Below are 64,520 nucleotides of genomic sequence, written 5' to 3' on the forward strand. Positions count from 1 at the left end.
CTATTGTTGGGTAGGGTTGTCACTTTGTGAATAATTACACAAGTACAGAACACGGAGTTATAACTTAAAAGATTTCTTACAAAGAAAACTAAGAAAGCTGCAATGAATATCGTGATTTTTAATTAGTCATTAACTATGGACACAAATAAAAATGCTGAATTATCAAAATAGCAAGAAATGTCAGAACCATGCACCATAGAACTTAAAACTGATATTTTACGAATTTAAATTATTATGCGGAAAGACTATCACTTACATCTAGAATTTTAAAAGACGGTCAATTCTATTATTCCATACATTACGTCATAGGTATTACATACATTTCCATCATACCTTGCCATAGCTCTTTCCGCCTCAACCTTAGAGCATTTAAGTTGGTTTAATACTCTAAGGCCTCAACAGTAAAAACCTGCTAATAAAATAATAATATTTGAAGTGAAACTTCTTTATCGGGGTTGGAAAAAATTTAGTGTAACATTTTTAGCACGCGTGACATTTTTCCGTTAGGCGCCATCTTTTTCTTATCCCTACCACGCGTGATTCGACGTATTTCTGTAAAGTTGCATTTAGTTAATTATTTTTTGAAAAATAAGGTCATAAAGAAGTTTCACTTCTTACGTGTGTACACTAGTACACGCACACATTTTTTTTTCATTTGTGACAGCCCTAGCAACCTATCTAGGTTCGATCTGGATCGACCGCCATGTTGCTAAGATGCAAACGAAGCGACCAAGTCAACAGGGTTAAGAGCTTATGTTTGGATTTGTTTGTCAATTACACATCACTAGAGTGTTTGTATGATTCCACCAACAATCAGTATAGTCGTAGTATTTATGCAGAGCCCAACTTGCTAGTAGTATCACTACATAGTATAGAACAAAGTCGCTTTCTCTGTCCCTATGTCAAAGTTGCCATTAAATAAATGCTGTGAAGTTTTTGTTTATGTTTTATTTATGTTTGAATTTGCAAATATTTTGTTAACGTTCTGCATCGTAGCAATTATGTATACCTACGTAATACGTATATTTCGATGTAGCGAATATTATACTTAAAAAAAACGACGTGTGGCACTCGGGGACTGCCGCGGTAAAGCTATTGCATGCTATGCCTTCAAGCCACACCTCCGCCCGTCGGAGTGGGGAGCGTGAGGTTTTTTCGTTACGGAATTTCTCGATTCGGTCCCCGCGCTCAAGGCCTGCGATAGAAGCTATGCAATAGCTTAAAAAATCTATTTTATTCTTACATATGAATATCGAGAGGAGAAACACATACAGTATAAAATATTATACATCAATTTAATAATAGGCGTATTAAAAATAAATTTCATACGAATTATGAATATTATTATATTACAATCTCAGTCTGTAAATAATTTACAAAACTTAGCTGAAAATCCGAACAAGAGCTTCTAAATTCTTAACTAAATTATACAATACTTAATTAAGTACCTAATTTTGTTAAATTAAGATTTTATACAAAATACATTTCGCAATTCTTTTTAATACGAAACTCATAGGTAGCCGTGTGTTAATAATTAAAAGATAATTACTTACTGAATTCGTCATATCAATACGATGAATTCGTTATACACTGCTTGGTACGTAATTTAAATTTAAATTTGATCATGAAAGCACGTTTCTTATACACGAATGAACATTATATTCGAACGTACTCTTACATACCTATATTATTATTTTCTTGGCAATATATTTATTATAAACAGAATAATAAAGATGACTTGCTGTTGCCTGCAGCTTAGAAGCGAGATAGCGTATTATGACCCCTTATTTCCAGACACTTTACGCCGTGAATTGAACTGACTGGCAAATTAAAATTGTAATCGTAATAACCAGCAATAGTTAATTATGGTATAATATGAATTTGCCAGTCAGTCTGGAAATAAGAGGTCATAATACGGCCCCTCCCAATTTCATATTATTAAATCAATAACGTTATAAAATAGATTATCTGCATCAGACCTCAGAAATATACCACAAGAGACATTGAGATATCACTACAAAGTATAAAATAAAATTGCTTCCCGATGTCTGTCTGTTCATATCTATGTTTAAATCTTCAAAAATATACGGGTTGTTCCGGTTTTTTTTTTAATATAATGGTTCTGAAGGAAGGTTTTGTGTTGTGTTAGACAAAGCGGGTGAAGTCAAACCGGAAAGCTAGTCAATAATATATTAATGGGATCCAACTTAATAGCATTCACCTACAATCCCATTGTTCTCCCAGGTTTAATCTATCATCTAATGGAGAGCTTAATTTACGTAATTATTGTCACATCCATTTCGGATATTGAATAAATAACATTTATAAGTACATTTGGTTTATTATTCAATAGATAAACTATGCTGAGAGCTTTTTACAATACCTTTTATAATTAAAGAATGCATTGTAATAAATAATTAACTACATTTGTGTTTAGATTTTACCACCACTCCTGTTTTCCTGCTGTGTTGCAAAGTCCAAAAAAAATGTCTTGGCATGGAATTTTAACATGCTATGTAACGAATTACTTACCTATCATTCGTTAATGTTAAAATATTTTATGTACACAAAAAATGCTTTTGGAGTAAATTAATAACTCTTTTAAATAAGGCGTTTCTTAATATAACAATTTATCCTATATCTTTAAGCCAAAATACAGTCTCTTGAGTCCTAACTCAAAAAGCACATGAACGCAGTATAACCAGGCGACCCATATGCCCAGTGAAGCCTTCATCCCCTGTGGATATATTTAGCTACCCGTAAACGGCTATTTTAAACTGTTACGTCAATACAGATAAGTATTTTGTAATGTTATATTATGGTAAATTATGTAAGCACAGATAATATAAATATGTGTAACACTCAAAATCGGTCCAAGGTCACGGCATCACGCGTGAACGGGTTTCGTTTATATATATAGATTAGTAGAAAAATATAATATGTAGGTAAGCAATGTAATAGAGTATCAGTTTTAAAATATTATCTGTGGCAAAGCTATTTGTTGCTATAACGAGTAATAGAAGAAATAAACGTTTTAATCCTTTAAAAGGTCTTTTATTTGTACATAACAATTCATCTATTTAATTTTAACACAAAATATGTCTAGTAATTAGGTAAATTGTGATATTTTAAAATCGTATAGAGGTATTATCAAATTTTCCCAAGTAAGGGGATTTTTCGGGAATTTTCATTTATTTAAACACGATTATTTTCCTTATTTCACTTATTCATTTGGGGCTTAAGAAAAAGTGCAGCTGTTACAATAACATGACTTCACTTTAGTGTTGCCCAAATTCAGTCTTGGTCTTGCAGTCTTGCGTCTTGCGTTTTTGCAAGACCAAGACCAAGAACAAGACCGCGTATTTTTAGCAAGACCAAGACCAAGACTGACCGTGCAAGACTTGAGCAAGAACAAGACTTAGCCTGCAAGACTCTTGCGTCTTGCAGCTAGGACTTAGCGCTATTTCACTGAGTAGTTAGGTGTAACAGTTCGGTGTATAACTAGGTAGGTACGCTTAGGAATTCTATGAGACGCAAAAAACTGTATCAAAGAATATGAAAAACTGGACCTATGCGCATTACTACCATAAACATAGCGAATAAAAAAAATATCTATTAAAATCAAACTGAGTGCATGCATAGTTATGTTTTAACCATCGCATCGGCACTTTGATAATGCGACATCAAAGGTTTTGTACTTACTTCTCAAAGAAATTTGCCGCTTTTCGGAAGTACATGGTTATGATACATGTACTTCCGAAAAACTTGGCGGCTTCTTTTGAAATCTAAAACAATCGTGGCCGCCACGCCGAAATCATAACATTTGACACTATTTGATTGCCGCCATAGGGCGTATAGGTATACTCATGCAAAATAATTTCGAATTTTTTTAAAGTACCTACAGGTGTTCCATAGAATAAATAAGTTTCAGAGTGCTTAGAATGAAAATGAATACATTATACTGATCACGCAAGTAGTATTATGATTAGGATAAAAGGGTAAGGATAGGTAGTAGATGTCATATTAATTCATTATAGTAAGTATATATTATAATATTGATTATTACATGTTTTTTTTTATTCAAATAAATGATAAATCGTAAAACTCTTTTATTAAATTTCTTATAAGTTGAGGGTTCAATCTCTTTCTAAACAGATAAGTATTGTTCTTTAAAATACAGTCAAGTTATTGTAATTAATTTGTTTTTTACATGTTTTAGCAAATGTAAGCTTAAATGAAAAAAAATCAAATGTTTAAATCATAAATGTTTATTAAGAAACAGTTAATTCCATGGAAAACGACATAATATAGGTCAGTTAATTTTTCGAATTTCTTATCAAATCTTCAGTTATTTATTAATCTGCTTGATCTTTACTATGGCTATGTTAATTCAAGCTCACAATGTTCCAATTCTAATACGTTTTTCTAAGATTTAAAGTAAACTTTAATAAATAGTAATAGACTAATAGGTAATTGCAAGACTTGCAAGACTCTTGCTGCAAGATCAAGACCAAGACCAAGACTGGGAGCGCAAGACCAAGACCAAGACCAAGACCAGATGTATTGGCGCAAGACCAAGACCAAGACTGGCTAAGTCTCGTCTTGTTCTTGCATTTGGGCAACACTACTTCACTTCCTTAAATTCGGAATTTCCGACCGAATAAATGGGAGTCCTAATGGACTTCCTCGGACTTGGGACTTTCCATTCATACAGTTACAAACCGTTATATTTATCCCTTTTATTACGTATTCAAGTATCGTTTTACGTCAATACATCTTCAAACTTTTGGGTTGTTATTTGTTATTTTTATTGAGGACTTCGTACTTTTCAATAAGTATATAATATGTTGTTTAATCACGAAATTTATATATAATTTTAAGGTTGATAAAGGTGCTATAAGGGCCTCTTTATTACTGTTCTTCTCTTCTTACCTATATTGTTTAAAGATAAATGTTTTTTTAGACTTCCAACAATCCTTTTGTAAGTCGACTATACATATGTAGATTACTTCTGATACAAAGTATAATATCCTCTTTAACCGTAGGTGCTCCCGGTTATAAAATAATATGTGAGTATGTATTGAATGAATTTTTATTTTATCCCTGACTGAATAATATTTTTACTGTATACAGTAACAATCAGTGAAACAGTGAGGGTGTCCTGAAACGACTTAAAGCATTTACGGTTTAATAATAATAATTAATAATATAATATTATGTTCTGTTTATCGACGTATTAATGCAATTCTTACCTGTGTTCTACAGTAGATATGCTTAAAATTATCTCTCTAATACTGAAATATGATCGCAGTACTCAGAAAACTATGTAACTGTTACTAATATTATTACGCCTTTCCTTATTATATTGACTCTCATGTTTCTAATTGAACAAAACTGAGTTAAACTTTGAGAGTAGAGTTAGTATGAAATATTATCTTTTATTCAATAACTAACCCGTAACTTTGTCTGAGCTATTTTTGTACGCCAAGTAATATTAATCATAATAAATAAGCTAGTAAATATATAGATATTAACGTAGCTGCTTATTATTTGAGTATTAAATATATAATAAAATAAATGGAACTACAACGCCTATTAGTCGTAATTAATGAACAGCTAAAATATCTTCTAACATAAAAAATGGCTTTAAATTACTTTGTTAAACATCGCTTTAATAAAAGATACCTACACCGTTAAACTTATCACTATACTTTTGAAATGAAACAAAACTTTTATAATCAATCCTTAGTTTATACTCCAATCTTCGAAAAGACCCTTCTTAGACTCATCCATCGTTACTTTCCTATCCAAAAAACCCTTGTTTAACTTACTTATAGCACTATATACTCAACATCCATTGAAGAACTAAATAGATTGCGGCGTTCGATCACCAAGTCACATCATGTTTGCGATTCAATCTGGGAACAAAGGCCGTACTGCACCTGATTGACACATTGTCTTTGAACTAAGTTAGTTAGCGACGTGAAACTAGATACCGTTTTTATAGTTAACGTGTAAATAGTGCAAAATAGGACAGGTTTTGCAACATAGAACAGGTTTTGTGGAGTGATTTTTGAAAATTTATAAATAATTTGTTTTATGATTAAATTTTATTTTAATAAATGCAGTGAAATTTCTAGACGGCAAAGGAAAAGTAGACGATGAAATAAAAAGTCAAATAAATAAGTAACCAAAAAATACATAGGTATTTCATTCTTTAGATTTTAATAATACAATGAATTGTTTCGTCTTTTGATTGAAAATAGAGAGTAAACAAATAAAACAAAGTTTTGTAGGCCAACATTAGATATACCAGTCTGAAGGTTTTCATTATTTTTGCTCCACTAAGCATAAAACATATTAGTATGAGCATGATATATCGATAGCATGGCGTAGTACTCGAAAACCACTCATCAATTCATCAAATACCGACACCACAGCAATATCGTCTAATTTCTACAAACATTGTATATGGTCCATTGACAATGCTATTGTTGGGTAGGGTTGTCACTTTGTGAATAATTACACAAGTACAGAACACGGAGTTATAACTTAAAAGATTTCTTACAAAGAAAACTAAGAAAGCTGCAATGAATATCGTGATTTTTAATTAGTCATTAACTATGGACACAAATAAAAATGCTGAATTATCAAAATAGCAAGAAATGTCAGAACCATGCACCATAGAACTTAAAACTGATATTTTACGAATTTAAATTATTATGCGGAAAGACTATCACTTACATCTAGAATTTTAAAAGACGGTCAATTCTATTATTCCATACATTACGTCATAGGTATTACATACATTTCCATCATACCTTGCCATAGCTCTTTCCGCCTCAACCTTAGAGCATTTAAGTTGGTTTAATACTCTAAGGCCTCAACAGTAAAAACCTGCTAATAAAATAATAATATTTGAAGTGAAACTTCTTTATCGGGGTTGGAAAAAATTTAGTGTTACATTTTTAGCACGCGTGACATTTTTCCGTTAGGCGCCATCTTTTTCTTATCCCTACCACGCGTGATTCGACGTATTTCTGTAAAGTTGCATTTAGTTAATTATTTTTTTGAAAAATAAGGTCATAAAGAAGTTTCACTTCTTACGTGTGTACACTAGTACACGCACACATTTTTTTTTTCATTTGTGACAGCCCTAGCAACCTATCTAGGTTCGATCTGGATCGACCGCCATGTTGCTAAGATGCAAACGAAGCGACCAAGTCAACAGGGTTAAGAGCTTATGTTTGGATTTGTTTGTCAATTACACATCACTAGAGTGTTTGTATGATTCCACTAACAATCAGTATAGTCGTAGTATTTATGCAGAGCCCAACTTGCTAGTAGTATCACTACATAGTATAGAACAAAGTCGCTTTCTCTGTCCCTATGTCCGTTTGTATGCTTTAATCTTTAAAACTACGCAACGGATTTTGATGCAGTTTTTTTTAATAGATAGAGTAATTCAAGAGGAAGGTTTTAGTATATAATTTATTAGGTTTTAGACAAAGCGGGCGAAGCCGCGGGCGGTAAGCTAGTCTATGATATAATATTATGTTACATAGTGGTGTAAAAAATCGAGATAAATTAAGAATCCGTTTTCTAAGGTTTTACGCGTTGTTTCAAAGTAAAAGAATCGGTCTTATACACATTACGATATAGAAGCCTTAAATATTATAAATGTGAAATTCTACCTGTTTGTTACGCTTTCACAGATAAACCATAATACCGATTTGGAAGACATTTGGAATAAAAATAATTTTAGAATATAATAATTTTAAGTCAATAAAGTTTGGAAAGCGTGGTTTTGCCCTCAGGGGAAAATACAGGATAGTCGTTAAATAAACGATTGCAAAACAACGGAAATGGCCGTTTTAATTTACGCAAACCCTCTGTGAATATATTCCAACAATGGTTCAAAACATATCTCGGTTACCAACTATTCATATTTACTGATTGCAAATAGGACAAAGGTTGAAGGATCAAAACCCATACAGAAACACAGTAATTGAAACTGTTTTTAGCTGCAAATGGAAAACTCAAATATATGAAGGCCCAAGGGGTAAACCGCCGATCTTGCGAAGCCCTATTCGGGAGACCGTGGAAGATAAATTGTTAATTAAAATAAAATGAGTGAAGGATTTATTCCTTGAACGGGGTGTATTTTTCGTAATCTTATACATGTATTCTATGAAATTATACTGATATTTAAGTATTAGATACAATTTTAGCATAAATACTTTCATTTTGGCAACTCCAAGGTAATGCATAATCCAGTCGACTGTACATAACGATGACCAGTTACAAAAAAATTGTGTAATTACATAAGAGAAAATAATACTTAAATATTTTTTTCCATAATTATGTTACACTCAAAACTAAAATCGCATTTATAATCACAAGATAGAACACCTAATAGGAGTTGGTTATTGCAAAAGATTTTCATACATAAAAATCTTGCTTACTAATTTAACAGATCTTGATAAAATTTTGCATTCTGGGCTAAAATGTACTTCGATACGATGAAGAGAAATTATTACGAGAAAGTTTTCTCAAGCGATAAGAAATTTACCGGGTCAGGTGGCAAATAAATATTTTTATCAGGAGTACTAATATATTAGCTTTAGATTACGTATTCTAAACCTGTTTCTCTAATCTATTTCCTTTACTACCTAATAAGTTATTTGAACGCTACACGATAAAACTTTAACCATCTTTTTACAAAGCGAGGTAAAAACTGAGTTCTAATGTAATAAAACGTGATGTTTAAGCATTAAACCATGGATAATATACGAACTATAGTATAGACTAAAGTTAAATGATGATTACGACGTTTCCCGACGAGTGAGGTCTTCAAGCGTAGAACAGGTACCTTCTAGAGAAGCGCGTTCCATCTTAGACCACATCTCAGCATAACATCAGACGAGATTGTGGTCAAGCGCTTCCCTATTCGCAATAAAAATAAAGACTTTATAATCTGGGTATCTAGGCATAAAAGTATAAATATTACGGTATAACTCTAAGAAATATTTTTGTATATTCGTAAAAAACTAATTATATTAACCGACCCGCGAAGGCGCAAAAAAACTTAAACGAAATTTACTTAATAATAATTTATTGAAATAAAAAAAATTACATTTTAAATTATATCTAACTTAAACTAGGTACGTCCCTCCGGTTCAATGTTGGAACCAAGAGTGTCCATCGTCTTCGGCGGGCAGCGCAGCGTCGCGGTGGTGGTGATTGCGCAATCGTTACTGTGTACAAGTCCTTACTGGGTGGCCTTATGCATCTTCTTATAATTAATGCGTGTTATATGTACTTAACAAACTCCTGGCTTAAAATAAAATCCTGGCTTATAAATATAAGTATATTTAAATAACAGTTCCCATTTCTAGGTTTCCAAGTTAATATGCAACTTTTGCCATAACATTGTGCGATTACAAGCAAGCACTGAAGCTAAATGGTTAAACTCTTATCATTCCGATATGCTAATAACCTTCTATTCGTATGTTTAAGCAATTCTAATTATTCTAGTTCCTACTAAAATAAATGAATACTGAATGGAATATAAAACGTAAAGAGTAAGTATTATTACATCGCTAGTAGCAATTTAACTGACCGTACCCTAATAATACTTTTGTCTTCGCATTCTTTAAAAATAAATTGACAAAATTGTCATACAGATAACAAATATTAACGTAAAAATATTTTTATAATATAGTTAAAAAACCTATATTCAGCATTTTTGTTTGTTTTAACGTTATATATTTATTGCAAATGTTTCTTCATTTGCAGTAATAAGGCTTTAGTTACCAGATAAAAGCTTACGAGGCAAAATCCATAAACAAGATACAGAAAGTTCAAATAGAAAAAGTTGAAAAAGTCGAATGTCGAATGAAAGTTAGTTTGCGGTTCTCTCTGGAACTTTTATTGAATATTCCGATGAGAGTTTATAATTTTTGCCTCGTTCTGGTTTAATGCTTGGTATGAATTTAGTTCTTGTTTGTTTGTATTTTTTATGTAATTGAATATATATTATATTATACCTTTCAAATACTTGAAAGGTATAATAATTTACATAAAAATGTTGCATAAAAAACATGTCAATGTTGATACCAACATTGACATGTTTTTTGTTTTATTTTATACTATCTTACCGGCTGTGGCTTCCATTGCCGTCTTTACCATAGGGGCACAGGGGGCCAGTGCCCAAGGCCCCCCATCGTCTGGGGGCCCCCCTGGAGGAGATTTTTGGAGACAATTTTTCTCACATATATCTCAAAATATTTTATTAAAAGCAATACACTTTTCTCGTTGCCAGAACGTCAGATCATTTTCAGATTTATTCGAATCAAAACATCTATGTATAGGAATAATTCGAGTGATTCGAACACCATTATAATTAACTTATCAGACATTTACTTGAATTATTTTCGGAATTATGAAAATTAATAACAAGTCTAAGTTTACAGAATAGCTTTTAATATGGGCGTTGTGACAAAACTTTAATCTCTGGGCCTCTAGACAAGTGGCAGAAACGCTAGAGAATAGAATCCGCTATTACCAAAAACATAAATGTAAAAATTGGAGCCGAGTTCAGTTTTTACCCGACTACGGCAAAGCAAAAGGAGGGTTATGATTTTGACAGGCTATGTATGTATGTATGTATGTATGTATGTATGTTCATCTGTTCCCTCGTAACGTCTAAACTACTTATCAGAATTTGACAAATGACATATCATTAGAAGCGTCTTAATTGTCCGCTGGTTATAGGCTATATAGGGTTTCACAAAATCTAATGTGGCGTCCTCTATCGGACAAAACATACAAAGTAAAAAAATAAAGTTAAGATAAATATCCCGTGTTTGGTATCATTTGAAAGCGCTTTCCTTGTACATTTTGAATATATATATATATATATATATATATATATATATATATATATATATATATATATATATTACTAGCATTTGCTCGTGACTTTACCTGTATTCATGGGCTGATTGCATATAATTCACATCTTTTCGTCCATAGCTTCTTTATTAGTTCATCAGTTTAACTTTTGTTAATGTTATGCCCTCAAATACACTTTAACACCAAAATAGTATAAATAATATAAAGTGAAAAAACTAAAACCCAACTACGACAATAACCGGCGCTGAAAAAGTATAAAACAAGATTTCAGAATACTGAACTGAACAAAGTTGCTAATGTAGTTGCAAGTAAATGGACACAGTAGACTCTACCAAGATGCCTTCGTTGTAAATTGACAATAATGTCATACAATACTATTCTGAAGTATGCAATATTCCACTATGTAAAGATAAATTTTCATGTTTGGAAAGGCGTAGTCACACGTTACATAATATACCTATCTACCGTAGCACTTCAACAACGTGTGACTACGCCTTTAAACGGCTCCGAAAGAATAATGTGTGCGTGTACTTGTGTACACACGTAAGAAGTGAAACTTCTTTATAATCTTATTTTTCCAAAAATTATATACCTATATGCAACTTTACAGAAACGTCGTCGAAGACATCGAATCACGCGTGGTAGGGATAAGAAAAAAATGGCGCGTAACGAAAAAATGTTACACTAAATTTTTTTCCAACCCTGATAAAGAAGTTTCACTTCAAAAAATCCAGATGATAAATTTGAAAAAGAGAAAGGTAATTTGAAAAAGTAATTCTTAAAATATTTCTTAATTAAATTTAATTTAAGTCAACTTTGGAGCGCCATTACAGCAGCAGCAAAAAATAAGGAAAAAAGTTTCATCTTTTGACCATATACCTAATACAAAATTGGTCAGAAGTAACTTTTTTGTAAAATGTATAAAAAAATGGAGCAAAAATTTTACATAGAAATTTTCTCATTTCTTATTAGTTACTTCTATAAGTTTCAATTTAGGGCAAAAACACATATATTTATGGGAAAAAAGGAGAATGGCGAAACTGGGCCTAACTGTTACAGAAATCATAATATATTTAAAATTCACTATGTTATTTTTAGTAATTCTTGGTAAAATATTTACTTCTGATTCTATGGGAAAACAAATCTTTGAAAAAAAAGATAATGACGTGTTCACTACCGGCATTGTTATTTAGATTTCTATGACTACCGGTCTTATCGAGCAGAGATTGTCAGTGTTGTCAGGAGTAAAAAAGTCGAATATATCGATTAATACGAATGAATGTCTATATTTTATTTTTAATTTTATTGAATTCAAATGCTTTATAAATCAGAAGCAAAATTTAACTTATTTTTAACACATATCTTAATTTATTTAGATCATTCTATAAAATAAAAACATGTTTTACTTAATCAATAATAATTATAACATTTTTATTTAGGTAGCTGGCCATTAATAAAATGTCAAATTATTAATCATAATTGTGTCAGTGATGAGTGATTTGTTTATGTTTGTTGTTTGACATTTGAGTGAAGTTTTAGGCCCTTCTCCCATTACGATACGCATAGGCGTTCAAGTATCCTGCAAGTCTCGCAGACTAGTCGCCGCGGAGTATCTCACATACATTTTTATGTAGGCTCGCACACTACGCTACTGGTATCCTACACGTCCGCGACTAGTATAGCACTACTCACCGTGTCGGTCGCTTTTGCATCGCGTCTCGACTCTCGCGTGTATCTCTTCGTTAGAAAGATAAAAATATCTAATCATCATGTTGTAGGTAGTTCTCGTTCGGCTACAAAAACTCTACAATTTATGTTTCTTTCAATATATGGATGAATCCAGTACTTCTTACTCTTACGTTGGCGTCTTCTATTTCTATAAAAAATAAAAACTGCAAGAGCTTCTTCGTCACTGGAATTGCTGATTGCTCGACATAAAGCCGTAACTGTCGTTGCAATAAATAAATGAATTATTATTATTATAACGTCGGTCCACAAAAACGAGGCACAATAATGATGAATTTAGTCATTTTTCAGTCGCATAATATGCGAGCATCGGGTAGCCAGCAAATATCTAAGTAGTATTCTACGCGAGTATCGTATTCTAGAAGTATCGTACCTAATGGCAGATGGGCCTTAGTAACGTTATATTCAAAATTGATCTTAATCAATATCCCAATATCTCTGCTATCCCATAGAAAAGATCTATAATTATTATATTCATAGAGTCTGTATATTTTTATCTATTTAATCACCCATAAATCATCAGTGTAACGATCAGGCCCAGAGTCCTATGGGAGTTTGCCATTCTCCTTTGTATAACTAGTTTGGTTTCAAAGGGCCCCCAATTCTTGTGTGCCCAAAGGCCCCGGCATAGTCTAAGACGGCCCTGGTGGCTTCGCCTGCTTTGTCTAAAAGCTAATAAATTATATATGTACTAAAACCTTCACACATCCATCCTCACAAACTTTGGCATTTATAATATTAGTAGGAGGGATGTATATTATATTGTTGTAGTAGATACAGAAGAATGCGCAAAAACATAAATTCACTCACTATGATATTACAGTGGGACAGAAGACTAACAAAGCTAGAGAAATATTAATCCAAATTGATATAATAGAAGTTTCATGTCCTAAAATTATACCACATTTGTAAATTACTATTGCCTAATACCTTATCGTTAATATTTGTATGCAAGAAGAGATACAGAGTAATATTACCGTTTTAGGACTTCTATAGAGCTTGAACAAAGTTAAACCCTCATAATTGGCTCAGATTTGTATAGCTAGTTGTAAAGTTAGGTAACCAGGATCGCCTTAATTATGTTTAGTTGTTACAATGTGTTATGAAGTTGAAAGTCTATATAGGAACTGAGCTTTTTGTATGTGAATTCATTGCTACATTTTGGAAGATTGCAACTTTATTAATGTAATAAATAGTTCGTTGTATTCATCATAAACTAGCGGTCCGCCCGTGGTACATAATATTTCGCAAAAAAAGGTAGCCTATGTTCTTTCTCAGGGTCTAAAGATTGTCTGTGCTAAATTTCATCAAAATCAGTCCAGTAGTTTATGCGTGAAAACTATACGTAAATACAAACCTTCTTTATAATATTAGTATAGAAGCATAGAAAACTTATTTACAAAAATATACGTATATTATCGTTGACCGTTGGTGCGACCTTTAAATAAAAAAAGAATACATAACTTATGTTAGCGATAAGTCGAAGCTGCTCCTTGATATAAATGTTTTTTTTTTTTTTATAAAAAATCATACGAATCGAGAAACGACACAAATAACTACAATAACTATAGCAAAGCCATGAAAATATTTTGTTTCATAAACAGAAAATATAGCGCCTAACTATCTACTATAAGTATTATAAATTTGATTGATAAATTTAATCTCAAAAGCTACATTCACATCTAAACCTTACATAAACGTTCCAACCGTTTCTAAACAGTCGTAATACTTTCGTTAACTAAACATTCGACTTTATTAAACGACGTCAGATAAGGAGATGTTCGAACTTCTCCAACTTTACAAGAGGAAAAATACGGTTTAAAATCCCAAACCGAACAAATAAACGGATAGTCAAAGGGGAGTTTTTGAGCTGTATAAATGGCGTTGAATTTTATTGAAACCTACAGCGAGCGTGTAAACATAGCGGCGACTAAAATTGTTTGTTTTTGGTATATTCACAGCGGAATTCCGACTTATTAAAATAGCTTAGCGCATTCGAATAAATGTATTGTTCCGAACTTTGAATTTTCTCAGGCGCCAAACAATATACTAAAGACAAACAATAGCCTTATAATTATTAATCTTCAGTTAAACACAAGCAACCTGTAATAACATGTGTAGTAAATAATTATTGTTTAATCATAACATCGTATACATGAAAGCCACAAGCTGACAAATACCCATTTGGTCAAATTTTATGTATTCAAATAGTATAAAATAATATAACGTTTTACTGAAATAAATTAGTGAAGTATCCTGGTATTTTATTTTATTTATTACACTTTATTGTAATACAATCAATAAATAATAAGAAACAATAAAAAGAAAATATGGTAGTAGAAAGATGTAGTACAATTGGCGGCCTTATCACTAAGCACATAAGCAGCGTTTGCTATTTCTTTTTTTGTTAAACAAAAGTTGTCATCAATGAAGTTACAATGCTCTGTATACAATTTATATAACAACATTTCGGTCATTAACTTTCACATAACAGTCCAGAATTAAAGGTTGAAAGTTCACAAAAAATATTCGCGGAAAATCGGATTATTTTCAACCATGATTGCCGTCATAACTACGCCGAAACTTCCCAGTATTTTAATATATTTATAAAATAATTCCACAAAGCCTTTGTACATATACGTTTTGCCAGTAAATAAACATTACCCTCCAATTTTAGTCACTTGGTTAAATATGATACAAATTGGGTTTGGAAAATGGCTGTGAACACCTTTGATTCGTCTCGAATATGTTAATTGGGTAAAATTTAAAATTATTAGTAACATATTTTTGTATTTGATTAAAAACAGAATTAGATATAATTTAATATAACATTTGATTATCAAATTATGATTAATTTCATAGAATATTGTGTCCTAAGGAAGCAATTATAATAAAATAATCTATTTTTAATGTTACATGTGCAAAGAAATTTGCAATCATTAAGTTAAAAAAAAAACCTCTTTTACACAACACTTTTAAGTACTTATCAACAAGAAGACAACCTTTTATATTGCTAAAAAACAACATATAAAACCATAATAAAACTTTTAAAATTAACGTCTAACTTTAAAATGGACGTAATACGATCCTGAATAACCGATAGTTACAAAGAAAGCTAGGTGTCAAAGGAGTATTGTTCACTAATGGGCCCTGGCACAAAGCTTTTGATGGGCAAAGCTTATATTCTGATATTAGTATAAAGTAATGACGTATTTCCTTCCGTTCTAGACAGTTGTTAAAAAAAACGTCGCCGGTGTAAAGCCAATTTCGGACTTTGTATTTTTTATATAGCCATTCACATTAAAGGTAAGGAAGACTTTGAGGTTCCTTTTTTTTAAGTACATACATTCTTCCTAAGTAATAGAGCGTTATTTTTTTAAGTATTTTTTGTTTTTTTCACGTTGCAACGACAATTAATGAATGTTATATTCTCGGATATTTATACGGTCTACAGATCAAAGTCAAACTCTCTGGGTTGTCATTCCCTTATAATTTCAAAATATGCGGCACAATATACAGATACATACAGTAAGGAAACTTCATACAAAATTTTCGAAATGGCTCCCCCCCCCCCCATAAAGCGTGTTTACGAGGGTATTGAGGGGGATCGATAGTAGCGGGTGACACATCCACAGATTTTGAATATAGTATGGAAAAAAGTTTAAAGTGATGTCAATTCACATTAAATAAATATCGATTGTTTCAGTTTGTAGCCCTTTTAATAAATATATTTGTAAATACCGTATCTGACTACAAGTTAAAATGAGACTATTTTTTAATTTCTATAGATATGCATGAGTTTTAATTTTAGGTTTTTATTTTCTATTAAAATGATAGCTACAAATAGTCAATATTAGGAGTCCATTCTGTTTAAAGATCGCATCTATTTTTACGCAATCTAGAAGAGCACAAAAATCTAAAAAAATTGAAACCTTAAAAAATCTTGTTTAAATTTATGTGTATAATTACGTAAATATTAGGGAAGAAAAAGATAGATATTATAATTATTGTATTTTTATCGATACGTGGCGTCTCTCTTTGTCAAGCACTAAGCCTGTCAAACTATTTTCTTTTTCTTCCTAAAACAAGAAGGTAGAGGTTCTATGCTCGTATAAATATGTAATTTTAATTTATTTTTGCATATTTTGTGTTTTTTAGTTTAATTTAATTTATCGTTTTAAAAATAATTTCGTAGGTATACCTACATACAAGTATTGTAAATTCTGGTTTAAAATAATTATTGAATATATGTATAATACAAATATCAAGCATTATAAATAATTTAGGTACATTAAATAGCCTTCGGCGTCCATAACAAAACAAGATTTCGAAATATAGCACTGATAAAAACGTATTTATTTACTTTTACAAGCTGTATTAATTCGGATTGTTTCTTCTTGTAAATTCAGTATTTTGACGGGTTTTAATCTCAAAATTACCACAAAATCAACTGTGAAAAAAAGCAAACAGAAATATACAGGCCGAATTGATAACCTCCTCCATTTTTGAAGTCGGTTAAATATCAAAAAGGTAACAGCCCTATAGCTATACGTCATAATTTCATCGCAGGGGCTTAGTTTCCTAACTGTATGTACGTAGTAGGTAAGAGGTACAATGATTGGCACCTAGAGCAATTTACTGACTTTTAACGCTTGTGTAAAATCAACTGTTTATACTAGCGACCTACACTTTATGGCATTTGATTGTAAAATATATTAGGAACCATTTCGAATCAAAATTTAGCTGTATTAATAAGACTTTACATGATAAAATTAAACAAATATTGAAAAAGTCCCCAGGGCACTATTATTGGCACTCGGTGGTATAGTGATTAACATAGTGAAAGGTACAATGACTGGCACTGCCAATAATTATACACGTGGTATGCCAATCAATACGACGGAGAACAAATAGTGTTGGGAATAGGCTTGCAATAATAAAATGCTGCAACAAATAGTAGCTAGGTATCTATTAACTGTTATAAGCCATGCAGATTAAAGAATCGAATTGAAAATGGGCGTCCGCTCGCTTCGTGATTGGTCCGCCTCTCATACGTTCTCGCTCTTCCTAATAGAGATTGAAAAAAATGCAAGATGTAAAATGATTTATCTTGAATATCTTTGTTGAATTGAATAATAATAAAAAAAATCTGGCTTAATTCACACAGCACCATCCAACATTGTGTTTACTACCTAAATTAAATACCTTTTTTTAATTACATATTATTATACCTACATGTTATAGCACCTTAGACACAACATGATTTTGTTATGAAGAAATCAAATCCAGGACCTTCTGCGTAGGAGGCAATGTTACTTTCTATCAGGCCTGTTATTGTTATTATAATTATTTACGAACGTTAGCACATCACTACTACTCCTCATTAAAAGTAGGTATAATTATTGGCACCATACGAGTACAATGATTGGCCCTGCCAATCACCTTAAAAGTACAATAATTGACCCTGCCAAAATTTGGATGCAGACTCACTATCACCATAATATGGCTTTTTATGAATAGAACTTTTAATGCACGTCATAAAAAGTCCAAAATCTAACATGGATAATTGTTAAACCGTTATCTATTCATTGGCCCCCGTGCCAAAAAACTGTACTCTCTTACAAAACATGGCTCATAGTCATTGGCACCCCAAGAACTCAATAATCAACAGATTTTTATGACAAATTTTGCTTTAAAACTGTAATATAATAACTCATTAACAAGTACAAACAACACACCAATCATTTATTAATCTAGTAACAAAGAAAAACAACTTACAAACTTACCCAGTATTAGCAAAATTTGTTAAAAAATCACGATAAAGTTGTTGCGCTCAGAACCATGACAGAAAAGATTTTTTTTCTCCGTGTTACGAGTTATTAAAATTCATAACTACCATTTAGTGTTGCCCATAAATAATGGGGGCATTATTTGGTAAATTTTATTTTTGGTAATTAGTCAACGAACCATAATAATTGCATGTTAAACCTCAAAGTGCCAATCACTGGGGGGGTGCCAAGGTTAGTACCCGTTACCCTATATATCTGTCAACTGTGTATGCGGGAAGGACGATCGAATATTTTATTGCATTGACTTAAGTAAGAGTATATATACCGATATGATTCTATAAAAAGGGAAGACTGATAGTTACGTAACAATAAAACAATCGCCGTAAGAGGATTCCTTTTTCGTTTGTGATCACAAACGAGTGATCCAATCCCCTGAGATTATCGTTTGGAATAAAAAGGTAATATAAATTATGGTACTGAGATTTATGTATTAAAAAGATTACGATATAATATCATACATCTTTCTCAAACAATACATTCAACTACAATAAATCAAGCTACTAGTCCAAAATATACCAACTAAATAGTTCAAACAAGCATAGTTTGTAGATAGTGCTACACCAAAAACTTGTATGTAGCACGTAGCACCTCGTAGCTATCGCGTAGCAGATTTTCGTAGACTAAGATTCCGAAGCTTATAGTCAAATACTGCAGATGTTTCGTGTTGAACTTACACTGTTCATACTATATTGAATAATTTCAAGTTAATTTTCTAGATATGGAATAGACGATAAGTAATAAAAATAATAATTTTACTTAATAACAGCGTTGACCGAGTTAGTATAGACCTACAAAAGTATTAAAGCTGAAAAGATTTTTATTAAACACCAAAAGCTCAGAAACTACTGTTTCGAATTAAATTATTATTTTAGAATTCGATAGCCCGTTTGTCGTAGAAGACAGTATTCTATATAATATGTATTACACAATGCCTACGAAGAAATTTATGTGGTAACGACATCGCGCCATCAACTTTCTAATTTTCACATTTTCAACACATCAAATATATGGAACGAATAAAAGGTTTATAGTTCTATAAAAATCACTTAGAACAATGAATATTCAAAGGGATTTCCACCTGCGCGACCTCGTTGTTTCATCAATGTAGATTTTCAACTACCCTCTTATTTAAATTGAATACATAATTCAGTGTTTATATAATTAGTTTGACTAGACATATTTTTTGAAGTCAACTTTCAAAATCTATACTAATATTACCTATAAAGCTGAAGAGTCTGTTCTTTGGACGTGCTAATCTCAGAAACCATAGGTCCGATTTGAAAATTGCTTCACTGTTAGATAGTCCACATATAGAGGAAGGCTATATGCTAAATATCATGACGCTAAGATCAATAGAAGCGGAATAATGCGGGTAAAACCGACTGCGGCTTTTTGATTTATCAATATGGTCATAATTATGGGTTATAATGAATTAATTATGTTCTTTATTAATAAGTTCTATAGTTATAAAGTATAATAAAATAATAAGAATAAATGCCGTCAAACAGAAGCGTCCAATCAACCCAAAAATATTAACATGGGCCAAACTCTCGTTTCTCTGTTTAATTCAACGTCCTGTTTAACAAATATATGCAATTCAGACAATTTATAAATGCCATGTGGCTTTTTGGTTCATTACTTTGGCATGATTTAAATTCCTATTTAGTTATATGTGAACTTTTGTATTTAAATAAACATATTCTCATTTCAATACATCAAGATCACTTTTGATGGTCTTTATAAAACAACAGTACATTTTGACACAAGCTATTGCGAAAATAAAACTTAATGTGAGTGTTATTGAACTTGTTAAAGTTACATATGCACTGTAAAATATCTCTTACACTTATACAGTATTATGGAAAGAATATGTATAAAACGAATACAGCTAACATCTTTGCTACTAGCATCAAAATAAACCAATTTGAAACAATGAATAAAAACAGTACAAAGCCCAGACCATAAAATAAATAATCATTAATACTAAGGAAATAATATTTCATGCTTATTTTCAAGATACTTACCAGACTGAACGCTCATAATTTCATCGAAGCGTATAAATTATCACATTTATTTAGTCTCAAAAGTTAACCTGAGTATCCGAGTGAGTGCGCAATTTGCTTAAAACTTTACAAGCCAGGAACTTTCTAACTTCTTGAATATTTAGCGGCAATTAACGCCGTCTAAAGTAGGGTCAAACATTTAGAATAAATTATGAAAAATATGCTGACGCTATGCATATTAATATACACCTATATGTGTGATTGACATTTATACATGTTTGGTAAAAAGAAATAACTCTTCTCGAATATAATATTATGGTCATAAGATTATCTAATACGTTTTAAACGTAGCTATTAGTTTCACAAAGGCAAATCTTCATCAAAATCCATATTTATCATTAGATAGATAATAAATCAAACATAAAACCGTTTATATGGAATCACGATCTCATCACGATTTCATCGGATCCAGAAAAGCCAAATGTTGTATTCACAGTTCACACAGCACATCTTGAATTGTCTTATCCGTAATCCGACGGCCTCGTATGTAAAAAACAACACCCGGTTCTTATTTAGCAAGAACGCGCATGTGTGTTAAATATATCCTCAGTTATTATTTCCCTTCTAGTTGATTCGATCAATATAAACTTTTTAAAGATAAGAGAAGTAAACTTTCTTCGAACATTCTAACTTCGTGAAAAGTAGATAAAATCTCACATCAAAGGTATAACTCACTTTGCTAGTCTTTTAACTTCCTAAAACTCGAACACCTTCATAACCCAAAGAATTAAGAAAACCAATTCGAATATATTAAAGTATTCTAAAGTATTGGATATGTTGATTTTATTTAAATTATTGATTTAAATAAACTACCTACATACATAGTTCGTACGTCATAACTTGGCCTGGCTAAAGCTTTCCCATAAAATATATACCTTCATATTAAACTAGGGTAATTAATAACGAAATTCTTTAATTTTGAATCTATTTTTTATAAATCGAATCGAATAGTTATAAATAAACTTTTTAAATGTTTCGTACCTAATGTCAGCCATCATATTTTTTAAACAATTACGCTTATGACTACCAAGTAAAAAACCCATCTAAAAACAAATTATTGTAAAAACGCAGTCTATTAAAATGTAACCTAAAACAGGATTAAAATTTGTCATGAGTTCACAGTAAAATTAAATTCTAGAAGATTAAATTCATATTCCATTTCCCTCTAAATTATTTCAAATAAGTTATACGGTTTCCTGAATTTTACGGGCCCTTGGGTCACATTAGGAAGAACTCTGATATTCTGATCTTTTTCCTTTGAAATTATATCCAATATCGGATGTGTGTATGAATTTATTATGTATTTAATCTTGACATTTATTCAATAGATTGGTAAATTCAATAGAATAATTTTTAAAGGGTCCTAAGGGGTCCATCTATTCATGTATTTCAAATACTTACCTTATAGAATATAGAGTAACCAATAATTTTTATAGGGATAGTCAACCTATACATACATAAAATTATTTCGTCACAGAGTAACCAAACTTTACCAAAACGGCTTGACCTTTTTATTTGTTATTTTTTATCAAAATAGTTGAATAGCCTTGCTAACGATTTGGGTAGAATCAAGGGTAGAATGTTCGGTTTGGGTTGCCAGTGTAATCACCTAACGTCAATAGATTCGTTAGGCTTACAAATACATAGTTCGATTTTGTTTGTATCTGTCTGCAGAAATATTTAAGCGTTATATTATGAAATTGACCACTATTTTATGTATAGATATTTCTTGGTCTTAATATTACGTACTATTTAATATTCATTTTACTACATTTCATGAATTTAATATACTTTTTTATACAGATATAAGTTGTTCGTAGTAAGTTCGGTAGTATGAAAATGGTTCGTTATCTTTTGAGTACCTATCTGTTTTATTGAACTGTTGTAAAAATGTGCATCTTTTATAAATTTTAAGCAACGCTATATTTATTACAAAGCATAAGAATACTTATCTATAAAATAGCGTAACTTCGATAAACATACCTAAGTACGAACATCAATAAATTTTAATTTTACTATTTTATTTATTTTTGTACGATTTGTCTAATTTTCAGTTCATTCACACTTAAATCCTATACCTATTTATTCTTTATTTTTTCTAATTTTCTTAAAATATGAATCACTGATTTCAGTTCGAAGGAATTTCTAATAAATGCAATAAAAATAAATGTATTCTTGTGTCGAAGTTGAAACCAGTAATATGACGTAGATAATTTCATGTGACATTTTCAATTTTTTCGTTACATTTGAATGAACAAAGTAATTCATTCTGTTCGAATAAGGGTGTATTTTCATTTTATTATCGATTGTTCTTATTATTTTTAATTTATTCACAATTATTCACTCTATTAATATCTAATAATCTGTGATAATACGCTTAACTTTAAAAATAAATCACGACTACCCTCAAGTTTCTAGGTACTTATCCATATTTATTCATAAACGTAACATAAACCAAAATTTCAGTGCTAAAATTTGTAGAATACATATTTTCTAAGATCTTATACTGGTATAAATTTTCTTTAAAACAAAAACATAGCCAAAAATAACAAAAATTGTAATGCATATAATTTATGAACCAACCAGAAGAACGTACGTCTAATGTTTTTATACGTATAATTTTTACATATTTTACGATTACAGAAGAACAGCATAGCCAGATCAATCCAGTGTCAATCAAGTCAAAGACAGTATAAATGTACATCCACCTTTACCCTTCACACCCGACTGATCACTCCAAATTGGAGGCATGCTGCTAGTACCTACAATTTATGTTTGACGTTCAAAAGGCCGTTCAATACACTTTTCAGTTTCTGAACGCAATTTGTAAAATATTTAAACTTTGCAACCAGTTTCATTAAAAAGGTATAAATGTTATTCAATGATTGATTTATTAATCATTATAATTATTATTATCACATTATCAAAAATTTATACAAAATATCATGTTTTTTCAACTAGGTTTTTTTTCTTTCAGAAACGTGTCTGATTAGCAATGATTAGGAAGGTACCTATACTTACAATAATTGTAATATAGTCTTCATCTCGAAGTTTTAATAATTTTAAAATTGTTTGCCATTGCATGATATGCTCCATACACAATCTTTTTTTTATTAAAAGTTCAAATTCAATTAGGAGAATAGTGCTTGAATGGTTCAAAAATTACAAAGCCTTGGCGACGGTAATAAAAGAATAGCGGGAAATATTACGACTCTGGACACCTGTCATTTTTTCAGCGCTCTAATCTAATGTCAGATGTCAAAGAGATTTGAAATCCAAAGTTTGAAATCCAAAGACTGAGCAGCGTTTAAAGTTTTTCAACGTGGATTTTCTTTGTATTTTTTTCCATTTGTTAAATTTTGAAAGATGTATGCTGTAAACTAAACGGTATTCTTGTTTTTTTTTTTCAAACAAAATTAAATATTATCAACTAAAATTACTTCCTTTCCTTTAGGTACATGCTATAAATGCGACTTGTGTGAACATTAGATAAAGAAACATTGTTATAAAATAGTTAGCAGTAGTAGGTATTATATGTTTACACACATCACATTATTAGATGAACAAATAATAAGGCACTGCATTATTATAGAGGTATTACCCAACATTACACCGGCCGTAATGCATCACTAGGATTACATTTGAATAATTAAATCTAAAGTACATAATATTTGCGCAAAAACAATTCCAAGCGAAACAACACGAAACAGTGTTTATTTGACATTATGCTGCTACGTGTCGTTTAATTTTAATAATACCTACTCTACGACTCAACGCTAAAATGGGCATATTATATTTTGAATGTTATAAGTTTCTAATAACTATTTTTTTTTATATTAAGTCTTATCCTAACATTCTGTTAATTAAGCATAGGTACCTAGGCTATTTTATAGAGAAAATTGAATGCAATCAATTAATATTCTCAATGAAAGCCAGAAGTTATGTATTAGTTCAGTATTAGTAAGTTCAGTGTAGTTCTGCTTTAGCAAAATCAGAAGTACCTACTTTGATAAGCACAGGCAATTTGATAAACGTCGGGTGGAACAAAGTTTTGACAGTTATTCATTAAACTTTGTTTAAACCTTTCGATAACTCTTCATGCCTTCCTCGCAATCAGAACGAGTGAATAAATAAGATTCGCGATTCGGTTAAGTTCGTTAATTTAAATAGCAAGAAATTGTTATTGAAGATAAATAAGATGTTCTGTAAACTTGTCTCTTTCTATATTTTATTACACATTGATTGTTGTACATGATAATAATATATCAATCGGACTTCAGAGTACTTAAAAGAGGCAATTTTATTTTGGTAATTTTTTTTTCTCCTTCGATAAAACATCTGTTTTCGTTCTGTTTGGTGGATATAGTGTTTCCGTGCCATGTTAAACTTTATTAAAACGAGCACAGAATTTTTCTTTCTTTCGTATAAAATTAAGCATCAAATACCTATCTACTAACAAGAAATAACCAAAACATTAACTTATCCGTAATTTCGGGCGAGTTCATTCACAGGCGCAAATGTAATGAGTTTGGTTATGTTAGTGCTGTTTAGAGTTTAATTTAGTGCATTTCAAACAGCGAAACGTTAGCTAATTAGTAAAATGGTTGAATATTATGTAAACTAGGCGTTGTTTGTTGTTTTAGTAAATAGCAAGTTTGGACAGGGGTTTAAAACGGACTAAATCACATTAAAAGCGATTTGATGTTAATGAAATTACGATACAATGAAATAGGGATTTATTACTGTATTAATTAGTTAGAGAACTTTCATATTATTTACACCTATATCTGCACCATTTTACAATTCAAGTCTACACTTAAACTAGAATCGCATTTATTTTTGAACATACTCTATAATAAAATTGCATAAGTGTGAGTACTGTGAAGATGCCAGCTTTCCTTAATCAACAATAAATCATAATATTTAGACCACAGATTTAGACTGACCAATTAATCGTTACTAATAAGTTATTTATTCATAACCCAATAAGTAGGTACAATACTTGTACAATATTACAATGTTATATTTTATCATCTCCGATTGTTAACAGCTGTTCCCCGTTTCCATTTTGTTTTTCTTTACATTAATTACCTTAGGTACATAATGATCTAAGCATGATCTAAGTAACTAATTACCCAATGAAATGTGAAGGAGACTACTGCACATGGGTAATGTGACACTCGTTATACAACTGCTGGTTGCCGGTTTTGACTAACGTTAATAAAATTGGCCGCTGTTTACAAAACGTTATATATTATACTATAAACGTCGGAGATAATATTATAATTTTTTAATTTTTGCTATGGCAGCCTATTTTTGTTATTATGACAGTTGACACAGTTGTCAACGTCATTCAGACAGCAAAATACTGACTTTGAAGTTTAATTTTGACATTATCAGGTTTCGAAGTTCATTTCATTGAATTAGGTACCTACCAGAGAATTCCATTTAACTTTTATTTTAATTTCTTAACATTGAAAAAATGTCCTTCTTTGTTAAGCAATGTATTCGACGAGTAAGTAATACAGCTGTTTATCATTATACTGTTAGTAACATAACTTGAACTTTATGTAACAATATTGTTTTCTTTTAGGTTCTCACACCGGCCGTATCCATAACAAAAAATAGTTTTTCCACAAGTAAGTAGATAGGTATTACATAATTCATACAATTTGGAATTCATAATTATTCGAATGACCTCCTGAACTTTAGCATAATTTAATTGATTGAATAAAATTTAACTTTCGTACATCTTGAGTCAGGCGAAAGAATCCAATGAATTATATACTTCCTGGAATACATGTAATTATAGAAAATTAGAAGTATGATCATGTTAAAAACTCAGTTAATTTAATATCAGACTTACTTTACATAACTTGAACTACCTACCAGTAGAAATTTTACTTGTTCTGTACTTCTTATTCTATCTGTATCTACAGCTTTTCTCTCTGTTCTTATTCTTATAATATTTCTCCATTTTACCACCTAAAGCATTTTCCATCGCTTCATCTTTCATATGCAAACTACATAATGCTCACAAAATTGTATTCCTGACTTCATATGGGCTAAAAACTAATTTTGACTAATAACCAACTTATTTACAATTTCAGCTAGTGCAGCATTCGTCCCAAGGGTACAGAAGCCTGCACCTGATTTTGCCGCCACAGCTGTAGTAAATGGAGAATTCAATCAATTGAAACTAGCAGATTTCTCTGGAAAATATGTTGTACTCGTCTTCTACCCATTAGATTTGTGAGTATATTCTTTCCACCAGTGACTTCACCAGCTTAGTCTAAAACAAATTGTATACCTACTAAAACTTCCACATGCTCTCTGTTTTGAAAGACTGCATTGAAATCCATGGCATAGTTTTCTAAGCTTTCATAAAAACAGAGAGCAGACCATTTACATCTATTTTTTTTATAAAACTGGAATAGTATATTGGCAAGTCCAGTTAATAATTATTATTTCTAAAATTTCAGCACCTTTGTCTGCCCTACAGAGCTTATTGCATACAGTGACAGATCAAAAGATTTTGCAAGCATTGACTGTCAAGTGATTGGTGTTTCAACAGACTCTGAATTCAGCCATCTTGCCTGGGTCAATACACCCAGGAAAGTATGTATATTTATTTTAATATTAATTTTTTGTTTGGAAGTTAGGATGAAAAGATGTAGGTAAATTCTATCATGACTAAACTGCAGAACCGATTTTGATACAACTTTGTTGCAGCATAATAATAGAATAACTGTTATTATATTTTTATATTAGCTATTTAAGAGAAAAACTTATTTGCAATAATCTTAATACTTATTAGTAAACTAGAGGTCCGCCCCGGCTTCGCCCGTGGTACATATTTCGCAATAAAAGGTAGCCTATGTCCTTTCTCGGGTATCAAAATATCTCCATACCAAATTTAATGCCAATTGGTTCTGTAGTTTAGGCGGGATTGAGTAACAGACAGACAGACAGACAGAGTTACTTTCGCATTTATAATATTAGTATGGATTCTTACATTCTTCATTCTAACATTTTAGTCTATTTATTATCATATATGCAAAGGAATGTAATGTTATTAACTATTTAATCTTATTTTCTTACTAGGATGGAGGTCTTGGCAAATTGGATATTCCTCTACTGGCCGATTACAAGAAGAAAATCTCACAGGACTATGATGTTTTATTGGAAGATGGATTTGCATTAAGAGGTAATAATCATTCCATATAGTTTCTTTTTCCAGATGTACTACTAACTACTATTAAAAAGAATATATTTTTAAGTTTGTCATGTAAATAAGAAGAAGGAGAATATATAATAGGTACATTGAAAATTATAATAAAACAAAACTATACATATAGTGTATGTGTGAAAAGTATTTAGTTCAACTTGCCTTAATTGCGACTCACTGATGTGAAAAAATATTTTTTTTCTCTCATTTTATCTGCAATCAGCGGTTTTCGCTATAAGCGGATGTGTTGTCAGGCAAGGTTTGGCATGTAGAGCGAGCCCTCCAGTGAGGACAACTTCTCTTCAAGTAATAAAGCTAGATTATATCTTTTCTTTTCAGACGATTGTGGTAGGACTTTTTTATCAGTTGGCTAGCTAGTTTGTTAGGATGTCTCTCCAGTCTGGCAACATAAGACTTTGTATGCGTATTAATTTCATCTTTTATGGAACATAATATGTTAGTGTGGCTATGAATTTCAGCATTAGTAGTAAACCAGGGGCATTGCTGACAGTTCGCAGTATAGTATTTTGCTGTCGTTGCAAAAATAAAGTCAAAATTAAATTGTTTTTATGCTATAAATCAACTCAAATTATGTCAACCAATAGTAAATTATAATTTATTATTATTTTAAATCATAATATAAAGATTTTATACTAAGCATTCAAATGCTTTATAAATGTTTTTTTTTTTTTGGAGAACAGAAAAAATTCGCTTAAGCAGTGGGATACGAAACAGCGTCTTTCTGCTATTGCGATGCCAAGCCTCGGTTACTCGTGATCTTGCCAGCAATTTTCTCTATTTAAAAAAAAATTAAAAACATTGAGGATTTGTAAATTTCAAGAACTTTCGATAGATGGCGCTAATAATATAATACTTTCTTTCCTGCCCCCCTAGCCAAGTGGCTTTCTGTTAGCGTAGCGTTCAATAGAATAGACTACGAATGTATGAGATTGACGTAAGCTGTAGATAAGTAATCTATTCTATTGAACGCTACGCTAACAGAAAGCCACTTGGCTAGGGGGGCTGATATTAGTAACGCAAAAGTGTCTGAAATATGTTTTTATCCTGTATAATAATTTAATTTTAATAGTGAACATGGAGGCTAGAGAGCCACATACGCTACTTTTTATTACACTGAAACATCTTGGGAATTTAGTTTGTCCCCATTTGCGAAGCTGTGGTTTAGTAGACTGTAGAAAAGTCATACCAGTGACTTTCATACAATTTTCGATAAGTAAAGCGTCTATAATTTGTTATGTATAACATATTTTCTCTATATTCCAGGCCTATTCATCATTGATAGGAATGGTATCTTGCGACACATGTCGGTCAATGACCTGCCAGTAGGACGTTCCGTTGAGGAAACATTGAGATTGGTGAAAGCTTTCCAGTTTGCTGATAAACATGGAGAAGGTAATTTTGTTGATTATACAGGGTGTCTCAAAAGAAAGTTTATATTTTGTGGATGAATAAAAAAAAAGTAAGTGGTGTATTGAAAAAATGTTTATTAATTATTAAAGTGCATAATATGGGAATTTATTTCTTAAAAATAATATCGTCCAAATGCAGTCCATTGCGTTCACGGCACTCATTTAATCGAACACTAAAATTATTTATGACAGCTCGGCAGGTAGACACAGTGATGGCTGCCATTTCGTGTCGGATATTTTCTTTTAAATGCACTAGAGAAGTTGGTTTTTTGGCATACACTTTAGATTTAAAATACCCCAATATCATAAATACTGTAATTTTAGTGTTCGATTAAATGAGTGCCGTGAACGCAATGGGCTGCATTTGGACGATATTATTTTTAAGAAATAAATTCCCATATTATGCACTTTAATAATTAATAAACATTTTTTCAATACACCGCTTACTTTTTTTTTTATTCATCCACAAAATATAAACTTTCTTTTGAGACACCCTGTATTATGGATTTTGTAAAATTATGATTAGAAAACATTGATTATACACAAACAGGTACATAAGCATTAAGCACCAATTTAGCAAAACAAAACTTAAACATTACAAAAACAAAACGGCAACGTCGCATTAGCCGCTCGCTTGTTATGTATAACGGCAACGTCGCGTCAACCTCGTGCGGTGCGGCAACGTCGCGTCAGCCGCTCATCATGCAAAACGTCAACGTCGCATTAGCCGCTCGCTCGTTATGTGTAACGGCAACGTCGCGTCAATCCCTCGTCATGCGTTCGTCGGGCGCCGCACGCGGCTACATTTTACTACTCGAATACTACTACTACCGAATGCTAGTTGATAGAAAACAAAAGATTTAGGAAATTAAGCTATTAGTGCTCCGAGAGAAATATCGAAGTATGAAAGACACAATTTGCTTCAATTGTCTCTGTTTCGCTCACGATAATTCGATTATCCCATCATACTTTGAAGTCTAATCGTGTGTGTGTTAGTGTGCCGTTTTGGAAGATAAAAATAAATAAAATTCAATTAAATAGAACGTTTTGTCTATTTCGGATAGGCTCAAAAATGCTCATCGCATTTTAATGCGGTTTTCGCTAAATAGAAGGATTTAAAGGTGGTTTAGTCATAATAAGGTCATCAAGGACACCTAGTATAAAACAATGACAATATAAATAAATGGTCTTAAAGTAATAAATCAATTATATTATAAATATATAATGAATTTAATGATAAGATTATATATAACTGCCATAAACAACCTACAGATTATTTCATTTGCCGATAACAATTATATAATTATCTTAAAGACTGAAAAGACAATCTTCCAAAGCTGTTAATTACTTATAAAGTCAAGAAACTAACTGAAAAATCTGAAAGATCCGTTAAAAATTGGAATTGAGAAGATTGTTTGAAAAAGTGATGATTTTTTATGAGTGTCGATATTTTGATGATTTGAAAGCTATGAAAGAAAATATACGGAAGACTTTGTAATCCCATTTAAATTTTATACAATTCTGGTATTTTGAAAACGATGCGGTTCTAGGCTAAGCAATTCTAGTAGTTCTAAAGTTATCCATTTCTAAAAGTAACGAACTTAAAATAGTAATTAATTTTTAAGATAAGCTGGTCGGAGTGTCTTCGTAAGTTTGAGTTAAAGTTGTCGGTGAATATTTTCTGCGTAGGTACCTACGTTTTCATATGAAATGCTTTTAAAAGACACGCTGCTGCTATAACCAGCTGCTTAGGCTTCGCCCGGGTTGTTGGCCACAAATCATTATTAATTGTGGCCAGTCCCATTGGAAATTATTTATATTAGTTAAAGAATTGCACGCCTCATAAGCGAAGCGTTGAGGTGGGTACTACTGTCACTTCGCGCAAAACATCTGATTTTTCAAACTTAAAATGTCTTTATGTATCATACATTGCACTTGTAAGATAATACATACACACACATATTAAGAAAAAACACTATTTTTAACATTCATGATATTTTTGATGTCATTTTTGTTATTTAAACTAGTTAAAAAACAGTTTAAAAAAGTTCTGTCTTGGACGTCCGTGTGTCTGTATGTGCGGAGGATTTTCTTGTTAACACGATAGCGACCGAAATACTTTACTAATCGAGTCTTTTTTTTTCTCTTACGCTTGAGTATGCTCAGGAATAGAACCCTTTCATTTTTCAGGGTCTGATTCGATGTGGTTTAATTGTTATTAAATAAACAAAAAAAAAATATCGACTGTTCTCCATAATTTTAGTATATCTATATAACTAATATATTCTTTATTTTTTTTTTATATTTATAGTGTACTCAAAATTCACCATTATAAACTCGATTCTTTATACTATAAGCCAAGGTTTAAAAAAATAAGTTGGTAGTCAGTCCCTTAAACCTGCGCAGTTTCACATCTAGATGGGGCCACAAGAAAAATAGCTCAATTATTACGGTACCACTTTCTTTACTTTTCCAACTGTTTTATTTTATTTCTTTTTTATTTTTATAGTGTACTCTTTATAAATAATCAATTTTATTGTAAAGGATGAGATTATGAGGCGTGCACTTTTGGATTTTCCAAACTATATTTTCTAAATCAGTTCATTAAATCTAGAGATTAACACAACCCAAACCTCTTTATAATAGTATAGATAAATAAATATAATTCCTTGGTCACTAAAAACATCAATAAATACTATACTGTTATTTACATCAAAATACAAAGCTATAAACAATTTTTATTATTAGATAAACATACTGTAAAGGCACGTGTTGTGTTTTATCAATAGTTTATCTTTAACTGATATTATTGATATTATAAATAACTAGCTTTCCGCCCGCGCGTTTTCAAAGAAAAACCCGCATAGTTGTCGTTCCTGTGGGATTTCCGGAGTAATAAGTAGCCTATGTCTTATTCTGGGTCTGCAGCTACATAATAATAGGTTCAGTTGTTTTTTAGTGAAAGAATAACAAATATACATCCATCCATTCATCTATCCTCACAAACTTTCGCATTAATAATATAGGTGAGAAGTAGGACTTTTGTTTCGTAATTATTTTAACCTATAAAGACAAGCTCTTTAAAGACTATCATAGTTGAGCCAATTTAATAAGCAAAATTTGACGTCTATCAATTTTATTTTCGTAAGGAGATACTGCCTAAAAACATCGATTAAAGTGAATTAATCGATTCTGACTTGAAACATATTATGGCAATTTTAAAATTCATGAGGCGAATCCCTGTGTAAATTCAAGGAGCAAAATAAAACAAATATCTACATAATTAAATAAATAATTAAAATAATTGTACATACGTTTATTCAGATTTACTTTATGGATAACTAGCTTACCGCCCGCGGCTGCGCTTGCTTTGTCTAAAACCTAATAAATTATATACTAAAACCTTCCTCTTGAATCACTATATCTATTAAAAAAAACACATCAAAATCCGTTGCTTAGTTTTAAAGATTTAAGCATACAAAGGGACATAGGGACAGAGAGAGCGACTTTGTTTTATACTACATACTAGCGGTCCGCCCCGGCTTCGCCCGTGGAACGCTTCGTCGTACTTCAAGGAATATAATAAAAAAAGAATTATCGAAATCGGTTCAGCCGTTCTCGAGTTATGCGCTTACGAACACATTTTGCGATTCATTTTTATATAAAAGATTATGTAGTTATTGAAAGAACAATAAATAAAATTCTGCTTTATTATAAACACAACGCATTTATGCATTAATTTGTGGTTTATTCACAAGTAAGTAATCAATGTATTCGATTCTAGATATCAGATTTAGATTTTTTGAGTAACGTCTCTGCTATTTTAAAAGAAAGAAGGTTTATTGACACAATATTGTAGCGACGTCAGTTCTTTAAATCAGAAATTGTTTATTATGTTAAAAATGTCTATTAGTAAAATTTTATTGTTTCTGCCAATCTTATTATAAATATGTAATCGTAATTGGAAAAAGTTAAGCAAATGTGCAGTTCTAATAAAAAGAAATAACATATTATTCTATGGCGTCGTTACTAGGTTATGTTGTTGAATTTTGTTGAACTGTCAAATGTTGCGTATTAAAATGACTACTATTTAGTAGAGTCATTTACGCAACATTGACTAGAGTCAGTACATCATTCATCTGTATGTACCTATGTCAAATATTCGTCGTTCATCTTAGACCCTGTCCAGAAGAATCCAATTCGTCGGGAAATGTTTTGTGAGAATTCATTCGCGCGCTAATAAATACTAGGCACCAATACATCGCGACGTAGGTAACACAAGTAACACGCGATTTCAAAATACGCGAGCACAACGCCAGACCCTCGACTCGTATCTATAATATAAAAATGAATCCCAAATTGTGTTGGTAAGCGCATAACTTGAGAACGGCTTAACCGATTTCGTTAATTCTTTTTTTATAATATTCCTTGAAGTTCGAGGATGGTTCTTATGTAGAGAAAACGTGAATATGTACCACGGGCGAAGCCGGGGCGGACCGCTAGTATTATAATAGAATTAATTTAATTAAGCACATTAAATTATTACGATTATTATTGCCTGCGTAATTTTGTTGCACGAACTACGAAGTAATGTTGTAAAAGTAAATATTTATATTTAGCATTAAAATTTAAAATATAACAAATACCTATTAGATTCAACTGCTGTGTGTTGTTATTTTGAAAACTAAACTCATAAAGCCATTTTTTTATATAATAACACACATAATTTTTTTTTGTATTGTCACCGATCCTTGATCATGGTACAAAGTTCTAAGTTAAATCTGTCCATTTAAAGTGGGTCAAAATCGAGTCTTAAGGTGTCGGCTACATACAAATGTACAGGTGAAGCTAATGAAAGCGTGTCAAAAATGTTAGGCCGGTTGCAGAACTTCACCGACAATCAGTGCGTACGTCAGTCGCGCTTGTCATATGTATGGAAATTCATAAAACCGTTCATAGATAGACCATACGCACGCGTATTTCCATACATATTATGACAAGCGCGACTGACGTACGCACTGATGGTCGGTGAAGCTCTGCAACCGGCCCTAATGTAATATTTTACCAATAAATAAATAAACGTTCAACGTCTTGACTGAACGTCACTAAGTATTGGATTGTATTTGGATAATAATCCTTGATAGCGTATTTGATTATTTGTAGGCGTTAATTTTCAGTTATTTCAACTAAGATTTATATATTAAGATAAAATAGATGAATCCTCCCCTGAGTTTCTTAAGTTCCATATATTTAATTTAAATAAACCTTCTTTTTCAGTGTGCCCCGCTAACTGGAACCCAGATAGCAACGCGGATACAATCAAACCTAATCCTAAGGAGAGCAAGGAATACTTCCAGAAAGCGAACTAGTTTAGTCAGGCAGTGAATCAGACAGTCAGTCTGTCAGTCTGTCAGTCTATCCGTCTCTCAGTGGATATAGTAGCCTTTAAAAATGCCTTATAACAGGCAACACTTCCAACTTTGACAGTCTAATAGGGTTGCCATTTAAAATGTTTAAGCTAATTAAGAAAAAATATATAAAATGTTATTGACAGGAAATGACGTCATTAATGACGTCACAGATAAGAAATAAACGACATTATACACATTTTTAATCAACTTTCAGAAGCAATTTGTAATTGTATCCATACGGGAATTAGACTGTCATTAGTAATCAAATTAAATATCGAATTATATAACACAATTGTAAACAATTGAATGTGTAGCAATAAAAACATATAGTGCATTTTAATTTGCATGTAAAACAAATGTAAGTAATGTAAGGTTATTTTATCAATAAATTTTGTCATTTATCTGAGTTTATCTTTATCAAATTGCGCTATAATAATTTACCGGGACCATTTTGAGCTTAAAAATAGAATTCTTCAAGATATATTATATCAGATAAAAAAAACGACGTGTGGCACTCGGGGACTGCCGCGGTAAAGCTATTGCATGCTATGCCTTCAAGCCACACCTCCGCCCGTCGGAGTGGGGAGCGTGAGGTTTTTTCGTTACGGAATTTCTTGATTCGGTCCCCGCGCTCAAGGCCCGCGATAGAAGCTATGCAATAGCTTAAAAACGATGAAATGATATTTAAGGGGCATTTTACGTGAAGCTGGCATAAAAGTTTTCAAACTTCAGTTGAATTTAAGTATGACATAAGTACCTATAGCTATAAATATCCTCTAAATCTACATGATAAAATGCAGTCTTAAGACAAAATTTTTACAATTTCAAACTCTGATTTTGCTGTTTGAAGATTTCAGTTAACATGAGGTATTCACGATTTCGCATGTCTACTTAAAAAACAGCAGTCTTTAAAATAAATAGACAACGGAATTATGAAATACTAGCGTCAGAGTGCAGCTTCTTCCACTAAGTAGAGAACTTTTAGAGAAAAACAATGTTTTAAAGAAAGCCATCAAAATAATTTGTTTAGTTTTAACTTTTAAAGATCTAAGGAATGTCATTTATTGAGGGGATAGAAAGCGTATATACTATGAAGTGATATTCAATTACCTATCTATCCTTATATATATTTTTTAATCCTTTATTAATTATTAACTACTAAAAAAATGATCGAAATCGGAAATTTGATTTTTGTTTCGATACCCGCTTCACTTAACATACATTATATATATGCATTATATATACATACATTGTACATAACTTGTCAACAAACACCGACCGCTCACAACAATGGCGCGGCCGTAGAGTCACGAGACAGGATCCAGAGTAGGAACCGAGTGGCGTTGTGTGCGTGCGTGCGTACGTACATGAGCGGTGGGCGTGGCCAAGCGCTCTGCGTATACATGCAAACGGCGATGTACCTTTGCTCGAAAATAACATCTCTCTTTGCTAGTAGGGTATGAAACATTTGTTTTGTTTCATTATATAATTTTAGATAATATAATCCTTGAGGGTTTTTTACTAATCACCTTAATAGATGATTGGTTTTCCTGTCTGCCAAGCGGAGACTTTAGTCTCCCTGTAAGAAAAAAAATAGGTCTTAAAATCTCTTTGTATGAGTACCAATTAATTATACTAGATGTAAACATAGGTAATTTGTTTATTGATTTAAGAATTTTCAACAAATAATAGTTACATAACAATTTATATAATTTAAATACTCGTCCACGTTACCTTTAATTTTTTAGGAGATTTCAGCATTACATAAAGTTTTGTCAAATTGGTTAGAATTATAACTGTAATGTAGTAACACTTATTTACGTGATGTAGCAGTTGTGCGTACTTACATAAAAAGAATCCTAATATATTTCTTATTTTCTTATTGAATCATTTACATTTGATTTTTTAGCACAGAAAATTTAGCATAAAATACTTGCGCTCAAAGAAGTAAGGGTATCAAAATATCTCTATACAAAATTTCATTCAAATTGGTTCAGTAGTTAAGGCGTGATTGAGTAACAGACAGACAGACAGAGTTACTTTCGCATTTATAATATTAGTATGGATTAATTTTGCATTATATTTTCAGTGAATTTGATAGACGATAATAATTGATCCATATTTTAGTTATTCAAAAATACATTGAACTCAAGTCTCAACTGTGATATTTATCTCGTTCATTATTAAATACTAGCTGCTCCGCGCGGTTTCACCCCCGTGGCTCCACTCTTGTTGGTGGTAGCGTGATGATATATAGCTAACCTTCCTCGATAAATGGGCCCGAGATTAGCGCGTTCAAACAAACAAACTCTTCAGCTTTATAATATTAGTATAGATTTTTTCGACGGCACTAGTGCGAACCAAGGGCCCTCCGAATCTTATCTCCGGCCATTCACGCAAGAACAAATCAACTAAGTATATTAACAGAAACTGCTGATTTGCTTGCGTTGAACCATTATACGAGTAAATTTGTGTTTATGAATGATTCTCAATTTCTCATAAGAGAACCTTCCAAGTTCCTTCCCATCGATTCCTATGATGCTCACGTTGGCACGTATCCTGACCCGTTTTGGATGAAACGAGACACCTGGCTTTTTGTAAGTGAATATTTTGCGTGTTATTTTGTCTTATAGCACGGAATGCAATTAATAATTTAAATTATGAGTCATGTTTTTTCGTGCGTGCAGGCGGCTCTATCGAATTAGACGTTGTCGCGTCAAAAACTGAGAGAATAGAAAAATATATCTATCGTGACATACAGCAATCGGATTTCTTCTACATATGGTAGGTCGAAGGAAGCGGTTTTGAATCCCGCCTTATGATCTTTTGGTTTCTATTTTTAATAAAGGTACAAATTTTAGTAGCATTTTTAAATGCAAAGTAAAAAATAGATAATAATAAAAATAATGTCTGCGTCGATTGTTTTGTAACTCGCAGCAAAACAAATGATAAACTATAATCGTATATTATCTATTATGACCAACTGCTTTTGAAACTTGTTTCTTTTTAATACTATCGTAGCAACGTTAATCGAGTGTTAGTCCAAACCGGTTCGATTATACAAAAATCGCATAATCTTGTAATACTGCTGAATTCAGATTAGATGTAATAACGATTAGAATTATGATAAGTTGTTCATTATTTTTACATATTATTAATTATTATATTGTTAACTAGCGGTCCGTCCCGGCTTCGCCCGTAGATATTTATATATTTTATTCTCTACATAAGAACCATCCTCGTACTTCAAGGAATATAATAAAAAAAGATTTATCGAAATCGGTCCATCCGTTCACGCGTTGAATTCAAATTATTTTTTTGCTGTATGATCGTGAAAAAAATTCCAAAAGTTCTGCAAACTTGGGAAAGTTTTCGATATAATATTTCATATTTCAAATTTGCATCCAATCTAAGTGTACGGAACATTGTTAAAATTGCAATTAAGAGTTTGCAGAGTTACTTTCGCATTTATAATATTAGTATGGATTCGTGGTCATTTTTTCGAGTAAGGTGGTCTCGGAATAATTACAAAAGTTTTGGAACTTGGTTGCAAACTTCGAAAACATATATTCTGATGCATTTACAAATTTGCAACCTCATTCAGTTTAATAAATAAAAAAAACATTAATATTCAATATCAAAAGATGTTCCGTACACTGAGATTGGTTGCAAATTTAATACGTGATATGAAATATTATATCGAAAACTTCCCCAAGTTTGCAGAACTTTTGGAATTTTTCTCACGACCATACAGCAAAAAATAATTTAATTGCAGTTCCGGACTGCGGACAAGGTTGCAAAATGAGATTTATTGTCGCCCCAATGTACCATTCACTTGACCGAAGTTTGAAAACTTTTGGAATTATTGTGAATTGATTGTCTTGACCGACTGGAGTATCTCGTTCGCTTCTTATTTACGTAATTTTTGGGATGCGCGTAGAGTTATTCAAACGGAAAATTAAATGAATATTTATTTTTGTATGAAAATAAAATCGTTACAAATTATCAAAAGTTACGACTTTTGTTTGACAAATGTTACGACTTTTGTTTGACAAATGTTACGATTTCTACAACAAAATGTTGTTACTTATGATATTAGTATATCTTGTCCATCGAGGTTGCTGGTGTTTTACAAGTAACCCTGTATATACAACCACATACAACTATTAATCCACAAAGATATTAAATCAAAAGTTACGTCTAACAATTTATATGTAGGTATTTTAAGCAAGTCATTTATTTGGTAGACACAGTTTATCGGTACGAGTAGGTATACTTGAGCAATAATTTATATAGAAGATTTTTATTTATTTTATTTATTTATAATTCTTTATTGTGCAAAATATGATCAAACAATAGTATACAAAAGGAAGTAGTAATACAAAAGCATAAATTGCCCAAAAGGCGGCCTTATTGCTAAACAGCAATCTCTACCAGGCAACCTGGCGGGAGAGGAAATGCAAGAAGATTATGGGATAGTGCAAAAATACAAACAAAGTATCAATGCAAAAAAAAAAAATATTATAATATGTCACTCGGAAAATAGATACTCCTTAGTCGGGATTTAGTCTTTAAACTATTTTTAATTAACTTGTTTTGGAGTTATGTCACAGAATACATAATAGTAGGTAGCTAAACGCTACAGAACGGACACTCTCCGCCTCCCGCCAAAATTAAACACTTACCTCACCCCGCACGATCAGCCTAAAAATGGTCCGTATTTTTCTGCAAGGACGATACCCAACGAAGATTGACAACATTAATCAAATTGACATAAAGTAATTTTATTATTTTGGATTTGTGATTATCGTTTTTCATAGAAAATGGTTAGATATTGTGCTGTTTACGGATGTATTTCATCAGAAAAACGTGAATTTTTTTTACGCTAGTCACAAATGTGCCAACCATAAAGCGTTAACACACACATTTGCAGTCTCTACAGTGTGACTGTCAAAACGATAATTTTGTATGGAGTGTCCGGGGTGTGGTTATGTGTTCAAGGTTTTTTACATATTTGAAACTTAATTTGAAATATGCTAAGGAAGCTCCACACGACGTTTTTTTTTTCTAGAGGGCGCTGCAGTCAATTTAACGTAACATCATGCAGATTTCATTTCATCAAAATTCATAAAAATCGGTCAAGCCGAGTTTGATAACAATACTTTGATAATACATATGATGATTGATGATAGACGTCATTTCCATATATAAATAGAAATTCATAGAATCTACTATCAATCGTAAATCTTTTCAAATAATCTGTATTTGAAAAGATTATTTATAATTAACAAGAAAAAGTATTAGTATTTTTCTTAATCAGCCAACCTATACGCATTATCTTAGGTAATAATTAAAATTCCCCAATGTTTTAAGCTCTAATCAGAATATATTTGTGTTATATTGTTTTCTTCATATAATCGATTGTTATGGCTATCTCAATTTGCCTCAATGAGAATTACCTACAGACCAATAAGTGAATGTGATTAAAAATACGTAGGTACATCTGTTTGGGTGTATTATACATTTCACATTTATGCTATTTAGATCAAATTACAAGAATACTTTTTTAATTTTTATAAATAAAATGAGAAATCAATATTCTCATTAGGTATAGTACTTTCAATATCAGTTTATAGTTTTTTGATATCTGTAATACATAGTTACGGAATAATCGCATATGTACACTTAACGACTGTATAAAAACATAGGTCGCTTTCAAGCTTTCGCTTTCGCGTGCCGAAACTCTTTTTTTTTTTTTATACAAAAAAAAGAGGATCATAAATTTATTGAAAACGCCCATGGACTTCGACAAGATCTAAGAATCAATACTTTTATAGATAATGTAGTCTCTAATCGTCGGAATAGAAGGGGTACTGTTATTAAATTTGACGATTAGTATTATTTTAACTGTGGTAGGGAAGCCCAAGAGGTAATTTTGGGATTTACTCGATTAATATACAGAACAGTAACCAGTTTGAGCATTTAATATTGGTGGGTGCGTTCAGGTGGCCGCCTAAAAACTTTAAAAAATCCCTTATTTCTAAAAGTTTTTGTTCAAGACATTGGGATCCCTTATATTGTAACTAGCTGCTCCGGTTTCCGTTTCTCCGGTTTCACCCCCGTGGCTCCACTCCTGTTGGTCGTAGCGTGATGATAGCCTTCCTCGGTAAATGAGCTATCTAACACCGAAAGAATTTTTCAAATCGGACCAGTAGTTCCCGAGATAAGCGCGTTCAAACCAACAAACAAACAAACTTCAGCTTTATAATATTAGTACATATAGATATATAGTATAGATTATTTCACATATCTACTAATTATAATTAATTGTGAAGAGTTATTTAAATTCTCCGACATGTACAGATAAGTTATCTAGTTTTCAAAAAGACTTACTAAAGATATAAATATACAGTATGTTCTTAAAGCATACGATGCGCCTTATATATTTTCATCACAACATACAATAAATGAAAGTCGCTTTCTCTGTCCCTATGTCCCTTTGTATGCTTAAATCTTTAAAAGTACGCAACGGATTTGGATGCGGTTTTTTTATTAGATAGAGTGATTCAAGAGGAAGGGTTTAGTATATAATTTATTAGGTTTTAGACTAGCGGGCGAAGCCGCAGACGGTAAGCTAGTATAGATATATGATGAAGTTTGGATGACGAATCCATCCATTACTGAGAATAAGTCTGTATCAAAATCATATGTAAAAGGTTTTGAAGCGCTCTTTGAACCACGTTATGCATTCAGTGTATTCTGTCACATGGACCAATATCTACCTAGACCACTGTTTAACTGTGTAGCTAAGTACTATATCAATGTTATTTTTTATTATTGTAGAACAATCAAAGTGTCTGGTGGTCATGATTTTAAGTCGTAGTTACTGTTTTCGTAGTGTTACAGGTAATTTGTCAGTAATTCCATTTTTTTTTTTCAAATATGAACGAAATATTCTTTCAATAATTGTCATTATAAAATATAAGTAAACACTTGTAGCCATCTAATCATCTAATCAATAAATATCGTAAAGAATTGCTGCTCCTTTAACCTCGCTTACTAACATTCACACATCAACCAAATGGATAGGTAGGGATTTACAAAGTAAAACAAATCCTTCTATCTATATTATTTTTATATTAAACTAGCTCACCGTCCGCAGCTTCGCCCGCTTTGTCTGACCCCTCATAAATTATATACTAAAACCTTCTTCTTGAATCACTATATCTATTATAAAAACCGCATCAAAATCCGTTGCTTAGTAAGGATACAAAGCGACAGAGAAAGCGACTTTGTTTTATACTGTGTTGTAGTATTACCACCAGGAAATAAATAAACACCCTGTAGATAAACATTTTTTCATCAAGATGTAAGTAATATAGATTATTTCTGATGATCGGATTTTACAAACGTTATACATACTTATAAATACGGCGAGAATTACTCACTGAGGCTAGTTGTGTTGCAATCATGTTCTCAATAAAGGAGATATTTATAATATTGAGGTATTGTTATTCTCGTATTATATTTTATGTGTGTTTTAATATTTAAGCTAGTGATCAAGTAAATATGTAACAATTGTGATATTATGTAATGAACAATATACAGGGTGTCCCACTGTTGGTATACTAAGCTCAAAGGAGGCTATTGTTTTGCATACGCTGAGTACGTAAAAAATACTTATAAAATTCTAGACGCAATTTTTTTTTCAAATAGATGTGTTCTTACAACTCTATGTGTAAAACCATAACAAGCAACCCGCCCAACTTTGGTACCAGCTCGTTTAAGATTATGTTTTCATTGACAAAATGCTGACATTAGCGAAGCGGTATATATACCGGCTACGTGAAACTAGAGAAAAATTTTTTTTTTGATGCAATTTTGATGTAGGTACCTTACCTATATGTATTTTTTCGTGATCAGTGTATGCAAGACTACAAGTCCCTTCGCGCTTAGTATACCAATAGAGGGACCATTGTGGGGACCATATACGAAACCATACCATATACGAAAGCACCCACATGCGAATATTTTTTACTACAATCTTTTAAGACATTTTTATTAAATTACATTGTTAACTAGAATGAAAACAGAAAATTTTTAAGTATGAAGTGGCGTAAAACTTGTTGAAAATTTTGATTGAAGTCAAATTTCCAATTCCAACGGCAATTAAATACTTAAAATTTTATAAATTAAAAAAATATATTCAACAGCTAAAAAAATTATACAATAATTACTTACCAGCTTTTTAGTTTTTTACGTCGTATGCGAAACCTAAAAATGTCACGCAGAGACTCATTTTCACAATATTAAAATAAAAGTAGAAATTTTCTGCGACAGGCCCGCTATGCGACAGGCCGCGCCTACTGCAACGCCGCCTGTTGTCGCGATCTGTACTGAGCATTCCCAAATCCCACGGCATGTGTGTCGGCCTGGTGTGGCCTGTTGACGGTCATTCCAACACTATTTAAACTCAAGAACGACTGAACCGATTTGGCTAAATATTTTGTGGGAATGTACTTAGTTTTGTAAATTATGTTCATACGAAGACGCGCCCATACAGGCCGCGACAGGCACAGTCGCGCCGCGCCTCTGAACTTACCGACTTCCAATGGATCCAACGGGCGTCATCACTATCATTGGTCTGGCCTGGCGCGGTCTAATCTGTGAGAAGTCAGGCCGTGGGAATCCGTCTTTAAACATATTATTAGCAGTGATGTTTAGAAAAATTATTACAATAAAACACCACAGGTGATGAATGCCCTAAAAATCTCTCAAAATTAAGAACGAAATTACAATGTGAAACTATCAAACTCTTTTCAGCCTTTTATCAGCGATACAGGCAGATATTTTGAAGAATGTTGCTAGAAATGTTACGCAGAAGTCCTTGAGGAAATTTCCAGATGATTTCCTCTTTGGAGCTGCTACTTCATCCTACCAAATTGAAGGAGCATGGAATGATGGAGGTAAATACTTAAACATGCATTCATATATAAAATACATACTAGCCGCGCTCCTGTTGGTCTTAGCGTAATGATAATGCCTTCCTCGATAATTGGGCTATCTAACACCGAAAGAATTGTTCAAATCGGACCAGTATAACTACTGAGATTAGCGCGTCCAAACATATAAACAAACAAACAAACAATTTCTTCAGCTTTATTAAGCTATTGCATAGCTTCTATCGCGGGCCTTGAGCGCGGGGATCGAATCGAGAAATTCCGTAACGAAAAAACCTCACGCTCCCCACTCCGACGGGCGGAGGTGTGGCTTGAAGGCATAGCATGCAATAGCCTTACCGCGGCAGTCCCCGAGCTCCACACGTAAAGATAAGTAATTATCTCACAGTGTTGTAGGTACAATTGTATAGCGAAAAAACCCTTTTAAAGGATATAATCTTGATATAATAAACTCAATCTTCAAATTAATTTAAAACACTTGAACCATCATGTATCTATTTGAAGCTATCTTATGAAGCATCAACATATTAATATCACCTACATTATCATTTACTTATTTGGGTCTCATAAACTTTCTTCACTATTTTAGGCAAAGGCTGGTCAATGTGGGATCACTTAGTACGCACCGACCCTGACCATATAATTGACGGAACAAACGGCGACGTTGCTGCCAATTCATACTATTTCTACGAAAAAGACATCGCCATCCTGAAAGAGTTAGGCGCCAATGTATACAGATTTTCCGTATCCTGGCCTAGAATACTGCCATTCGGTCGCGCAGACTACATCAACCCTGAAGGAATCGCTTATTACAACACCCTGATCGATCGCCTGCTTGCCAACAACATCACGCCATTTTTAACCATATACCATTGGGAATTGCCTCAAAATTTGAATGAACAGGGCGGTTGGTTGACTGAAGACATCGTGGACTGGTTTGGCGACTATGCGCGAGTCCTGTTCCAAAATTTCGGAGACAGAGTCAAACATTGGCTGACAATCAATGAGCCTTCTGTTCATTGCAATCTGGGTTACGCTATTGGCCTCCACGCTCCTAGGATCAAGTCTCCTGGTGTCAAATACTATGAATGCGGGCGTCATATACTGCTAGCTCATGCGAGAGCGTACCATATTTACAAAAATGAATTCGCTCATCAAGGTGGTAAGATAGGTCTTGCTTTGGACTCTGAAATGAGTATGCCGAGCAGCAATTCACCGGAAGATATACAAGCGACTGAAGACTGCATGATGTTTCATGTAAGTTCTTTGTCGAATTTTAATTATTAACCTATGACCTAACTATGTATATACTTTCTAAGCAGTAAAACTAGAGTTAACCTATTTTTTTTTGTATTTATCACTAGATAGAAGAAGGCATAGTTGCTTCCTGCGCCTTTTCTAATGTCTGTATCTATCTATCTTGAAAACGGATTTTGATACGGTTTTTTTTTTAGATTTATTGTGATTCTATAGAAAGGTTTTAATTTTAAATTTAGCGTGCGAAGCTGCGGGCGGAAAGCTAATAAAAGATAAAACAATTTCAATTAATAAGATAAAAAATGATAACTCTTATTTGTTGTTGAGATAAAAATTTACAATAATTACTTACCTTTTATGATAGTAAATTATCATATTATCAGTAGACGTAGTCTGGACATTTGTAGGTATTTATCGATAAACTAATTTATAGTCCCGTCTTCGGCAATGAAAATGATGTCGCTTAAGCCTCATATTAAATAAATATTAAATAAAAATAACTACGTTAAAAACAACCGACTTCAAAAACGCAAAAGTAAAAAATAAAATAGATTTGATATTATTAAGCTTATAATATAAAAATGTGTTGGTAAGCGCATAACTTGAGAACGGCTTAACCGATTTCGTTAATTCTTTTTTTATAATATTTCTTGAAGTTCGAGGATGGTTCTTATGTAGATAAAACGTGAATATGTACCACGGGCGAAGCCGGGGCGGACCGCTAGTTACTACATAATTATTATTTCGATGTGCTATTTGATGTCGGTGCACGGGCTTAATACTGAGTGCTTAGTGTTTGGCACCAACTTCAAACCTATCGAACATCGCATCGAACAAAAAAAGAATCACGTAAATCGGTTCAGAAACCTCGGAGTAATCGGTGTACATACATAAAAAAAACATACCGGCCGAATTGATAACCTCCTCCTTTTTTTTTGAAGTCGGTTAAAAAGTGTACTGTTGTCTGCATTTATTCAGCCTAAATTATTGCATTAATATTCGATTAATTTCTTTCTGAACTTCTAGGATAATAAAATTATACAATAAATGAGTACAAATAAAATAAATACGATCCAATAACGAAAAAAAATATTGGAATTTTTTTTAAATTTAACAGTTTAAAATAGCGTAACTAGTTGAAAATTTGGCTCAAAACCACAATCTCTCTCCAACACAATCTCGTAACTTTTTCATCTGTAAAATATAAAATTTATAGTTAAACATATTTATATTTTATACATATAATTAGTTAATTACTCTTGAACTGCTAAATCAATTGCATATGATCATCTTTTGCTTATTAACATACACACATAATATTAAAATATAACACAAACTAAGAATACAAGTGATACAAAATAATTATCCCTTCCGTCAAGGTTCCGTCCTGAGTTTTAGTTCCGTCCGTTTCTATGATGTCTTTAAGATTTCTCGGTTTCGGAGTTTCCATGTTATAACACAACATAAGGCTTCCAATTGGGCAGAATTATCTTGTAAAGCTTTTAGAGTCTTTTGATTAAAATTAATAACTATAACTATATAAAAATGTAACGCAGATTTTCTTCGGATATTTTATTTTGTCCAATTGTATGGGAGTAAACGAGAGCGTTACTGGAAACAAAATTGGGTCTTGTCAGCCTCTTAAACAGTATTTAATCTTGGTACGTAGGACGTATTTCGCTTTCAAAGCTTATTATTAAAATGTTTCACCATAAATTTTCCTTTCAGCTCGGCCAGTTCGCCCACCCTATTTACTCAGAAACCGGGAACTACCCACAGCGATTTATTGATCTTATTGCTGAAGCGAGCGCGAGGCAAGGTCTCCCAGAGTCTCGCCTACGCAGTTTCTCTCAAGAACAAATTGACTACATAAGGGGAACAGGAGATTTCCTATCAATCAACCACTATTCGAGTAATTATGTGTATAGAAACGCGTCAGTAGTTAACATGCACGAAGTGCCGTCTTTGCTGGATGACGCGCAACTAGCCTTTTATAAGGATCCCTCGTGGCCATCGAGTTTTTGGATTGCAGTAAGTAAAATTGTAGGATAGTGAATAAAATAATACCTACCTACAAAATATATGTATGTAGAACAACTATTGTTTTGAAATATAAATGTGTAGGTAATTATTATTCATCCATTCCACATAAACAAGAAAATACTAAAGTAGATAAATAGCTCCTCGAAACCGCTCTGTAGCAGGTAACGTAGCGCGTAGCCACGCCTAGCTCATTTTTTTAATCCTACTAATAATATTATAATTGCGAAAGTTTGTGAGATGTATACATTTGTATACATTTGTATGTCTGTATGTTACTTTTTCATGCAAATACTACATAACCGATTACAATGAAATTTAGCACACGTGTAAAGGGCTTGGATTAACACATAGGATAGGTTTTATTATGAAATCCTACAGGAACGGGGACTATGCCGGTTTTACAATTTATTTCTCATACAATTTATTTACATTTTCAGACATACGGTCCCGGCTTACACAAGCTCCTAGTGTACATTAAGAATAATTACAATAATCCAATCATTTACATAACAGAGAATGGTTTTGCATCAACCACAGGACTGAACGACGAAGGCAGAGTTAGTTATTTTAGAGAATATTTAACTGCAGTTCTAGATGCAATCGATGACGGGGTGAATGTTAAATTATATTGTGCGTGGAGTCTCATGGACAACTTCGAATGGACTTTTGGTTACAGGTAATGAATATGCTATAGATTAATTTCTTATTAAAGAGTTACAGATGACTTGAATAGGCATATAAAGGCATTTTAGTTTAATTTTATATTTTATAATATCATTCAAATGCTTGAAACTTTTTCCATGAGGATGCAGGAAATCGGCCCGTAACAGCAAAACCTAACTACTGAATAGAAAAACTATCTATACTAATATTAAAAAGAGGAAAGGTTTGTAGTTATGTATGTATGTATGGTTTTCACGCATAAACTACTGGACCGATTTCAAAAATTCTTTCACTATTAGAAAGCTGCATCTTCACTGAGCAACATAGCCATTTTCAAAAAAAAATTAGAGACCCTTACCAAAAATGCTATAATGTAACCCAAGGTGTAAAAAATTCCTTAATAAAAATTCTGTCATCGCGAGCGCTGCGGAATCTAATCCTTGAAGTACGGGGATGGTTCTTATGAAAAAAAACGTAAACATGTAGGTACTACGAAGCCGGGGCGGACCGCTTTTGTTATATACTGTTTCACAGTTCACTACACTAAGAGCTAGCGCGCAAGAGTAACTTTTGTCTCCGCGACTATTCATTTGTCTCTCCCATCAACTCTATGGGGAGTTGCGTCGCTACGTGCGCGCACTTTCTTACTAGCCCTAAGCGCACTAGCTCTGGATTAAACTTTTTCCATTTTTCTCTTAGAGCAAAAGTTTTCTGAAGACCCAAAAGCTTTTTGCTACACAAAATTATAATGCTTCTACATTGTATCCCTTTAAATGCGAAGGCGCTATAAAATTCATGAAGCATTTCGTTTGGTGAAATATATGAAGTTACCATTTCTTTACCGATCTATCTAAATAGTATACCCATACTATTATTAATTACATATCTGTTATGTTATGTTTTAACGCTTGCCTTTTTTATTTCAGTATCCGTTTCGGCCTCTACGAAATCGATGAAAATGACCCAGAGAAAACTAGAAGACCCCGTAAATCTGCACTTGTGTTCAAAGAAATAGTGCGAACGAGGACCATCGACATGGACTACAACCCAGATCCTTATGCTAGCTCAGCTATAAACAAGAAAACTTCCATTGTTCTTTTGGCGGCTATATCATTAATTAAAACAGTATTTTAATTTGCTACATGACTTATATTAAGTATTTATTTTATCTTATAACACCTAGTTATTAAACTTAAATGTTTATTGTGACATTTTGTAACATATTACCTACATTTATTATCTTATAAATAATCTTATCTACTACCTACTTAAGACCCGAGATGGAACAAGAAAATTGAATAAAAATTGTAAAGCATAAATGATACTCTATTTATTTCTCCTTTCGTATAATATAATTGAACCTTCCATACAATATTCTCGTGTACAACACTATTCATATGTCCATGAATGCTGTATCCAATGGCTTGACTCTCGCAGCGAAGAAATATCTATTTCAAAACTCTATTCACTAGGTTTTAGGTAATAAATACATGTATAGATTATATTATATCGATTTATTATTTATTACGCGTGGATTATTTTCTTCATAACGATCATACATTTTTATTATATTTATTATTTATATATGTGTAGCTAAGTAACACAATTTTTCATTACACGTGCGTACATAATATGACTGAAAGACTCCTGTTGAATGTATTTTTATGATATACTTGTGCTATGAAAAGAACTTATAGATGGGAATAAGACGGCCATTTTCAATCACATTTAATTTGGTCTACTTCTGACAATAGGAAGGCGATTTTATTAAAAATAATTGTTATTTGCCAACTTATATTTTATTTCTTCTATCGATCGTCGAGGCGCACAGATTCTAGGCATCGCCATATGGTGGACGTTCCATGTACCCGGACTAAGCGGTTCGATTCCACATTCTTCATCCGAACCGCAAGGGACTGGAACGCGCTTCCTGAATCTGTGTTCCCCGACGAGTACAATATGGGGGTCTTCAAGCGAAGAGTAAACCGGTACCTACTAGGGAAGCGCGTACCATCTTAGACCGCATCTTAGCTCTCCATTAGGCGAGATTGTGGTCAAGCGCTTCCCTATCCTGAATAAAAAAAAACTTATAGTAAATGCTATTTTTATAGGTAGAATGCGTTTCGGTCTCTACGAAGTTGACTTCGACGATATGAACCGGACCGCACACCCAGAAAATCAGCACTAGTGTTTAAGGAAATAATAAGACCTAGGGTTATTGACCCTACCTACAATCAGGACCCGTATTCCAGAGACGACTCAAATAGTGCTGTTGTAGTTAAAACATCTGCATTAATTATTATTTTATTATCTGTACGCTTTTTTAATCTGTGATTATAGATAGAGATAGGATACCTACTAAGATAGGATACTATACATATAAACGGTATTATATCTCCTATTTAAGATATTTAAAAGAATATGAGGAAATTATATTTTATTAATGTTCTCTTTGTAGCTCTGTATAAAATAGCTATAATATTTATAGAATTATGAAAGTCACATTATATTATAGCATAGTATAAAGAGAGAAGTAGGCCAACTCCCGGCGTTCCGCTCCGCGTACGCACAAACGTACGCAGCGTTGCGCGTACACGGCCGCGGCGCGGCGCCATGTACCTTTGTTCAAAGATAACTTACTTTTCTCTATATACTATGATTATAGAAGAAAAAAAAAGAAGAAGAAAAGTTTATTCAACATCACACACATAATAAAAGGAAAAAAAAAATAAACACAAAACAAAAGCAACAAATTAAAAAAGAAAAAAAAAATAGAACTTATTCCTAATCAGTGTGGTGCTAAAAAGGGTCGCTACTCAGCATGTGCTGCACTTGTTGTGAAGCGCTGATTTTCAGTAGCCCCTTGTTGGAGTGCCAGTCAATAGACTTGAATTATAAAATATACGTATTATTATTTCTCATGTATACTTAAATATAGGTAATATACAAATATATAATAATTAGTAGAATACACAACACAAGTACATATTAATAATAATAGTAATATAATATAAACAAGACATAATAACATAATTTTACATATAGGTAATATAGATATGAAATACAATATAACACAATAAACAATAAACACAATCGTACCCTGTAATATCCTATGCGACTAAGGCTGGTTACGAAACTCGGTAAGAATTAATTCGGTACTTAAGAAGAAATTATAGTGTTTATTATAAAGATATCATTATTTATTTTGTGTCGATATTATTAACCCTTGTTTATAAAATATTAATCAAGTCAGTAATAAGTTATTTAAAATTTGTTTATAGCGTAGACATAATATTATTATTAAGTTCCAATGATTTAATTAAAAATTAAAACGAAAATGGGCCATTAGCGGAAACAATTCGTTTAGTTTTGAAAATTGGGAGTCAAAGGACCCTTTTTTTAGATTTTACTTCTACTGATCAGCTTGATCTTAACAGACATCGATACCCAGTTTTTATTAAATCCATCACCAAATCCAAATTAGATCTTTGCTGTCTCCCGCCTACAAAAGTTTAACCAAAATTTAACTTTGGCATAAGTTAAATTTTTAATGTTTCAAGCACAAGAAAGAAGTCACATTGCATCATAATATAACACATACAAAATCAATTAGGTACATACAAAATTAATATTGAAGAATAAAATCTCTTCGTCGTCAGTATTACCTCCAAAGGTGCGGAATTAAATATTTTATATTTAGCCTTTTTTTATGGTCACTCGATAACAATTCCAGTAATCTTTATTGTAATGGATCAAAGATAAAGAACCCTAATATATTACTTATTTTCCGATTCTAAGATACATTTGATTTTTGAGCGCAGAAAATTTAGCACAAAATGCTTGCGCTCAAAAAAGTCGTGGTGCTATTAAGGTAAGTACGTGATTTTTATTATTAATTTATTATTTAGGAACATCTAAAGAACAGTTTTGCATATTTTCAGTGAAATTTGAGTTTAAATTAACAATTAACATTATGTATTTCTTCAATCATAAACTGCATCACTTACAATGGACCCTTTAATAGTTAAAAAAATATATTTAAAAGTTAACACACTGTGATAAAAATCTCTTTAATGTTTACATTCATAAATATTTTTCCAACCGCAGTAGTGTTAAATAGTGTTTAGGCAATTTCTTAACTTATTACATCATATGCAACCGGAGATATAACAATGTAGCCTTTCATACTTAAACACTTTTATAATTTGTTATTAACCGACTTCAAAAAAAGGAGGAGGTTATATATTTTTATGTATGTACACCGATTACTCCGAGGTTTCTGAACCGATTTACGTCATTCTTTTTTTGTTCGATGCGGGATGGTGTCGAATTGGTCCCATAAAAATTTTATTCGGATAGGCCCGGTAGTTTTTATTTTATGAGCATTTTTGTCTGTATTTGTAAAAGTTTGAAGTCGGTTGTTTTTAACGCAGTTATTGACTTGTTTGTGTATCTAATTTCAGTATAATATATGGCATAACAGCGGTCAGATTGAATAATGTGGAAGCCCGGAATAATACGCAAAGAAACTTGCGAAGGTTTCCCGCCAACTTCATGTTTGGAGCTGCTACATCTTCATATCAAATAGAAGGTGGTTGGAATGAAGGAGGTAATAATTATTGTTTCAATTCATAATTTTCAATACGACTTATAACTGCTTGCTTAATATACATATTTTTCTCAAGTTTTTTTAAATATAAAACACTTTAATTCCTCTCATTTAAACTTTAAAGTGTCAATTAATAAGCCGTGTCTTCTTCAAGCTATGAAGTGTAAACGTATACCTTAAGGGGATGAAATATTTTTTACTGAACCAACTGAAGTCCTAAACAGACCAACTGTTAAATACTTTAGAAGTTAGGTAAACTTAAGTACTAGTTACTTCGCTTACATAATTTGTTACAGTCTCTCAACAAATTGTTAAAATGTTAATAAGTACTGAACTGAAAAGCGCATTTTTTTCAGACTTTTCATAAATAAGAGCCCATAGACCATTATTAACATGTATATACCAAAAATTATAGGTAAAGGATGGTCCATGTGGGACCACCTCGTCAGAACAGACCCTGACCATATTGCAGACAGATCAACTGGCGATATAGCTGCCAACTCGTACCACCTTTATAAACGAGACGTAGAAATGCTCAAAGAACTTGGCGTGTCTATCTACAGATTCTCCATTTCTTGGCCCCGAATTCTGCCCTTCGGTCGACATGACTACGTAAACCCAGAAGGAGTGGCATATTACAACAATTTAATCAATGAACTCCTTGCAAATGGTATCACCCCATTTGTTACCATTTACCACTGGGAACTGCCACAAAATTTGAACGAACTAGGCGGTTGGTTGACTGAAGATATCGTCGATTGGTTTGGAGATTATGCTCGAGTGTTGTACCGTAATTTCGGAGACAGAGTGAAGCATTGGTTGACGATAAATGAACCGTATATTCATTGCAATCACGGATACAGTCGAGGAAACCATGCGCCAAGGATACGGTCACCAGGCATCGCGTTTTATGAATGTGGTCGTCATATTCTCTTGGCTCATGCAAGAGCGTACCATATTTATAAGAACGAGTTTGCATTTCAAGGTGGTCAAGTTGCTATAGTTATCAGTTCGGATATGTCCATGCCAAGTGATGATTCTCAATCTAGTTATGAGGCTATGGAAGATTACAGAGCTTTCTATGTAAGTATAATAAATCACAATTTTACTGCAACAATATTTTATAGATGATCAAAATAAGAATGAATGTGAAATGACGTCACAACATCCAAGTCGAACGTATCCCTAAGGATTTGATTGACATGATATTTATACTATGGGCCCTCTTCACAATGAACAGGTTTGGCCCACCAAATCGTCTGAATCTGAATGTTTACCGCACTCTACACTATCATGATTGCCTCTGCTCAGTGCTCACCAGCAAATGGTTACTAACCGTTAAGAGAGCTCATTAAGTAATATTTGTCTGGACTTAAAATCTAAACATCCTTTCAGGTGGGCCAATACATGGATCCAATTTTCTCCGCAACTGGCAACTATCCTCAACGACTGATTGATAGAGTGGCTAGGGCTAGTGCGAACCAAGGGCTTTCAGAATCTCGTCTCCGCCCATTCACACAAGAACAAATCAACTATATTAGGGGCACTTCTGATTTCCTTGCATTAAACCATTATACGAGTAAATTCGTCTACAGGAATGATTCTCTTAATGGAACTTTCGAAGTTCCTTCACATCAAGATGATGCTTATCTTGGCACGTATCCTGACCCCTCTTGGATGCAAGGAGGCACTTGGCTTTTTGTAAGTAAAGTTTTAACTGGTTATTTTGTTAGCAGAATTAGTGTTTGTTTTTGAATTCTGTAAATTCAAATTGAAATTCAAATTTCATTTATTTACAAGAATGTAGTTACAAAAAAAGGTAATGTAAGATTTTTCAGATATTTATAAATTGTATATCCAGAATAGAAAAGAACATCTATCCGTGATCCCACCCCAGATACCCACACCATAGGTCGAAGACAGTGGCTTTGAATCTCGCCTCACTATCTTTGATAAGTATGAGTATTCATAAAATTCAAAAGTAAAAAAATATATAATTATAAGAATAATATCCGCGTCGACTTTTTTGTAATTTGCAGCACATAAAACCAATGATAAAGAAAAGTCGTATATTATCTTCAATTACCAATTGCTTTTGAAACTTGTTTCTTTTTAATACTATCGTAGCAACGTTAATCGATTGTTAGTCCAAACCGGTTCGATTATATAAAAATGTCATTATCTTGTAGATAATCCAGCTGAATTCTGATTAGATGTAGGTAATAACGATTTGAAATATGATAAGACTTTCACTGTCAGTTAGCTATTATAAAAAATATAAATACGATCTTTCATTTAATTTGTACATATTTGAGAAATCTCGTGAATTATGAACTTTCTTATAATGCTCATAAACAGATTTCAAACTAGCTGCTCATATAAACTCAAAATGAGACGTATAGCTACTCAATAATGTAGCTTTCTGCTGGTGAAAGGTAGTTATTGTGTTATATCAATACAAAAAAGTGTCAAATCTTTCCTGTATAAACGTCTTGTAGTTGTAAGTTGATTTAAAAAAAGCCTTTGTCACCCAGCACTGGGCAGCAATTGTTTAAAATCAGTAGTTTTTGAGTAGCATAATCTAATGTTTCCTCTTCATAATAATTGTAGACTATTTATACTCTTCTAGGCATACCCACCCGGACTATACAAACTACTAGTACACTTCAAAGAGAAATACAACAATTTGACAGTTTACGTTACAGAAAATGGTTTCGGTAACTACACTACTGGTCTCGATGATGAGAACAGAGTTACTTATCTAAGAGGATATATTAATTCCTTGTTAGATGCTATAGACGCGGGTGTGGATATCAGAGGCTACTGCGCTTGGAGTCTGATGGACAATTTTGAATGGGCTACTGGGTACACGTAAGTTGAAATCTTAAATAAGTATATAAAACTCAAAGGTGACTGACTGACTGACATAGTGGTGCAGGTCACCTCACGCCAAACACGCCTACACGCCAGGTAGATGTTAGAAAACCTGCAGCACGTCAAATTTCAGCCCGATCCGTTCTGTAGTTTGGGCTGTGTGTCTGTTTATTTTTTGTTAAAAATAGTTATTATCTGTCAAGTTATATAATTAAATGTTAAATAATTTGCTCTTATATCTGTGTTTATTTAAATTAAGTTACTATTGCATGTTGTGATTTCTTATCAGAGGTGTGAATTTGGTTCCTACATGCTTGTAATATGTACTTGATGTAATTTATTAAATGTAACTGTAAGTGAACCTTAAATGAAATAAATAAATTGTTTTATTCTTACAGGATGCGTTTCGGTCTCTACCAAGTTGACTTCGATGATGCGAACCGGACACGCACACCCAGAAAATCAGCACTAGTGTATAAGGAAATAATTAGATCTAGGGTTATTGACCCTACCTACAATCCGGACCCGCATGCCAGAGATGACTCAAATAGTGCTATAGTAGTTAAAACATCTGCATTGTTTATTTTATTATCTGCTTTTGTTAATACGCTTTTTTAATCTGTGATAATTTAAGTATGTATATCTAATTTATAAGAATGTTGAAATAAATATTGTACGGCAGAACTACTGAGAACAATTTAAACTACTAAAACTAAATAAAAATAAATATAGTTTACAAAAAATAAAATAAAAACTAGCTTTAATTATAGAATCAACATAATTGTCACTTGCTACAGACAGAGTAGGTAAAATATGTATCAGAATTGAGTCTATAGGAGTAAACATACCGGTCAAATTTATAAAAGCATGTTAATAAAATGATTATTATATGTCTCGATAGAGACAGGATACTATACGGTATTATATATCTTAGTTAAGATATTTAAAAGAAAAATATGTGATACATTATAGCATAGTATAAAGATAGAAGTAGGCCAACTCCCGGCGTTCCGCTCCGCGTACGCACAAACGTACGCAGCGTTGCGTACATGCTTTGCTCTTTTCTCTATATGCTATGATTATAGTGTTTTTATACAGATATCATTATTTATGTTGTGTCGATATCATTAACCCTTGTATAGAAAATATTATTTAAGTCAATAATAAGTTATATGTTATTTACTTATGTGTAAACATAATATTGTTATTAGGTATCATTGATTTAAGATATCATAATATTTGTCATTTTGCGTAATAACTTTTATATATTTATTGTACTTGTAAAAAGATAACATCAATAAAACAATTTTAATTTATAACTGTTGTTAATTTATTTATCTGCGGTATGTGAGGTATGGAATCACTGAATTATTTTTATATCTTAATATATATAAATCTTGTGTCACAATGTTTGTCCTCAATGGACTCCTAAACCACTTAACCGATTATAATAAAATTCGCACACCGTGTGCAGTTCGATCCAACTTGAGAGATAGGATAGTTTAAACATGTAGGTACCACGGGCGAAGCCGGGGCGAACCACTAGTTTACTAATAAAGTAAAACGCGTTAATTTCATGAACTGCTCGAACAATCGATTTAATAATTATACTTCTTCGTTGGGTATTATGTAAGTACGTGATCCCTGTGTGCTATCCTACTAATATTATAAATGCGAAAGTTTGTGAGGATGGATGGGTGGATGGATCTTTGTTACTCTTTCACGCAAATACTACTGAACCGATTACAATGAAATTTGGTATGAAGCTGAAGACCCAGAATAAAACATAGGCTCCGGCTTCCATTTGAATTCTGAAGTTTGAATAAAAATGTACATAAATATTATTATTCAGGTATAATAAATTAATTATAAAAATTTATAGGTAGTTACTTTATATACCGTTAAAGCGATTTAATTATTTATTTTATTGTCAACTGACCAGCAATAAAACTAAAAAAAATTAAACCATTGTCGTTCAGATACGATGTAGTAGGTACTCTACTAAGGAAAAATTAAACACAATCTATAAAGTAGAACTTAAGTTGCTAACCAATTTTTTTACACAAAAGATAGTGCACACCCATCTTTCCTCCTTTTGCGAACTAGAGTATTATTCTTATCTTTAGTCTTTAGATAACGCCACCGACCTATTCTGATAACATTAAGCTCATAATCTTCGTAGGTTATTGAATGTCGATATTGAGCATTCTTCGAAGTGGATTAGCTTGCAGGGGGGATGATATCACGCTCCCACTGAAGTTCGCGGGAGTAGCATGTGTATGCTACTGTATTTTTGGTGATGATTGGCGACACCAGGGGCCCTTTTCCTTGCCCTTTTGTTGTATGTGTGCGTGGCTGCGTTCAATTAAGTATTAAACCTATGTTCAATAGCAATTAAAGCAGTGCGAATCAAGCCTTCAAGTGTTTCAATGTTCCCTACTTAGGTACGTGTCTAACACCTTTCCTGTCCATTTTTTTACCCTCGACGACAATCATTTCAGAAAAATTATAGAAATAAAGTCGGTGTAACTATAATTAAAATAAAAAATATTTATTGTTTTGTGATACAAGCTTCTGCGTTCCCATGTTGATAACCTGCAACCATAACCCTAGGCAATATGCGAAAAAAATATGTAAATATTAAAAATAATGGAAAAGAAAGTTACCTACTATACAACGGGGATAATTAATAAGCATAAATAAAAAATTGCTCCAAAAACGTAAACATAGATTTTACTTACCTCTGGATTACCTGGATCATTGTCAAGGGTAGTATTATTACGAAAAAATTAATCATGTGATTTATAAAAATCAAAGGTAAATTAGATATTCGAATCCCACTTTACAATACAAATAAGTAATCGAAGATAAATAATTCGAAAATGACGATTTATAAGTAAAAGACAATATTTCGACCCACCTAACTATACACTTTATTCAGAACCTTATAACTGTAATGATATGATAATAATATATAATATACGATATCTAGAAATGACTAGCTGATGTTAAAGACACCTTCTAAATATTAAGGCTCTGGTAAAGTCTGCATAATAATAATTTATCAGAATTTTCATTGAAGTGTGCGGAATAAAAGTGACAGATAAATTTTGTTATTATTATGTATTATTAATAAGTTAGTTATCTCGTTTTCAGAAACACCTACTAAAGATATAAATATACAGTATGTTCTATGTACAGTATATGTTGTTTATGTAGTATGTCGGCATTTTTATTCTTTCTTTTTTGCGCTATCCTTATTCTTCTCACATTTCCTTTCCTACCAGGTTGTTTGGAAGAGATTGCTGTGTAGCAATAAGTCCGCTTATTGTGCAAAATTGTTGTACCTTATTAGTTCGTACTACATTTCTTAAATTGTTGTGTACAATAAAGAGTTATAAATAAATAAATAAATATTTTCTAAAAGCATACGATGCGCATTATATCTTATTTTTAAATATACATGTAGGTATATGATGGAGTTTGGACTTTGGATGACAAATCCATCCATCCACGCATGTTTCAAAATCATTAATAGGTTTTGAAGCACCATATGAATTACGTTATGCATTCTGCCACATGAAAGAATATGTATGTATCTACCTATTTCTCAAAATGTGAGCGGAATATCCTTTCAATTCTCTCTGTCTCTCGAATTGGTGCTCTTTTCATTTCTTCTTTTAACCTTACTTACCAACATTCACACATCAACCAAATGGATAGGGCTAAATAAAGTAAAACAGATCCTTCTATTTTTATTATTTTTATCTATAATTATCTTATAAGTTATAATAGTATAGATACTATTTGTCTGTGTCTGTGTTTGTCTGTGTTTGGATGGATTTGTCATCCAAAGTCCAAACTCCATCATATACCTACATGTATAGTTAAAAATCTATACATATAATAAATCTGTAGAAGGGTCAATTCTGTACATTGAAAATATTGAAAAAATAAATAGCAGGGGGTATTACTGGATCGATACCAAACCCAAATATGTGATTAAAAAAATGTTTGTCTGTCTGTCTGTCTGTCTGTCTGTCTGTCTGTCTGTCTGTCTGTCTGTATGTGAAGGCATCACGTGAAAACTAGCGGTTCGATTTCGATGAAACTTGGTATAATTATACCTTATTATCCTGGGCGTAAAATAGGATACTTTTTATCCTGGAAAAATACGTAGAAAAAAATTAATCTTAATTTTTCAGTTTTCCATAGACGTTGTTCCGTAGAACCGCGAACACACGTTGCGTATTATTATAGGCCTAGCCGTATTTGGGAATTGGGTCCAATAGATATTTATAAGATGTTATTGACAGAGGTACTCAAAATGGAGAAATAACCATCCACGCGAAGACCGACATCCGCGCGGACGGAGTCGCGGGCGGAAGCTAGTAACTAATAAGATAAGTATAATGCGCATCGTATGCTTTTAGAAAATATTTATTTATTCATAACTCTTGCTAGAGCATTAGGTACCACTAGAAAATAAATTAAATAAACATCCTGTACATAAACATATTTTCCATCAAGATGTAATATAGATTAATGATCGGATTTTACAACAGCTATAACTTATAAATTCGGCGAGAATTACTCACTGAGGCTAATTGTTTTGCAATCATGTTCTCAATAAAGGAGGTATTTGTGATATTCAGGTATTGTTTTTCTTGTATTATAATCTTTTAAGGGTGTTTTGTAAGATTAATTTCTCTTTTTTTTTTGACTAGTGATCAAGTAAATATACGAAAAAAATGGTGATATTGTGATTGTACAGTATATGTATAAAAAAGCTCCCACATGCGAATATTTTTTGCTAAAATTTTTAAGACATTTTTATTGAATTACAATGAAAACAAAAAAGTTAAGTAAACAGTGATGACTTGAGAAAAAATTAAAATTCAAACTTCTATTAATTCTCATATTATTAAATATTCATAAAACACGATAATTTATTATGTTAATAATAATATGCAATAGTAATATGCAATAATGACAAAAGTTTTCAACAGCTATTTGTCGGGCGTGAACAAAATACGAGCGTTCAATACCTGGGTCATGCCCGTTCTCCTGTACACATTTGGCGTACTCAAGTGGACTCAGACCGAACTGAACGCCCTGGACCGGAAAGTCCGCACAACTATGACTCTGCATCGGTTGCATCACCCGAAATCGTCAGTGATGAGGCTGTATATCCCTAGAAGGTGCGGTGGTCGTGGCATGTTAAGTGCCCAATCGCTGCACAATCGGGAGATATGCAAACTCAGAGACTATTTCCTTGCAAAGGTTAGTCATGCAATCCATGCTGAAGTCATAGAATGTGACAAAGGACTCACTCCCCTATCCCTGGCCAAACAGGACTGGCAAAAGCCGGCGGTGCTCAGCATTTCCGACAGAGAGGCCATATGGAAAGAGAAAGAGCTACACGGTAGGTTTCACAGGATTCTGCATGAACCTCATGTAGATTTCTTGTCCTCCGTGCACTGGCTGCGTTTCGGTGACCTCTTTGGGGAAACCGAGGGTTTTGTCTGTGCGATACAGGATCAGGTGGTTAAGACGAACAATTATCGGAGGTACATCATAAAGGACGGGACCCAGGACTTATGTCGTATGTGTCACCGTCCTGGAGAAACTCTCCGACATGTTACTTCCGGTTGTTCCATGCTTGCCAACACTGAGTACTTGCACAGGCATAACCTAGCAGCTAGGATTATCCACCAAGAGCTCGCTCTGAAGTATGGCCTTCTTGTCGGAAAAGTGCCTTATTACAAGTACGCGCCGGAGCCGGTCCTGGAAAATAACCGTGCCAAATTGTACTGGGATCGGCCCATCATCACAGACAGGACTATTCTAGCGAATAGACCTGATATTGTGGTGATGGACCTAGCAACTTCCAGGATTTTCTTGGTAGACATCACTATCCCACATGACGACAATCTTGTTAAGGCCGATTCAGATAAACGGCTCAAATATCTGGATCTGGCGCATGAGGTTGTCGAGATGTGGGGCGGTGTGTCTGCCGAGATAATCCCCATAGTTGTGTCCACCAATGGGCTGATTCCTTCCTCCTTAAAACAATATTTAAGGAGGTTGGATTTACCGGTAAAGCCCATGACAGTGGGGATACAGCGGGCAGTCCTGCTGGACAACGCTCGGATAGTCCGCAGGTTTCTCACTCAATCGCCCTAGGCTCCGGCCGTCTGGCCACTCAGCCGGAGTTGTTTAAAACACCGCCGCGAGGCGAGATACTTGCCCCCCCAAATATGCAATAGCTAAAATAAATTATCGTAAGTACATAATATGTTCCGCATTGAATTAAAAGTTTAAATGGAGATAGAGCTCGACACACTAGAAGTTTTTTTATTAGATATTTCATTTTATTTTCCTATTTTTATATGTATTAAAAGTATCTGACATTGACAAAAACTTTATTAAAATCTTTAATTTTTACCGATTTATTTGATTATTTTAGTGCTTTAGGTGAAATAAATTCCATCGTCCATGCCTGTTTCGCGTAAAAATAGCGCAGACATCTACGTAAAAAATATTATGAGGAATCGTGTTTAGAAAAATTACTACAATAAAACACAACAGGTGACAATCCCGCCCTAAAAATCTCTTATAATTAAGTAGGAAATAACAAATAACCATAAAACTCTTTTTCAGCTTATTATCAGCGATACAGGCAGTTAGTTTGAAGAATGTTGCCAGAAACGTAACGCAGAAGTCCTTGAGGAAATTTCCAGATGATTTCTTCTTTGGGACTGCTACCTCATCCTACCAAATTGAAGGAGCATGGAATGATGGAGGTAAATACTTAATATACATTTATATTTAATAATATTATTTAGTATCTAAGTCTTGTTAGTTAGGACTTTCAAAAGCTTATCTGAAGCTTGATAGTTGATACGTAACTTTCTATATGCATGATATTTTTAAAAATATAGGGGCTGAAAGTACGATTTTTGATACGATAGTTTAACAATAAACGTTATGTTTACGTAAAAACCTTCATTCAATTTTAACGCTCCTAAATATATTATGTAAATAACGGTAGACGCCGAATGGAAGAGTTTCAGTGCAGTCCATATAAATAGTACATAGGTACATAGTTTGGAATCAGACTATAAGCGGTATAATTTATATTTAATTAATGTTCAACATTGGTGGACTAAATTAGTTTCATTCAATTTTGTAAAGAAGGAAGAATGGAAATTTCAATGGAGTCACAACGCAAGCAGAAAAGTCGGTGATATTTTTTGTTAGGAAAAATTTTATCGTATTACATATTATTAATTGAAAGTAATGAATGTTATGATACGTAAATCTCACAGTGTTGTACAATTATATACCGAAAAAACCCTTTCATACTAAGGATATAATAAGCTTTATCTCCAAATTAATTTAAGACACTTTACACTTGACACTTGATGTTGATATTTGAAGCTATAGGTATCTTATGAAGCATCAACATCTTCTTTATTAAATAAATATCTTAGATTTAATTGGGTCTTAGAAAGTTAACTTTCTTCACAATTTTAGGCAAAGGCTGGTCAATGTGGGATCACTTAGTACGCACCGACCCTGGCCATATACGTGACGGAACAAACGGCGACGTTGCTGCCAATTCATACTATTTCTACGAAAAAGACATTGCCATCCTGAAAGAGTTAGGCGTCAGTGTATACAGATTTTCCGTATCCTGGCCTAGAATACTACCGTTCGGTCGCCCAGACTACATCAACCCTGAAGGAATCGCTTATTACAACACCCTGATCGATCGCCTGCTTGCCAACAACATCACGCCATTTTTAACCATATACCATTGGGAATTGCCTCAAAATTTGAATGAACAGGGCGGTTGGTTGACTGAAGACATCGTAGACTGGTTTGGTGACTATGCCAGAGTTCTGTTCCAAAATTTCGGTGACAGAGTCAAGCTTTGGCTGACAATCAATGAGCCTTCTGTCCATTGCTCTTTTGGTTACGCTTCTGGCAACCACGCTCCTAGGATCAAGTCTCCTGGTATCAAATACTATGAATGCGGGCGTCATATACTGCTAGCTCATGCGAGAGCGTACCATATTTACAAAAATGAATTCGCACATCAAGGTGGTATGATAGGTCTTGCTTTGGACTCCGAAATGAGTATGCCGAGCAGCAATTCACCGGAAGATATACAAGCGGCGGAAGACTCCATGATGTTTAATGTAAGTTCTTTTTCGAATTTTAATTATTTACCTATGACGTAGGTCATAGTATGTAGATAGTAGAAAGTATATAGATACTTTCTTAGCAGTAAAGCTAGAGTTAACCTATTTTTTTAATACTACATATAGAATAAGGCATAGTCTCTTCCCGCGCCTTTTCGAATGTCTGTTTCTATATATTTTGATACCTACAGTTTTTTTTATAGATTGATTGTGATTCCATAGAAATGTTTTTTTAGCGGGCGAAGCCGCGGGTGGAAAGCTAGTAAAAATAAAATAATTTCAATTAGAAAGATCAAAAATGATTACTCTTTATGACCCACCAATTATGATAGTAAATTATCATATCAGGTAATAACATTTTATTACTTATACATTTGCACGCGCAAATATCTACTGGGGGCAATTTCCAATGTTTATTGTATTTGTTTCTCTCGATTCTTAAAAACTGGAGTATATTTTATAAACACTAGCTGACCCACGCAACTTCGTCTGCCCTCAATGGGATACTTTTTCGTTGGGTTGCGATACCTATTTTTATTTTTAACAATGAAAAAAGCTACCTCCTGTTATCAAACGCATAATAAATTATTCGTACCAGTAATTTCAAAGTCTTATAAATAAGACGTGTTTGATTAAAGGTCGTTATGTTTAGGACGTATTTCGCTTTCAAAGCTTATTATTAAAATGTTTTATCATAACTTTTCCTTTCAGCTCGGCCAGTACGCCCACCCTATTTACTCAGAAACCGGGAACTACCCACAGCGATTTATTGATCTTATTGCTGAAGCGAGCGCGAGGCAAGGTCTCCCAGAGTCTCGCCTACGCAGTTTCTCTCAAGAACAAATTGACTACATGAGAGGAACGGGAGATTTCTTATCAATCAACCACTATTCGAGTAGTTATGTGTATAGAAACGCGTCAGTAGTTAACATGCACGAAGTGCCGTCTATGCTGGATGACGCGCAAATAGGCTCTTATAGGGATCCCACGTGGCATACGGGTTTTTGGATTGGAGTAAGTAAAATTATAGAAAAAAATATATACAATATTTACCGCTCTTTACAAGCACTTGTTCCCAATTTTATATTTTAGAACAACTACTGTTTTAAATTATAAATGTATAATTAATATTATTCATCCATTCCACATATACCTACATGAAAATACTAAAGTAGGTACCTAAATAGCTCTTAGAAACCGCTCCGTAGCCGGTAACGTAGCGCGTAGCTCATCTTTTTAATCCTACTATAATTAATATTA

General features: G+C 32.7%; 3 protein-coding genes across 3 annotated transcripts; all 3 read left to right on the plus strand.

Moving 5' to 3' along the window:
• Positions 1–25,955: 25,955 nt before the first annotated feature.
• LOC123702857 (peroxiredoxin-2-like) lies at positions 25,956–34,993 on the plus strand. The gene is made up of 7 exons (XM_045650680.1): positions 25,956–26,090; positions 26,169–26,214; positions 26,686–26,827; positions 27,058–27,193; positions 27,680–27,782; positions 29,088–29,216; positions 34,511–34,993. The coding sequence occupies exons 1-7, from the start codon at positions 26,058–26,060 to the stop codon at positions 34,600–34,602; spliced, it is 681 nt and encodes a 226-aa protein (XP_045506636.1). The 5' UTR covers positions 25,956–26,057; the 3' UTR covers positions 34,603–34,993.
• An 8,262-nt stretch (positions 34,994–43,255) lies between these two features.
• LOC123702640 (myrosinase 1-like) lies at positions 43,256–48,846 on the plus strand. The gene is made up of 6 exons (XM_045650402.1): positions 43,256–43,317; positions 43,468–43,610; positions 44,194–44,861; positions 46,590–46,892; positions 47,342–47,580; positions 48,494–48,846. Exons 1-6 carry the CDS (start codon positions 43,256–43,258, stop codon positions 48,699–48,701), a joined length of 1,623 nt encoding a protein of 540 aa, XP_045506358.1. The 3' UTR covers positions 48,702–48,846.
• A 3,275-nt stretch (positions 48,847–52,121) lies between these two features.
• Positions 52,122–55,668, plus strand: LOC123702641 (myrosinase 1-like). The gene is made up of 5 exons (XM_045650403.1): positions 52,122–52,176; positions 52,592–53,259; positions 53,572–53,877; positions 54,806–55,047; positions 55,449–55,668. The coding sequence occupies exons 1-5, from the start codon at positions 52,122–52,124 to the stop codon at positions 55,666–55,668; spliced, it is 1,491 nt and encodes a 496-aa protein (XP_045506359.1).
• The last annotated feature ends 8,852 nt before the right edge of the window (positions 55,669–64,520 follow it).

The sequence above is a fragment of the Colias croceus genome, chromosome 24, assembly GCF_905220415.1.
Source record: "Colias croceus chromosome 24, ilColCroc2.1".
Taxonomy (NCBI): domain Eukaryota; kingdom Metazoa; phylum Arthropoda; class Insecta; order Lepidoptera; family Pieridae; genus Colias; species Colias croceus.

What these genes read in the sequence shown, in the direction of transcription:
- LOC123702857 (XM_045650680.1), top strand. Translation starts at nt 26,058, where the DNA reads ATGTCCTTCTTTGTTAAGCAATGTATTCGACGA. An exon ending in TTAAGCAATGTATTCGACGA is followed by an intron (nt 26,091 to 26,168) that starts GTAAGTAATACA and finishes GTTTTCTTTTAG; the next exon opens with GTTCTCACACCGGCCGTATC. An exon ending in AAAAAATAGTTTTTCCACAA is followed by an intron (nt 26,215 to 26,685) that starts GTAAGTAGATAG and finishes TTACAATTTCAG; the next exon opens with CTAGTGCAGCATTCGTCCCA.
- LOC123702640 (XM_045650402.1), top strand. Translation starts at nt 43,256, where the DNA reads ATGGATCCAACGGGCGTCATCACTATCATTGGTCTGGCCTGGCGCGGT. An exon ending in CGCGGTCTAATCTGTGAGAA is followed by an intron (nt 43,318 to 43,467) that starts GTCAGGCCGTGG and finishes AACTCTTTTCAG; the next exon opens with CCTTTTATCAGCGATACAGG. An exon ending in CATCGAGTTTTTGGATTGCA is followed by an intron (nt 46,893 to 47,341) that starts GTAAGTAAAATT and finishes TTACATTTTCAG; the next exon opens with ACATACGGTCCCGGCTTACA.
- LOC123702641 (XM_045650403.1), top strand. Translation starts at nt 52,122, where the DNA reads ATGTTTGGAGCTGCTACATCTTCATATCAAATAGAAGGTGGTTGGAAT. An exon ending in AAGGAGGCACTTGGCTTTTT is followed by an intron (nt 53,878 to 54,805) that starts GTAAGTAAAGTT and finishes ATACTCTTCTAG; the next exon opens with GCATACCCACCCGGACTATA. An exon ending in GAATGGGCTACTGGGTACAC is followed by an intron (nt 55,048 to 55,448) that starts GTAAGTTGAAAT and finishes TTATTCTTACAG; the next exon opens with GATGCGTTTCGGTCTCTACC.